The 72,089-nt window shown below is 40.7% G+C and overlaps 1 long non-coding RNA gene and 1 other non-coding gene across 32 annotated transcripts; both read right to left on the reverse strand.

Annotated features, from left to right (window-relative positions):
• Positions 1-20,138: 20,138 nt before the first annotated feature.
• On the reverse strand, positions 20,139-42,931 carry Gm6145. 31 transcript variants are annotated; one of them, XR_004691299.1, is made up of 12 exons: positions 42,872-42,931; positions 42,515-42,731; positions 40,880-41,005; positions 35,141-35,237; positions 34,098-35,044; positions 29,800-29,941; positions 27,641-27,708; positions 26,505-26,620; positions 25,434-25,678; positions 23,563-23,848; positions 22,823-22,894; positions 20,139-22,451 (listed from the first exon to the last, which is right to left on the reverse strand). It is a non-coding gene; the product is annotated as a predicted gene 6145 (long non-coding RNA). The 31 variants fall into 31 exon arrangements; XR_004691293.1 differs by lacking the exon at positions 42,872-42,931 and having other exon boundaries at positions 34,098-34,185; positions 34,769-35,044; positions 42,515-42,850; XR_004691298.1 differs by lacking the exon at positions 42,872-42,931 and adding an exon at positions 42,810-42,849.
• On the reverse strand, positions 22,769-22,897 carry Mir6390 (microRNA 6390). The gene has a single exon (NR_105814.1). It is a non-coding gene; the product is annotated as a microRNA 6390 (primary transcript).
• Positions 42,932-72,089: the final 29,158 nt, after the last annotated feature.

A 72,089-nucleotide genomic window follows, 5' to 3' on the forward strand; every position in this document is an offset into this window, starting at 1 on the left:
TGTGCTATACATTTTGTTTTTGCCCACGTGGTGGTAATGTATTTCCACAGCACAGATAAAGACAACCCCAATCTAGGTACTTTCTTCTCCAAGCACTAAGCAGCCACTTTATGTCTTGGTAATTTTTTTTCTGGATTTATATTTGAATAGAACTATATAATATGTGGTGCTTTTTAATTGCCTTTAAAAATGTGTGTGTGTGTGTGTGTGTGTGTGTGTGTGACCTGTGTGCAGTGCCCACAGAGGCCAGAAGAGGGTATTGAGTGCTTTGGAAGTAGAGTTATAGGCTTTAGTGAATCAGCCCATGTGAGCACTGCGTATCCAACTTGGGGCCTCTGAAAGAGTAACATATGCTCTTAACTACTGAGGCATTGCTCCAGACTACAAAATAATTTCCTCTTGTTCAGCATAATGTTTTCAAGATTCAGTCACATTGGACCACGTATTAGTACTTTATGGCCAAATGCCATTCTATTGTGTGGTGATTGCACATTTAATCTGTTTGTCAGTTGACTGAAATTTGTTTCTGCATGGTGAGGAGTAAGAATATTGCAGTCATAATAATTAATGCAGCTTTTAGGGTGTGGGTATAAAGATGGATATTTCCATTTCCTTCGAGTAAATTGTTAGGTAACTCTGTGTTTAATGATTTCAGGACCTTTGTAGCATTTAGTTAAAACAATATATATTTACCTATACCTACATTTAATTGGGGGAAAAAAAAGGTTTGTTTCCTAATCCTTTCTAATTTATAAATTTTTATAAAACCAAATGATAAGCAGTTATTAATAATATTTCTAAGATATATATGTATATGTATGCTCTCTCTCTCTCTCTCTCTTACACACACACACACACTGATTTGCAAAAGAACAGTACAAACCTTAAAGTTCTCTTACAAATTTGGCCGTGCACGCCAGTAGCTCTGCTGCTTCAGTTCCTGTGAGGCCATTGTTCATCCCCAATCATAAGCAAGCAATGACAGCCATAAGCCTTGAGGTGTCCACTCTGAGTCATTATTTCTTTCTTTGCTTTCCTCAGATTAGCTCTCCTGTATCTCAGGCTGGCACTGAACTCTGCTCTGTAACGGAGATGGATCTTAACCTCCCTTTCCCTCTGCCTCCACCTCCATAGCACCGGGATTACAGCTTCGTAGCCCCACACCCCGTTCCTGTGAGCGATGAATGAAACCCCACGTTCCATGCATGCTAGTCAAGTACTTCACCAACAAGTTTACAGTTCCAACCCCCTGATCACTGCACAGTGTGTAAATATCTGGACTTACTGTCTACATTATTCTAGAACTTTTGTACAAATGAAGCTGTAAGTCCATCTTAATGCTTTTTTCTGATTTTATATTTTATTTGTGTTTCAGAAAAATGGGGATCTCTTAGCAAGAACTCTAAACCCCCAAGACAGGACTGGGTACGCCTAGACCCTCTCAGTCTCTCAGCTCCTCCTTTCAAACTAATACAGTTTTCATAAGTAGAGATTATACATACATAGCAGGGGATTTATTTGCTGGTCTTCTGAAACATATATAAATTTCTTTTAGGCATATAGTGAAGACCAACTGGAATATTAATTTTAATGTCAAAGACTTAAACAGCTAAAATGTCACCAATGGGAATTTACATGGAAATTATAATTCAGCTGACAATGTATTAATATATGAACCATCTAACAATGCAAAACTCTATACTTAGGGTATGAAAGGTCTCTAAACCTTTAGAAGACAAAGTATAGAATACTGTATATATCATGCCACATTGTAGGGAAATACATGCATGAGAACCCACTAAAGTTAATGGAAAGTAATGTATCTATGGAACAGAGCAATGTCTAGGTCCCAAGAGAAAGGGATATTTGTCATTGTGTACCAAATAGTGTCTCTCCATCTACTTCATTTAGTCTTTCTGCTTACATTAATCTTACTTAACAGTGCACCACACACTTGGTTTGTTGTATGCCATTTCCCATGTAACACAACTTCTTGACATTATTGCTTCTAAAATTTAGATAATCATTATTAATGCCTTAAGTTTAATCTTGATTATCAACTTCCCTGAATTTAGAGTTATACTCAGGAGATACACTTTGGGGTGTGTGTGTGTTTCAGAGAGGCGTAAATGAGATGGGGACACCCACCTCAGATGTGGGTAGCTCTCTTCCGTGGTTAGGGTTCCATACTGAGAAGGGCACCATACTGGAGCTGGCAGTGCAGCCGCACTGGTCTCTTTCTGTTTCCTGATTGAAGGATGTGGTATACTCGCTGCTGCACCTTCCTGTCTCCATGCCTCCCAGCCACTACCCACGGGCCCCTCAAACTGAGCCAAGACAAACCTGTCTTCTTGAAGCTGCTTCTGTCTCACATTTTGTCAGTGATGTGACTAATGCACCTTCTTAGCACGATGCATTTACTCAGTTTCAGAAACTCAGTGGAGGCAGCCAGCTTCACACTTGAGCTTACTGCACAGAGCACGCCTCTCTTGGAGAGGAACCTGCAGCAAGAGCTTAAACAAATCCACTTCCACTCAAGGTACTTGCTATTTCTCTGGTTATTTAAGGAGTTGAACGAGGAAGCCTGAATTAACTTGCACCATATTTCTGATTTATTCCAGGCGGATTTATTTATTGACCTTTTAGTCTGGAGCCCTGGGAACCTGCCTCCTCCAGCACCTTCTTAATCCTACTGTGGTTTCACACCAATGTAAGAGTTTTGCTAATGTTATATTCCTTCAAACTAAGTGGAAAACAACATAGGAGAAGGCTCAAAACTTTGTTTCCATTTCAAACCAGACAAATACTTGTATATTTGAGATTGCTTAATGAAGGCACCAGCTGTCTAAATCCAACCTAAAATGTGACCATTTAAAATATTTTTTAAAGATGACATTTGAATTAGAAAAGATTAAAGAACATGTAAGAAAAAAGTCGATATTTAAAACCCACAAATGTATAACTGCCACGTCTAAAGCTAACATGAAAGTAAGTTGTAATGATATGCATAATTTTCAGTAACTAAAACTAAAAACACCTCTACGCTTTCCCTTTGTGAGTTCTCACAAAGTACTTTGTGCTCCCAATGTTTACAAAATGGGACATGTGTTAGAGAAATAGGTCAGTTGGTAAAGTGCTTGCCCTGCAGGTATGAAGAGTTTGAGTCCCTGAGCTCATAAAGAAGCAGGGCATAGTGGCTTATAAGCCCAGTCCTAGGAAGGCAGAGGCCAGTGGATTCCTGGAGCTCACTAGCTGGCCAGTCTGCCCTGCCTGCAGAGTTCTAGGCCACTGAGAGTCTCAGCAAACAAAGGTAGAGTGTGCCCAAGGAACAAAACCCATGGTGTCCTCTGGCTTCCAGAAGGCTCACATACCTGTTCATGAGCACACGCATGAAAATGCACACACATATATATACACAAGATAAAAATGTAAAGAATTGACCAACCACAGGTATGACAACATCTGTCTGACAATTAAACACTCCATACAGCCCAATTGTGCTCTCAGATGTAAATGCATGGTGGTTGTAACTGTCATCCGGTATAGCAGAAGAGTGCAGCCATATAAGGTGGTCTTGAAAGCTACGTTGAAATGTCTAGCATTATCTTCTTATAGAGTTACTTTGAATAATCATGATTATTTTTTTCATCCCTAATTCTTTTACACATGACATTTAGGCATTAAGAACAAAAAAATTCAGGAAATTCAAACATTCCCCTGGAGTCCTGAGGAGTCCTGACTGCGTCTTCCTCCTGATGGGAATGATCGCAGAGAGTACAAGGTCCTGCTCTAAAGGCATAGTCTTCCATTACGGTGACTCATGCTAAATGATAGCCAATTTAGGATACCCTATTATTTCCCCACTAACAGATAACTCCAACTTCTATAAGATAATAAATTAATCTCACTTCTTTAAAAAAAAAACGAAACGATTTCTTCACTGCAGTTGATAACTTACAAAAAATACATAAAATTATAAACACAGGGAGAATGGAGGAAACAGTTTGGAACTTTCCTAACAGATAGTTAACTGTTAACTGAAATATTAGGTTAATAAAACACAAATTACAGAGCTGGCAAGATAGCTCAGTACACAATGGAGCTAGCTGCCAAGCTTGGCTGCCTAGCCGAGTTCTACCCTGGTACTCACATGGTGGAAGATGAGAATTGAATTCTATAAATTGTCTTCTAAACTCCATATTCTGTGGCATGCATGTGTGAACACAGGTGCGAACACACATAAATAAATGGATAAATGGAATCGAAAAATGTAAAGACAAGCTATGAATCAAAAGCTGATAAGTAGTGTAGCACATAGGAAGCCGTCTTGTTCATCCAAACCCTGAACTCTCTCTCCTTTGCATGCCAATCAGGATTATCAGCAGTACTGGGAGGGTCAGCGAGATAACATTGTCCCTCAAGTCACTTATTCTGAGAAGGTGTGACCCACACTGAGCCCACTGTAGCCTATGGCAATGGTGATGTCAACTCTCAGAGTTGGGCTAAGCTGCATTTCCTTTGTAAAGAGAAGCTATTTTTGAGTTGTTCCTAACTACAAGTAGGAATTAAACTCTCAGCTCTGACGAAGGATGGCTTTTCAGGTGAGATACTCACATGAACAATGATTCTAAGGAGGAAATGTTGCTTTTGTCTCTTGCTCTTTTTCTTCTCCTTTTGGTATGTCCACTGTGATGGAGTTCTTGGATACTGAGAGATTTCCCTAGTATAATTTAACCTTATTTTCTCTTTTTGTTTTAGACATTCCTATCAACAAATCATCACACTCTCGTATTCTTTCCTCACCTCTATCAGATCAACTACCAGCCCACCTGAAACATTCTTTCTTTTGCACTGCAGATTTTTTTATAGTTATTATTAATATATTCTTTTAAAAATCTTTTTATTTATTTATTTTTAATTAGGTATTTTCTTCATTTACATTTCAAATGCTACCCCAAAAGTCCCCCAGGCCCTCCCCCCAATTCCCCTATCCACCCACTCCCACTTCTTGGCTCTGGCGTTCACCCGTACTGAGGCATATAAAGTTTGTAAGACCAAAGGGCCTCTCTTCCCAATGATGGCCGACTAGGCCATCTTCTGATACATATGCAGCTAGAGACACAAGCTCCAGGGGGTACTGGTTAGTTCATATGGTTGTTCCACTTATGGGGTTGCAGACCCCTTTAGCTCCTTGGGTACTTTCTATAGCTCCTCCACTGGGGGCCCTGTGCTCCATGCAATAGCTAACTGTGAGTATCCACTTCTGTGTTTGCCAGCCCCCAGCATAGCCTCACAAGACACAGGAGATTTTGATTTCTCTTTCCATCTATGTTTACCTGTTCTTAAGTGTTCAGCACCACTCCCACTTCTGTATTAATAGGCTTCAGAGTCACAGTGCTAGGGTGCTTAGGGGGTTATGGTCTGGTCCTGTGATTTGTCATAGAATTAATCTGCTCCTACTTGCTGACAGCTGAACCTGGGCATATCTACCTACCTAACCCTGAGATGAGACAGAGTGCTGGATGGGCCAGAGCTGGGTATTTCCTCCATTTCACACAGAAGGCACTAGTCTGGAGCTGTGCAATTCCCTTCTCCCAAGTTTGTCGGTTGGAAAGCCCCAACAAATTAGCCTGTGGAAAGACAGTCTCTCTTGAGGCCAGTAGGAGAAACAAATTCTAGAGGGCTTCAAAATGGTCACGTTCCCTTTTTTTGATGGGAAGACAAAAAGATCTTCTCTGATATTCACTGTGAGGAGCTGACATCTGGGGAGAGGGCATCCGGGGATATGGTGCTCAAAGCTGTGAATGTCTCCACAGCAAGGCTCCTGGGTGTGTTCTCTCTCAGCCTTGTCTCCATGCAGCTCTAACATGTCGCTATTTTCTCTCCAACTTCTGGGAGGGTGAGGGGTAGCAGTGTGCCTGTGGTCTCACTCCTCTGAATCTAAGAACAACTGCAGATTTTCAGGGGGTGGAGAGCAGTTTGGGTATTTTTGTTCTCAACAGAATGGCCATTTTCAGCTTCTTGAGCACACACTGGACAGACAACTAGATATTGGTTTGCTCCCATAAAATAAGCACATTGCCCATAAAAATCTGTGAAATCTTATCAGAATTTGCTTGCATTGTTTGGATTTTCTCAAAATCTATATCCTGAATCATTTAGAGACATTTTTTGTTCCTATTATCTGATATATCTATTTGTCACTTTATTCTGAAAACCGGAAGTATCAAATCCTGATTCTTTTTCCCCCCGTGAGACAGGCGAGGTGCCACAGAGCATGACTCTGCCTTGACTGTCCCTTCCAATAAACAATTGCTCACTGTGGGCCTAGAGTCTCCACCCAAGGTCAGTGACTAATTTGCAACTTTGAAAATAGACTAAGCAAGCACAGAATGTGTGTGCAGTGAGATAGAACAATAAGTTGCACTTTTAAGCAAGTTGTGTCTTCTTTAGTTACAATGGCATACAGTGGAACTTAATAAAGAGAATAAAACAACATTGCTCCATGCAATTGTAGGTCCTACCCCATGGTGAACTTTGGCACTTGCCCCTGGTTTTACTTTCTTTGCTGTAGCTTGCCCCTGTGCTGAATTACCTGTGGATTCATGGATTCATCCACTATCCACTGCAGTGCTTCAAGTGGCTTCCTCATGAACTATGGAAGCTATGCGTGCCACTGGTTTCATTGGATTTCTGTGTTCACCACTGAATTGCTGGGTAATACACGACTGAGTTTCACCCTACTTCAAAAATAGGCAACTACTTGTTGGTCAGCCTTTACCAAATATTGACCATTTGGTACTCCGTTGCTTCGCAGTGGCAGAGAGCAGATGAGAATGGCTGAGAAGGTAACTCTGGGAATGGCTTGTGCTTAGTGGGCCAGTTCCTCCCCTTCTACCAATCCCCCTTAGCAAACTCTGCAGTGCCTTCTAAATCTGCTCTGTGTCACCATCTCTAGGAGTTTAATCTAACTTTTCCTGTGACTATAACTCCTCTATGGCCCAGAAGTCTCTGCAAATGTCACAGCAGAGTTTGTCTGGGCAAATGCTGCACCCACCATCCATATGACCAGGACCATATAGGAATGAGAGCTGTATTTATCACCCAACAGCAGCTGACTCCTGTTGTTGAATTAGGGAAGGACTGAAAGAAGCTGAGAAGAAGGGCCATCCTGTAGGAGGACCAGCAGTCTCAATTAATCTGGACTCCCAAGATCTCTCAAACACTGGAACAGCAAACAGGCAGCATACACCACCTGATGTGAGGCCCCTAACACACATACAGTAGATGACTGCTGGGTCTGTGTTCATTCAGAGAAGATGCACCTAACCCTCAAGAGACTGGAGGCCCCAGGGAGTTTAGAGGTCAGGTGGGGTGGGGGTGGTGGGGTATCCACATGGAGACGGGGTGGGGTGGGGAGGAGGTGTGGGATGTGGAACAGTCAGGGGGTGGGTGGGGGGCAGGGAATGAAATGTCGAGTGTAAAAAATAAATTAAAAATAAAATTAAATTAAAAAAAGAGAGAGAACCATCTACTACGCCAAGGACTTTCACACTTAAGCGGATACTGGTTTATTAATGTGTCACATGTATTACATGTGTTCCAAATGATACTGTAAATATCTTCACAATACCACGTGTGGGCCTTTTTTAGGCTTTTCTCTAGCTAAAGCATTGTGGGTGATCTGTAAGGAGTTATTCAACTTTCTGGGATTGGAAGAAAACAAATGCCAGTTCTTTGATAGGCTATTTATCACCACCTAAAAGCACTACTAATTCAGTTGTACTTTGTTCCTATCGGATAGAAGTTTAAACTAAATGGCTCAATCTACGATATGACTTCAAACAGTAGCACGCACACAATGGTTAGCACCTGGAGAGCAAGGAAGGCACAAGTTTATCTTGCATTACAGACTACATTAAATAATATGGGTGCGATAGTTGTTTCTAAAAGCATTCTTTTATGACAGGGCCCAATCATGGGGTGGTGGGGCCAGTGTGAGCAAGTAGTGTCTCTGTAACTCAGAGGGCAAAATGCAGCGTTGGGCAGGCAGCCTTTTGGTATCACTGAATAGTCTCCAACCCACGCTCTTTTCTTTCCTTCCCTTTCTTTGTGGTTGGGCCAATCCAGCAAAGTGAAAGTTGGTGGCACTCTCTGGTATACTTACCTTGGCAGTAGATCCAGTGTCAACCTATCCACTGGTCTGAAGACCAGAGAGAGGTCGCCTGCAAGTTATTAACTATTTAGACAGGAAAAAGTGAGCTGTAAATTTCCAAATAAGCACACTGAGGTGGATTCAGGAAAAGCCCCCCTTTCCTGGACAGCCATTTGAAGGATGTTTAATTGACTCCTTCTGCCAATTGCCTATACATATTTTGCCTTTGTAGACAGGTTGGACAAATTCGCTCTGTGTGTATCTTTTTATGACAGGGTCAGTAAACCTCTTAGAGGTCTTTGACACCTGGCTTATAGTCTTGTGTATCTATTAAATATTGTATATGCTATTCTTTAAATAGGAATTCTAGCTATTACAGCAATGTATGACAATTGTTAAAAATATATTTGAAATAATCATAATTTTGAAATTTCTGAGTATAGTTGGAAATACTTATTTATAACCCCTGAATCTCAAAGAGTAACATATCAAGAATTTGAAAACACTGAGAAATGTGTACTTTTTTGCTGTATTATAATTCTAAAATGTACTACCATTACTAAATAAATTGTTCTTTGTTTTTAAAATTCATGAGCTATATAAAGAGTAGAAAATGTAACCAGTGGAGTCTTTTAAATGGTATGTAGGATTTCCTCTAATTAGGAGCAGTGAGAAGACGGTACAATAACAGGTTTCTGATGACATCCTACAGGAATATTCAATGAAAAACATGATATACAGTTGAGATCTGGAGGCTGGAGATATTATATTACTCAGTGATTAAGACCAATTACTATTCTTGTAGAAGACTCAGGATCTGTTTCCAGCACCCATGCAATGGCTTACAACCATCTCTAACTTCAGCTCCAGGAGATCCAATACCATCTTCTGGCCTCTGTGGACACTGTACACACATGGTATACTTGAATGCAGGCAAAACAGTCTAAACATAAAAGAATAGATAACTAAATAACTAACTAAATAAAATAATTTACCTCTCCCAATTGGACAACAGCTCCTTCTGGAATTAGATGTGGAAACTGACCACTTAAGGACAAGAAAGTGTGTTATAACTAGAGAGAACATTAAATGACTCACATGAAGTATACGCTATATGTGAATGCAGTATTCTGCATTTATTTTTTACTGTCCTTTCTTGTTCTCCTTTTTAATTGTTATACTATAACTACATGTGCATTCATCTACATGTGTGTATGTATTCATTATAGACTAGGATCCACGTGTGAGGGAGAACATACAGTTCTTCCTTTCTGAGATTGGGTAACCTCACCTAAAGCTCATGGATATTCCAAGAGAAAAATAATACTATGGCCAGGATTGATCCACCAAGTGGTTTTGTTTCTAATCTTGGCAGCCGCTAATCATTTCTGAACAGCTTGCTCTGTGTAATACATACCTCTGCAAAATCCACCAAGCCCATGTCTCCTGGTCTCTTCTCTGACAGTCCCTCATCTAGTCTTCGGTTTCATGCAGAAAACAAGCAAGCAATAACAAACACCCTCAATGTGCTCTCATACAGATCTACCATTTTCTTCCTTTCTCTGAAACAGATAACAGACGACAAGAAAGGTCATGAGGAAATGTGAAGGTAGAAGCAGGGTTGGTAGTAATCCCTCCAAGATGAGAAGGACAGAGTAGCCAGAAGAGCTCTGTCCCTCAGACGCAGAGAGTGGAGCTTCACGGAGACCGTGACGCTGACTGTATTCAGTCCTGTGGTCTTTAGAACTATAAAATAGCACAGTACATTTTGGCCATGTCAAATAGCACATTGGCAAGCTTTAAACTGCTGTCTGTGGCATATCTTGAGTGTCTCCTGACTCGCCCTCAACTCCCCTCACACCACACAACACTGGTATCATCACCTGTCCTTCTCTGTTCCTCTCAGTTTCCTGGCTGTCTTGATGATGTTTCTTGACTTTCGTTCAGCCTATTCCTCTTGCACGACCTCTTTCTCCTCTTGCCTCAACTTGTCTTCCAATGCTTGACCCAAATGCCTTTTCTTATGGGAAACTTGCCCCATCATCCACACGAACATGGGGCTCACAATGTAGGTGTTTTGTATAATTATTTGTCTTCCCTGAGATCCTGTGAGTTCTGTGACAGCAATTAAAAAGTCGGTCTTATTTTTGTGCTTAAGTGATAGGGCCTGACACATTGTGTTGCTGAGTAAATGCTTGTTGGAAAACAAATATTTGTTGAAAGGTTCTCCCTTCTGTTTATTCAAAGCTTGTGGAGCTAAGTAAAAGCCAAGTCACGGATACTCTCGTCCTTGATGTCAATTTCCCATTTTTATCTCTGATTTCTAAACTGACTAAAATCAGTGTTGATACCAACAATATCTGCTGTTGTGCCATGGTCCTCAATCACAAGGAAGCAATGACGAGGTTTCTGAGTAACTCGTCTGCAGCACTTTCAAAACCACTACTCGATATAGGTAAAAAAAAAAAAAAAAAAAGTGAATATACATTTATAGGCATGCTGTCCCAATTCAGTCATTGTGCCTGCCGTAACAAAAGAAAAACATGGAGACTGGATATATTGCAAAAGAATGGAAATTTATACCTCAAGACCACATACATTTCTAGCACATTCTTTGTCTCGTGATGGCTGCAATCTTCTTCCAAGATAGGCATATCTTGCTGTGTCCTCACCTGATGGAGGGTAAATATCTTGTCTTCATACGGAAGGCATACGAATACAGAAGAGATACAGCCTTTATAGGGACACCAATCCCTTTAATGAGGGGGAAAATTGCACTTTAAAATCCTTCTTAAATATTATCACATTCAAGTACATCATCTACACAATTTTTATTACTTTATTCTTCTCTCCTACGTTGCATCCCTTACCACAGTTTCCTTTCCTGACTCCCCCCAGTACCCGTCCTCCACCCAATCCTTCTCATTTCCTTTCTGAAAAGGGCAGCATGCCCCCCACCCCAGATATCAACCAAACATGGGATATCAAGTTGCAGTAAGACTAGGCACCTCCCCTTGAATTAAGGCTGGATAAAGCAACTCAGTAGGAAGAAATTGGTTCCAAAAGGAGTCGAAAGACTCAGACAGTCCTCATTCCCACTGTTAATTTCCCCAAGAAGACCAAGCTACACAATACATACAATAAGCAGGGACCTAGGTTAGACCCTTGGAGGCTCCCTAATTGCCTGTTTAGTCTCTGAAGTCCCTATGAGTCCAGGTTAGTTGATTTGGGGGGGGGGGGCTTTCTTGTGGTGTCCTTGACCCCTAGGACTCCTTCTTCCCCCTCTTCTTCAGGATTCCTCAAGCTCTGCCTAATGTTTGGCTGTGGATCTCTGCATCTGTTTCCATCCGTGGCTGGATGAAGCCTCTCTGATGTCGATTATCTACATAATTTTTTTAAAAAGACATCTATATTTAAACTATAGTACTCTACATTATATATAATTTTATTTTAACCCACGATCGTGTATTTATAGTAACGGGGAAAAATATATAAATCTTATGATTGTCAAAATACTAGCTAAACTGAAATATTTTAAAGAGAAAAGAACACTAATCTAGAACCCATAAAAAGATATGGTTCAGCTCCCTAAAATCATAAAAAATTCTTATTTTTGAAATCATAATGGACAGTATGCTTCCCGCTCCTCTAACTAGAAGAAAGGCCGTGCTTAATTATGAGGAATAAAGCCTATTTTATCTAACTTCACGCTTGTGTTGTGGCTCACAAAATTATACCCAGAGTGGTGGCACTTTGAAGTACTCTGAATTAAAGGGGACCAGAATGCCTCAGAGCTAAGTTCTCCTCTGACCTTCTCTACCCACTACCTTCCTCCTTACCTCCCTGAAGCAGATCATAGAATCCAGAAATACCCTACATTACCTCATAGAAATGAAATCCCTCTTCCCCAACGCAAGCCACAAAACCCAGAAATACTATTTTAAGCTTCCCCCCACCACTCTGGTAGAAGGTGGTTGGAAAGAAACCATCTGACCTGATAGTAAGTCATGAGCCCTGTTCCACGCAAAGTCTGCCCTGCACCTAGAAGGAAGGGATGCTTGTGGCTGGAATGGAAAAGTGTCCTCCATCCTCTCTTATGTTTGCATGTTTGTCCCCAGCTGACGGTGCCCTTTGGGAAGGTTGTAGAATTTTTAGGAGGTGAAGCGTTAATGGAGGAAGTGGGCCACTGGGGACGAACACTTGAGTGGTCTCCACTTGCTGCTTGCTTTCCTCTTTCTGAGTGAGGATGGGAAGTGACCAGTGAGCTTCCTGCCCCTTTCACTATGCCTTCTTCACTAGGACACACTGTTTCCTAATGGGACTGCAAATCCAGAGAAGCCCCTTCTCCAGTGAGTTGCCTTTGTCACAGTCTTTGATCACAGCATGACAAAGTAACCACAAAGTGCCACACTGAAGGCAGGCCTCAGTGATTGTCCTTCTGCAAGCTATTACTCTCACATGGTGCATTTTGTCTCGAATTGTCACATTTCTGCCTGACTTTTCATGCTTCATCAAGCCTAAGCAACAGAACGGTTTTCCAAAGGTCTTTGAACTTTCATTTCTGGAAATCCTCATAATATGCAAAAATTTGACCAAATAAATCTGTTATACTTTCCTCTTGTGAACCTGTCTCTGACAATGAGTTGGGGTTTTGTTGTTGTTGTTTTGTTTTTGTATTTTTTTCTTTTTAAAATCTGTTCTAATTGAAATAGCACACCACACTAATTAGTTCATGTGTAATTTAATTGTCAAATAAAATAAAGTTCAACCCTCTTTGCAAGAAGATAATAAACTGAAACATTCAATAGTATCCTAGGCAGGCCTAGAAGTAGGAACGTACAATGGATAACTAAACATTTAGAAAGCAGAAATGAAGGGGTTAGACAGTGCTGAGACATCTGTAGCAAGCACAGTACATAAGTTCCATTAATTACAGGAAAACACACACTCTTTGTAGACAGAGGAGGTCTTTATATTTATAAGGACTCAAACAGAACTTACAGAGGTGAGATGTGAAGTCTGTTAATGAATTCTGCTCAACGGGATCACAGAAAGTTAGATACTGCAGAAGAAAAGATCAATGAACAAAATATTTAAAGAAAGAAAGCCCTAGAATTAGACACCTCTGCCTCTGCCACCCCGGTGCTGAGCTTAAAGGCATGTGCCACAACTGTCTGCCTGGATTTTTCAATTTTTTTTTTTGGTAGAACAAGATTTTACTATTTTCAACTGTTAATATTCAACAAACAGAATAATTATTTTAAGATATATTACATTGTTATGTCTCCCTTTTCATTTCTGATTTTGTTCACTTGGACACTGTCTCTGTGCCCTCTGGTTAGTCTGGCTAAGGGTTCATCTATCTTGTTGATTTTCCAAAAGAACCAGCACCTGGTTTGGTTGATTCTTTGTACAGTTCTTTTGTTTCTATTCTGTTGATTTCAGCCCCGAGTTTGATTATTTCCTGCTGTCTACTCCTCTTGGGTGAATTTGCTTCTTTTTGTTCTAGAGCTTTCAGGTGTGCTGTCAAGCTGCTAGTGTAAGCTCTCTCCAGTTTCTTTTTGGAGACACTTAGAGCTATGAGTTTTTCTCTTACCACTGCTTTCATTGTGTCCCGAAAATGAGTTTTTGTGACTGAAAATGATTTTATCTTTATGCTGACAAACATTTGCTTTAAAGATAATTTAGTTACAGAAATTATTTGCAGAATGTCTAATAAATAACTTGTTATATATTTAAAATTCTAAGTTGCACTAATACCAGACAAGACTTCAATTACAATAGGATCTAAAAGTGAAGAATTATTATTCCCAAGAAAGTTGTAATAAATTCCTCTGCCCTCTAGCTCTGTAAATGTTCATAAGAAGGTCTTTTAAAACAGTACAATCTTCACTCTTCTACTCAGAAATTTCAAGCCGTTCTGTAAGGGATAGATCTATGTAATATTTAAATGCTCTGATTTGCATTTAAGTATTGCTGATTCTTAAAATTTGTTATGCTGCGCCAATGGAGAGTTTAATACATGTTAGATAATAATACTAAGGATATTTATACACATGGTCTTCAAGGAAAAATTTAGAAATTTAAAATTTTAGTTAGGAAGTATTTTTTTTTTCTGATGGACCAAGCTTATTGTTCCATCAAGCCAATTGCTCCTCCAAGTAATTTGCTAAGTAGTTTGATGTTGTTTATTGTAGCGCTCACACAATTTTCTTTCAATTTGGAGCTGCAAATTATTTGTTTCCTTAATATATTGTTTTAGTACTTTGAGACTTGTTAAAAGGACTTCAGAAAAAGATCAACTTAAGAAGAGGGACAAAAAAATCAAAAAGAGAAAAGTAGTTCTTAGGAAATAAGGAGAAAGGATGGGAAAACATCAAAAGAATCAAAAGGAGAGACAGAGTTGTCCACACGGTCAGGGAAGGAAACGGTTGCCTAGATCTGCTTTGGAGGGTTCTCCATGGCAGTAGCCCTGAAGCCCACAGGCCTTAGTTCTATGGTACCAAAGACAGCATTGAAAGATTCATGACCCTGCCCTGACTCACCAGCACTCCTGGCGTGAGCATTTTCCCTATTGTAGGTTTTATCTAATAGTGACTCTTGGCTGAGCTCCTTGTCTCGTTGATAAGAACATGCATGAGACCTCAGCATATTTAAACTTTAAGTGAGAAATGACTCTGGAAGGTACAATGAAATGTTCAATTGTTCAGTTGATGATTTTTTTTTTTAATTTACTACATGTCAGGAAAATTCTACATTTCTGAAAGTCAGTTAAAAAGTGTCTACAGCATGCATAGTATTCACTTCTGCCCGACATTCCACTGTGTACTGTCAATCAGCTTTTCCTGGGGAGATGTGAGGGAAGTGTTTGCTAACCACAATGCACCAATAAACCAGTGAGTCCACCCAAGTCCAGCGTGGGAAGCAGTGAGTTTATTGGGGGAAAGGTTACTTAGTAAATATGACTCAAAAGCAGCTGCATCACCAAGTTCCCACCCCATGGAGGAGATGACTCATGACAGTTACATCACCAGAGACCCACCCTCTGCCATCCTTTAACCTTTGCAAACTCTAAGACTTCCAAAGAGCAAGTGTAGCTGAGAGACAGGAGGCAGCCACAAAGGAATCTCAGATCGGGGAATGCTTACCTTCCTCCATGCCTTCTATAAAGGAAGATGAAAAACTTCACTATTACCATAGATATAGCTCTCATTGTAATTTTTATATTATTATTGTTTTTATTTGTTCCTTCATTATCATAACTGTATAGCCAAGGAGTTCTGTGGGTTACCTCAGCAATCTTTGCTCCATGATAGGGGTCACCATGCTAAGCCAGGGAAATATAAACAAGTGCCTGTGTCATTATATCCATATTACAAATGTTGTGAACACTCCACAAGCCTGACTCTTTTCACTTTATTTTTTTTCTTGTGGGAAGTGCATGTGTGAATTTATGTGGCTGTATGAACAAGTATGTTCAGGCTAGAAGTTGACAATGGATGTTCTAAGTTGAACCATGGAATGATTCCATGACTTTCCCAGGGTCACACAATTAGCTAAATGGTAGATCCATTAACAAGTTCGACCAGGAGGGAAAATACATTACACAATAGCTGAGGTATGATGAGGGACATAGTGGTGACATATGTAGATATTAACAGAGAGAAGTACCCATCACAGGGAATGAAGTACCATAGACAAGATCTTGGGAGAACAGAGAGAAATATTAGACAAGATGTTTTCTAGGCAGGGAAGAAAACGTAAGGCAAATCCCAGAAGACACAGATGAGGGGCTCAGGAAATGGCCCCATTGGGAAAGTGCCTGCTGTACAAGACTGAGGACTTGAGTTTAGATCCCCAGAACCCGCTAAGAACCTCTGTGACCTCTACTTCTGGTTCAGTGGTTGGTGGAGGGGACACAAGTTGAGCTCATTGGCCATTCAGCCTGCTCAGATCAGGGAATGGTATGTTCAGTTAGAGATCCTGTCTCAAGAAAATGACAATGATTGTCAACCTCTGGCCTGCACACACCTGTTCACATATCCACATGGATGCACACATGCTCTTCCCACATGTGCAAGAGAAAGAATAAAGAAGAAGGAGGCAGGCTCATGGAAAGGATAAAAATGTGTGTAGTGGGAAGTGTCTACGGAGTTGAGACCTGGAGGTGAGTGCCGTTCATGTACACCACCTAAGGGATGGTCGTTCATTAGAGAAACACTTACCTTCTTTTTAGTACAAGAATAAGTATGTTGCTTATTTTAAGCAGTTGGTTTTAAAGTTGAGTGAGACCCTGGATTTGAATCTTTGTCTCATCTAATATTCAGCAGTAGACAAATCACCCTGGTGAATTGCAATGCCTTGTCTGCTAAACAGGTTGGGAAATCCAATTCTCAATAGGATGCTAGGACAAGATGGGGTTAGAAGGTGTGCTTAAAAGAATGGGGATGCCCATAATATGCAGGGGGAATTAGAGAGAAGGGGAAGAAAATAGTGTGTGTTGAGGTTTATTTCAGTAATTCAGTAGTGACATGGTGATGGTCTGAAGCAGAGGTTCTCATGGGACAGAGAGAAGCCAATTTTCATTCTTGCCAGGGACAGTGGGCAGTTTTTGGGGGACTCTTTGGTCCCAATTGGGAACAGGTGATAGCGGTATTGCACAGGATCCAGAAATGCTGTAAAACTCTATAATATATAGAACATCTTCACAAGAATTATCCAGTCCAGTCTAGTATCAGTGTCACTGCTGACAAACATGGTCTAAGCATAGTGTCACTGATACTAGACTGGACTGGATAATTCTTGTGAAGATGTTCTATATATTATATAGAAGGGATAAAGATAACAGACTAAAGCAATGGTAACAAAGATGATGCAAAAGATCTGGGTAACCAACTTTCTGGAGAAGGTACTGTAGCTAAGAAATGTGGTCAAAGTCATTTCCTCTTGCATGTGTGGAAGAACTCAGGAGTGAATTACTTATGGAGTGGATGAGTATGGAAATAAATAAATGAGTGCTTATCAGATGCATACTCAAACTTGCCTAACATTCTGTACATTTAATATAACTCATTTGATCTTCACTATATAGGGAAACAATTATTGTCTCGTGTCATGTAACAAAATAAAACACAGGATAATTCCATGACTTGTCCAAAGTCATACAACTATTTATGGATGTAGAGCCCAGGACTAAGAAGGAAACCCCTTAAAAGTCATAAGGTAAGAATTGAGAGTGGCCTCAGAAGCAGCCTAGTCTTGTTGGGAGGTTGGCAGTCTCAGTCACAGACCTGAGATGTTTGAGGCAATTATTTAATAATTGATATGATAATTATGTATCCTATAGGTCAAAGATTCGATGGTCAGATTCCTCAATTGTTGAACCTGCCAAATGAATTTAAAAAATAAAACAAAATAAAACGGAAGCCTTCGTTGAAAATAGTCCTTGAAAACAGCACTGGGTTTTTATAAAAATACAACCGAGAATTAGTGCAAGTCGTTATTATAGCTGGGGAAAGCTGCACTTTTGTGTTTATTAAATTTTCTGGGGAGACCACATTTTAAAACTTTCAATTATGTGGTCTTAGGGTGCTAAATATTTCCTCTCATCATTCTTTCTTGCCTAACCTCACTGTGTTGGCTCTGAAGTGAAATACAGAAACCGAGTCATGCCGTGGAAGCCCCTGAGCGCTTCCGCTCACCACTGATGTGGTTCTGTGTCTGCTCTTCATGCAAAACCTTCTCCAAAGCCGCTCTGTCTCCGAGGGCCCATTTGACGCTGACCTATTTTTTTTTCCTTTTCTTTTTTTTTTTAAAATTAGCTCCTGCTAATTGTATAAAATAGTGGATTCCATTCTATTTCATACTTGCATATAATGTACTTGGAATTATACCCACTCCCACATTACTGTCTTGTCTCCTCCCTTCTGATGACCCTTAGAACTAGAGTAGAGACTTTGTCTATCCTCAAGGGTCCTCTTCAACAGCCTTGTTGTAGATGCCATTGTCGCTGCTTGGCTTGTTGCAATACCCTGCATACATGATGTCATTATAAAGTGAACATAGCTTTATGTAAGTCTTTTGTTGCCCCCACTACCCCCACCACCCAAATCATCCATTTATTTCAAATTGCAATTTGTTACCTAAACCTTTTAGGGTAAATTAAGCAGAGCTTGTATCAGTATACTTACATGCTATCCCATCATACTGAGGGTTGAACCCATGGATCTTCTTATCTCCGAGTGTGTGCTTTTGGTGAAGTACCAGCCACTGAACAAACCTTACCTCTCCTTTCTGCTCAGTACTGGTAATAATATCAGTGGTCTTCATGTTCTTAGGTACCTCAATGATCATAGTTCCATGAATTCTCTTTATCATGCTTTCTAGAAAGTCTTAGAGTCCTTTTCCCCCCTTGAGAAATAGCCCATACAGTTAGTGTCTAATGATTAAACCTTTGCCACATAAACATTTCCCAGAACAAACAGATCGCTAAATCTAGACAAACTCTCTCGGCCTCCAGCTGCTGAGCAAATTGCCTGCCCAGGATTTGAGAGAACAGGAAATAGGTACTATGGGAGCTGGAGGGTCTGCCGGGCAGGAAGTAGGTACTGTGGGAGCTGGAGGGTCTGCCAGGCAGGAAGTAGGTACTGTGGGAGCTGGAGCATCTGCCGGGCAGGAAGTAGGTACTGTGGGAGTTGGAGGGTCTGCCGGGCAGGAAGTAGGTACTGTGGGAGCTGGAGGGTCTGCCCGGCAGGAATTTGGATACCCTCCAAAACAGGGACCTCCACCACCTCGGTCTAAGCTGCATGATCACCGTTGGGCCTTCAAGGAAATTCATCCATGGACTGATATTTGGAGTCGCAAGGCAAACGGAACATTTAATACCTCAATCTCTTCAAAGGTGGTACCCAGAATATGCCCATGATGCCATTTAATGTGTGTGTGTGTGTGTGTGTGTGTGTGTGTGTGTGTGTTGTGTATGACTGTTCATATATGTATGAGTGCACATGTGTGTACAGGTGCACATGTGTATTTATGAATATAGAGGAATTAGACTAAGATGCTAAAATTCTTCCTGATCCCTCTCCACCCTAGATATCTCAATATAGCCCGAGCTTGCCGTTTTAGCTACCTGGCTAGTCAGCTTGCTCTAGGGATACCCTCTCTGCTTCTTCTAGACTGGGATGCTGAAAGACTTCCAGGCCAACCCAGCTTCTGTTTGGGTTTGGAGGAACTAAAGTCTGGTCCTTCTAACACTTGAGCTGTAAGTGTCCTACACACTAAGCTGTAGCCCCTAGATAATTTCAGTCATATTTAATTTTCATATTGGTACATTCTGAAGTTTTATTCTTGTACCTTTTGGGGCTACTGACTCTTAAATTCCACAAAAGAAGCTGTACAAAACACAGCCATAAGAACACTGTGCATTGTGTTCTCCATTGGTCCGGTAACTGTCCTTCAGGATAGTAAGTGTTAACTTAGAGTTAAAATTGCAGTAAACATGTTCCAAGGGCTTGTTATTGGAGCAAAATATCACTAGCTAAAATTGGTTTTGCTCAGACTTTTAAAACCTAAATTCATGCCAAAATATCAAATGACAACCTTTAGAGGTGTATCATTTACATAGTTCTTGTGTCAGTTAAAAAATAAATAAATTAAGGCCTGAGACTGGAAGATGGCTCAGAGGGGAATAGCATGTGCTATGCAGGCGTGTGGACTTAAGTTTGAATCACCAGCAACCACATAAAATGCCAGGGATTGCCCCCTGGCCCTGTGGCTCCAGTGCTGTGGAGTATGGATAAGGTCAGATCTCAGGGGCTCCCTGGCCTATCAAACTCTTCTTTCAGTAAAAGACCCTTTCCCAAACTAATGTGTTTGAATGTGGCCGAGAAAGACATTGAAAATCTTTCGAGCTTTGGCTTACATGCCCATGGGAACATGCACCTGCACGTTCATGTGCATTCAAATCACACACACACACACATTATTTAATTGGTTGTTTAATGCACTGATCAAATACAATCTCAAACTATTCCAGATAGCAAAAGGAAAACAATAAAAAAGAATCCCCAGTACACCTTGTGATTCAGGCTGGCCTTGAACCCACAGAGATCCCCTTGCCTCTGCCTTCCGAGTGCTGGGAAGGAAGGCATGCACACTATGCCTTGGCTCATCTTGTGATCTCTTGTGCTCAGGCATTTTGACAGTTTTGCTCGCCAAAATCATGGAACCATTAGGTTTGTGGCTGTGAAACAAATGCAGATGCCAGCACCTTTGTTGGTAAGCACTCCTCGCTGCAGTCCTGGGACACATGCCAATGCCAGGAGGAGGGAGGAGAAGATTAAGGGAGCTGTAGAGACAACCGGTTGGAGCTGAATTTCCCGTAGATAGTGCATACATGCACACAGAGAAGGATGTCAGCCGATGGTTTCAGACAGCCTTCAAAACCCAGCAGAGGAATGTCTTACCCACTCACCAGGCCTGGGAGTTGAGCCTCCTCATTTACATGAGCTTTCTTGTTCATTTGCAAGTGACTGAAATGATGTCTGAGCACATGTTGGATCAGAATTCCTGTTCTGAAGGAAGTTTTCATGTCAAAACGAGTGTCCCCAGGGTTATGAAGCCATCCTGTAAGCTATGAAACTGTTCCAAAGGACTGCAAGTTAGTTGGTTTTATTTTTTTTTCCCATTGGATGATTTTCTGCTTATTGGAAGAAGAATTTATCATTGTGTTGAGAAAGAAAATGGAATCCTAGCATGATGCTTGTGAAGTCTATGCTCAGTGTGACCACATGATTTTCGTCTTTCATGGACTCATCCCTCTGGGAAACTTGAGGGGCTTCAGCACTGTGCCTCACCCCACCCTGTCTGTAGCATTCTTAAGAGAGACAAAACTGTTAGAAGATCAGTTCTTGAATGAAATCTCTCATGGGATGAGAAAAATCTCTGGTTACCAGGTAACCATGTTGCTAAGAAGTGTGCCTTGGCCTGGTTAATTCAGAAAATGACATTATCAGCTTTGCTATGTGTGGTGGCTTGAATAAGAATGGCTCCCATAAGCTCATACACTTGAATGCTTGGTCATCAGGAAGTGACACTCCTTGAGAAGCCTTAGAAGGTATGGCCTTGTCCCAGTCTCTTCCTGCTGCCTGCAGATCTATATGTAGCTATATGTATCTATATTCTGTATCTATATGTATCTATATTTTGTATCTATATGTTGCTGTATATTCTCCGCTACTTCTCCAGCACCATGTCTGTTTGCGTGCCCCCATGTTCTCTGCCATGTTGACAATTATGTAAAACTGTGAAACCATAAGGAAGTCCCGATTAAATGCTTCCTTTTTTCTAAGAGGTGCTGTGGTCAAAGTTTCTCTTCATAACAATAAAACAGTGACTAAGATACTATGAGGATCTGGCAAAGGAACTGATTACTAATAGGGAATATTCCGTTCTATACTACGAATAAAGTTATTATTACATGATTTAAGATCACTCAGAACATCAGTATCCTTTTGCTCAGCCTTACTGATAGTACTATATGTATTAATCAGGTGCCTTTGAGAAGGAAGAGATTCTCTTAAGAGTAATGGGATTTCTCATTTTGTGCCATATTCTTATCACTAAAAATTCTCTTGATATCTCTAGGGAAAGTGATGCAAGTCCCTGCAGGGACTGCCATGGTACTACTTTTGTACTGGACTTTGATGGAAAGGAATTTGTCCAGATTCTGAATCCCCAAATTCAGGAAGAGAAACCTCCATTGGATCCCTCTGTGGTCTATGTAGAAGGATCATTTCTGTCAAAGACATGGTTGGTTGGCAAAGGAAATTAGAAGTTGTTGACCCAGCCTGGAGCACATGTGAACCTTAAGATTTCTATGCAGCGTTTCTTTTTCTCTCTACCTAACATTGGTGCTGATCTAAGCAGCTTGTTTTAGCTCTTTTTCCTGAGTAACAGGTCTTAGCTAAGGCTTAACTTGTATCCTTGGTTCATTATCTTCTCCCTACAGATATGTGAAGTGTTTCTCTTGAACTAGGACACAGTTGGAGGTGAATAAGCTATGACCGTTAAACTCTAAGCCTCTAAAGTTTTGCTGTAGGCAGGAACCTCTGAAACTAAGGGAGATGACTACACACAGAGTCCATGCTGATGAGTACTGGGGCTCGCTTTTGTTGTTCTAGGAGGAGGGCGATGAATGAATGGACTCTGGATTTCCCAAGCCTTCTCTTCTCTCCATTGGACACTTTAACTCTGCTGGCATCCATTGGAGCCGCCTCGGAGAAGTCCTCTAATCCTGTAAGCCACAAGAGCAATAGTGCCAAAAATGAATCTAGAGGTCATCCAAGTGACATAGCAGAGGGGGGAAAGGTTACAATCATGACAATCTAGGCTATTACAATGTTATGGAGGGTGGGGGGACAAGCCAGGAAGATCAGCCCTTGGGGAGAAAGCTGGTTAAAACAAAACAAAACAAAACACAAAACAAAACAAAACAAAACAAAACAGTCATATGAAAGTGACTCTCAGAATGAGTTGGAAGATGACTATGTTCAGAGAAAATTTAGTTTCTGAGCTTCTAAGATGGCACAGAGAAGATGTAAGAAAAGCACAGAGGCAGCCACTAAGGCAAATATCAAAGATGGAAAAGATTTCGAAGCATCAAACCTCTCAACTTTGAATGGTTACATCCTGATCAATTCATCTGTGTTCGTCATCCTTGTTGCTGTAGCCAACTACCTGGTGGGAGTGACACAACATGGGGAGGTTCACATTGGCTCACAGTTTAGGTGACATGGTCCATATGGTGACAGGGGCAGCTCCAATCCTGGCAGTGGGAGCTTGAAGACAATAGCCTTGTGAGGCCAGACAAGCACCAGACAAAGAACTGGCTGTATCCTTTAAAAGCCCACACCAGGGATTCACTAGCTAGACTTCCCAAAACAGTTTCACTAGTAAGGGCACACGTATTCAGACACATGAGTCCATGGGAACTACAGTATGATCCCGACTTGAAATATCCTTAAGGGGAAATTACTGAATATCAGTACACCTAATGACTGAACACGGCTCTTAACACACAACACACTGTGGATTCTCATTTCCAACCCTGGAAGATACAGCTCAGTGTTGCTTTTCGTTATTGCAACAAAGTATAGCCTCACACACTATTCACCCAGTAGAAGCTCAAAATGCAAAACCCAGTCTGGTTTCTATTGAGTGTAGATTGCTTTTGCATCATTGGGAAGGTCCCAACATTTTAAATAGAGGTCAATAGGGTAAAATGTGATACTAAGATGTCCAGGCAAAGTATAAAGACGCTGCTGTTACCTCTTCCTCTTCACTCTCTCCCTGCAACATTAGCTAGGTCGGCTACTAATTCTACCATATATAGCCCCTGCCCTTACCCTGCACACATTTGGACAAAGTCCCTCCTGCAATATCCTGTCACGAAATTATTCACGAGGTTGCTCCTCTTCCCGTCTGCAGCAGTTGATCCTTCTGAGTGGTTTCTACCATCTGAGATGGTGGTTCCCTGGCACGGAAAAGCAAGGGATGGTTAGCAGCCATCCTCCAACCTCATTATTATTTCACAGGATGGACTGCCAAAGAGAGAGTATAAAAATCCCTTCGTAGAGTTCATTACCAGCCACATTTTCTCAGATCCAATCTCATTCTTCTCTTCCAAGAAACCTAAATAAGAGTAGATATTGCTTTTGTGAAATATGTTCCTCGAATAGTAAGAAATAGCAGAGTGTACTCTGAAATGTAATGTTTAAGTCTACATTTTGTTTCATTCAGATAAAACAAAAATATATGCTTTGTCAGTGTTAAGGGTACCTAACAGAGGAACATTCTGTATTTAGCAGTGGGAAAAAGAAAAACTTTTACCACTTTTTTTTTTCTGTGCTTGGAGTGATTATAATATCTAGAGTTCTGCCTTTGCAAATCTTTTTTATAGGTCTGAAATATTGAGGAGGAAAAATTCACCAGAAATTTTGATACACAACCTGACAGGACACGGGCTTCAACCCACAAAGATTCTGATGGAAAGATTTGTCTCCTGGAAAGGCTCCAGGAAGATAAAGTGCAAAACAAGACAGGGCGGAGCGGGCGGCGGAGCTGAAAACACTGCTGACATTCTTCAGGCGGTGCCACTCTTTTGTTCTTTGTATTAAATATTCTGAATAGTTTGGCTCTCTTTATTAACTGATAAAATTAAGGTAGGCTAGGTGTGTGTGTGTGTGTGTGTGTGTGTGTGTGTGTGTGTGTGTACGCGCATAAATTCATTATTTCTGACCAGCTAAGTTTGAAAGCTCACTGAAGCATAATAAAAAGAAAAAAAAGAATCATCACATCCACAACTTTTTTTTTTTTTTTGGACAACCTAGGGAATACAAGGCTGGCAACAGAAATGGGAATATATTCAGGAAATCACAGCCTTGCATCAGCAGGCTATCATTTTGAGAAGCAAAGGCACAGTTAAGATTCGGTATATAGATGCTCTCTCCTGGTTAGTCTCCTATGGGAAGCTTATCACACTCCAGAGACCTCACGTAGTCCTTCCTGTGCTCACAGGGAGTGTGGAGGACGATGTGATTTTTGTTGTCAGCAAGTGTGAAGGCAGAGTCTCTCTCTCTCTCTCCCTCTCTCTCTCTCTCTCTCTCTCTCTCTCTCTCTCTCTGTGTGTGTGTGTGTGTGTGTGTGTGTGTGATAACTAGAAGCCCTTCATCGTGGTTTGATACTCTGCTCTCTCTAGCCGCTAAAATTCAAAATCACTTTGAGAAAGGCACCTTGCATTTTCATTTTCCGCAAACTGAGGCCTATGCTGCCTGCTCAACCCAATCACATCGGAGTCTAGGCCTTGACCTAGTAATGGCGGCCCTTTGCTAGTAATGGCAGGACCCTCCTGGGCCCATCTTCAGCGTTTGTTGTTTGTTTGTTTGTTTGAATAGCAGTCTCATGTTGGACTTAGACTTGTTTTACTTATAAAACTGAAAATCTCAGGATGGTTGGGATATTTTTATGCTTCTCTTCGTTGATTGACTTGAGACAAGTTTTCAGCCTATGGCTCAGATTAGTCTGACACTAACTGTATAAATCAGGTGGAATGTTAACACATTGTTATCCTGCCTCAGCCTCCCTGGTGCCGGAATGACAGACCCGCACTACCATGTCTACCTGTTCATTCCATTTACATAAGTGAAATTAAGACACACACAATTCAACTAATGTTGTTAACTGTAGGCAATACCATGAGACTGAGTTCTAGTCTCACCTCTGCCAGGAATTTGAGGCTACAGTTCTCTGAGTGAGAGAAGCTGTCCACTCCAGACGCTGCTGTTTTGCTTTTTAGTCTTCGTTCACACGCTGGATTCCTCTTGTAGGCGGTGTCTCATTGGGTTTAGTTCTATCAGAGCTGTGCTTCAGAAAGCCTCGCTGGAGAGACTGAAGCCAGAGCTTCACAGACATTTTGATTAACTTTTCCCTCTTTTAAGCCACTTTTTGGATCTCAGACTGTTTCTGTGGAGCACACAAAATCCTTTGAGCCCTGATTCATCAAAACTGGATTGCGTGTCTGTGGAGGGATTCCATCATGCTCAAAGGTTAATATTTTTAAATGCTTAGGTCATAACTTTTCTGATAATTAGCTGTGATTGTTTTACCTATATATTGATTTTGAAAATTGAAGTAGCTATTATGCTGTGTTTGCACATGTCTCTCTGTGTGTGCGTGACTGCACTCAAGGCCCTATGCATATGGACAAGTGTTCTACCACTGAGCCACACCCAGGTCCCCGTGCAACTTCATTTATAAAGTTCAATATCCTACACAAAACCTTCAAAACCTTCACTTCTAACTTCTAATCAACTTTAAATGCAGTCGTGAGGGGTGATTCAATGTTTGTTTATTATTGTTATTTTTACAAACAGCTCATATAGACTCACAGGGACTCACAGAAAATACTATTTCTACTCTCAGTGATGACATCTTTATTACAACTGTCTTACATATGTGAATGTTTCTGGAACATTATATTCAATTAATTTAGTGGTTTTTTTTTTCTGAGTCTCTCTTATCTCAATAACCTCTAGTTCATTTATTTCCTGAAAATGACACAATCCTTTCTTTATATATCTGCAAAAAGCTCCACTGGGTATTTATACTAAGGTTTTTTTTTTTAAGGAATTCATGTGTTGACAGACATCTGGGCTAATTCTTTATTTTGACTACTGTGAACACTACAGTAATACTTAGGAATATTTGTGCTTTGCTATCATATAAAGCCACACTTTTAAACCTGTTCTTACCTGTTACACAGCAAACCTTCTCTTGATGTTGAACATACCTTGACTACTATGGATGGGCCAGCGTATCATTTCCTCCTAGGTGGATAATCCTCAAGAAATTGCAGTGCTTCGGTATTAATCTGGGGAGCAGGTCAATACAGATGATGCAGACATCCTGCCAAAATCAATGAGTTACATGTGGTCGCTTGGGGGGGGGGTGGTCTGTTTATAACTATTCCTTTGCCACCAACCCTAATAGGCTGAGTTCAATTCTCCAGACACAAGGAATAAGAACATCGACTCCTACAAGTTTCCCTCTGACCTCTGATACACACATATAACAGGATTAATAAATAATGCATTTAGCTCATTAAGTAGAAGATAATGCCTCTGCTGCAGATGTTTTATGTATTACTTCTACGAAGTAATGTGCTCATATTTTTTCTTTCTGTTTTTGCTGTTGTGACCTTGGTCTATGGTTCTTTCTTCATTAGGTTTCACGGCCTATTTCCTCTCTAGGAGGCTGTAAGTGTGTTTTCCAAATCCACCCTTCCTTCCTTCCTCCCTCCCTCCCTCCCTTCCTTCTTTCCTCCCTTTCTCCCTCCCTCCTCTCTCCCTCCCCCTCTTTTTCTCTTTCTTTCTTTCTTTTCTTTCTTTCTAAGGTGAGTCTCATTTGTACTGAGCACCAGTGACTGTGGTGAAAGAGAAAGCCATGAAGTCATCTTGCTGTCTGTAGAGGCAAGAGAAGCAAGATGTCCTAGTACTTTGCTTGGAACAGGGAAAGGATTTATTTTCTGGCTATGTAAGCTGAAACTCAAGAGAGATGGGACTTGTTTAACAGGTCCCTCAGGAAAATCATATGCTCCTAGCCACACCAAACAGCTTTAGGTCCTTCATCAGGAACTAAGATGAGAGTTACTGTCTCATTAACTCTAGAAGTTTTGCTCTGTGTCCCAGCTAGTTCCTTCCTGTCATCTTCCATCCATTTGGAGCTGACACGGGAGTGGAGAGGGGATCAGGGTGCACTCAGGGCTTATTGGATTTGGTTATCTGGAAAATGCATGTAAACTAGGGACAAGCATGACATAGACAGCAGCCTTCACGGTTTTCGATCACAGTATCTTTGTTCTCTAAAATGATGACAATTGCTCTAGCATCTAATTGAAACAGAGCCCACAGAGGGTACCTTATTTACCTCAAAGCCCTTGAGATCCTGCCCCGAGCTTAGCGCATCACCAGACTCGTGGCAGTGATTGAGAGCAACTGAGACACGTGGATTTCCAGGATGAAGAGAGGAGAGAAAACATTATTAGAAAAACATAGGTCAGCTATAAATTGCCTTGTTGGAGTGTTTTTGGAAGGGCAACAGTGCTTTAGGAAAGCCATCATCAGTGAGGACAGTGTGAAGAATAAGTCAGGGGAGCCAGGGAATAATGGCACCTGACCAGGATGTGGTTAGAGCAAGAACAGCTGGGAGGGGCTGACTGCTGCCTCTCATTAGGTCCCTACCCTTTCCAGCATCTGCATGTGAAGTGAAACAGGAAGAGGGTGGATTTAACCAGGAGACTCTCAGCATGCATTTAGTCAGTGCGCTGTGCCTCTTGCACAGATGGTGTTCCTTAAGAGTCTATGTCTATAATCCCCTAAAACAAGATACCCAGGAAGGATTCTAGCTCCGTATTCTTTCTTCTGCCCACATGAATAATGGCACGTTTCTCCATTTGTGAAATAAGTAATTAAGTTGGGATAGCCTCCAAGGACCCAACAACTTTGACAGCTTGTAGTTCTGCTTTTGAGAAACCAGAGTTTTTGTGATTTCTCATCCAGTTTAAATATTAAGTGACAGCTGTACAGTGCTCAGTGATGTAGGTAATTTCGGAACCCCCATGTATCCTTCATATGCTGGAAACTCCCAGATGCTTAACATCAAACTCTGTTGTGCAAGTGGCTTGCCAACCCCTTGACGCCTTTCAGTTGGTTATGTGGTGCTTGGCATCACTTTAATGGCAGCCAAGTCAAGAGCAAGATGCTCCTTGTGATTCATCACCTTAGGCCACTTCAGCAGCAGGCTTTCCTGGGTTAAAGTGATGCTGACTAATGGTCAGCTCACACAGCATGGTGCCACTTGCTTCTTTAGAGCAGATCACTAACCTTGCTCCTCTCATTCTAACAATCATTGGTGCTAATTGCTTCGAAGGTTCTCAATCTATCCATAGGCCAAAGCAACAAACTTCAGAGTAGAATTACTACACAATACGAGTCTCATTAACACGTGTGCTCAGAGTACATGTGTGGCTTGGGACAGTGAAGAGGAGCTTGTACTGGACAGTAAGGACTGTGTTCTTGGGATGCTGTCAGTTATTTTCTGGGCACCTTGAGGAAGTCAGTAACCTCTTTTATCTAATCCTCATGCTATTTATGAGCATTTGTCATATGATAGATCTCGTTTTAAAGGTTTCTGGATCACTTTAAAATTTTTATGTTTGTCGCTCATCAAATCCCTAGAACAGGATCATTATCAAAAATTTTTTGGAAACTCAAAACTCTGTACTGCAATCCCCAGTCTCCGTCTTCCCCGTGTTATTAGCATTAAGTATGGTCTTCCTCCTCTCAGAAGGCTCCCTCAAAGCCCCTTGCTCCTTCCCTGTGAGAGGGAGGAAAGCAAAACATTATGGTATTGCTTGTTTCATATCTATCACAACTTGGGAATAGATAATGACCATTCAGTCTTTTGGGCAAGTATTGATAGTGACAATTCTCTACTCGAACACTCCGCTCATTTCTATTGAAAGAAAAATTGGTTCTTATTTGTGAGGTCTGAAATTTATGTTGCTGGCATTTTCTCACAACTAAGCAGAAAAAAAATTGTTTTTCTCCAAAAGTTATCTTCTAGCTGAAATATAGGCGAATTATATCTAATATATATATGTATGTATGTATGTGTATCTATATATATCATCTAATTCTTGTAACTTGATCAGGTGAAAAAAAAATAAAAAGAGAAGCAAGAAATTCCCAACTAGAAAAGGGATTCAGGTCAAGAATGGGAACTAGAGGTTTTGTAGCACAAGCACATATATGGTTTAGTCAGAGCAGATATCCAAAGCAAACTCCTCTTGGCGCTCTATTTACCGGAAAGTCCTTTCAGCAGTTTCTGTAAGTCCCTTACCTTGTTGCCAACCACTGATTTGAGGTTCAGAAGCAAGTAGAGAATGGAGCTATTATTTCTGTGACTTTTCATTAATTCTGGGTCTATGGTGACTGAGCATCTTTCTTTCCAGAAGCTCGGAGGCATTGTTGACTGAGCTGCTATGCTAATTTGTACTTTGGAGTAAGGCTTGAGCTAGGACTTACTGCAGAGATGGTGCAAATGGATGGTGCAAAAGCTATGGCACCCGGAGGCTGCAGTTGGAGCTTTAGTGACGATTCCTATCTGTTTACATTTCATTGCTCCGCATTCTGATGATAATATATTCACCACATGTGACTTCTTCACCTACAAGTCCAAAAGATACATCAAATTCAACAGGTCACATATGAATTCATTAGCAAACCCCCCCCCCCATTTGACTTTTTTTTGTATTTTATACCTTGATCTATTAAAATAATAATTCTCTTACTCTTTGAAAGTTATACACATTTAAACAAATGTATATTGATCACGTCCATCTACAACTACCTCCCTCTTAAGTCCCCATTATGCCCGCCCGCCACATCTTCATTAATTATTCACTATCCATATAGAAATCCAAGCTGGAAACCACAGCGCTCCTTGGTTCTTCCTTTCCTTCAGCATTTACACTGAATGAGCGTCTCCCGACCATCCGTTCCACCTCTAAAATGTCTTTGAATCTGCTCATTCCTCCAACCACTATCCTCATTTTCTCTCTCCTGGATCTTTGTCAGAGCTTCCTAATGGGTCTGCCTGTCTCCAGGGCAACCACTTTCTATTCCACCCACCGATCTGTGCCAGGGTGTGCTTTCTGAATAGCAAATCTGATCTTGTCAACTTACACAATTAAAATCCTCCAGTGGATCCCAGCCACTTACAGCATGGAAATTCAGGCTCCTGAGCTCAGCCTGAAAAGACTGTTTTTAATTTGGCTTCTGCACCTTCCACCTGCAACTCAAGGCTGTTAATTTCTGAGGTTGGCATCATAGAATGTGCTATTGAGCTCCCATGGCTTTCTGTGTGGAGCGTCAGTGCCTTGAACAGCTTTCTGTCTTCCTCCCCTAAACACCTACTTATTCCTTCTGTAAGGGCTTCTGGTGACACCTGTCCTAAGCAGCTTAGGTTCCCAGTCCCCTTTGTGTATAGTCTCAATTAACAATGTCACATGCAACCTTGTATCATTTTTTTAGCTTCATTATATTTGAATCATGTTTTTGGATGTATTTCCCCCAGCTTTCTGTGAATTCATTTGAGCATTGTCTTTGTATTTTCAGCCTCGGGCCAAGCGCCTGGCAGAGGAGAGGAACCCACTACATGTTTGCTGAATATGAATGAATACCGAGGCAGCTGGTTTCAGTAACAGCAGAGCCACCCTGGGCATGCAACTTAAAGTCCTTTGAGACTTTGTCCTCATTTGCAAGATCAGGAACAAAACGAGCACTATCTTCCTGTGTATGATAAGAATTAAAGAAGATTCTGGCATGCTCTGTAAACTGGTGTACTAGTGTAAGAAAGTGTAATTATCGTGACTCATTGCATGACAAATAAAGATTTATTTTTAGAAGGTGTGTGTGTGTGTGTGTGTGTGTGTGTGTGTGTGTGTGCGCGCGCGCGCATGCACACACGTGCATGCACATGAGCATTTATATAGGTATCTGCCTATAAATGCAAGTGTTTCCAGAGGCTGGAAGAGATCCTCAGATGCCCTGAAGTTGTAGTTACAGGTGGTTGTGGGCAGCCAAACATGAGTGCTAGGAACCAAACAAGAGTTCACTGGGAGAGCAGCAAGGGCCCTTAACTACTGAGTCATCTCTCCAGCAGCCCCTCCCACAATGGACTTTAAACTTTATTTATAGATATATGTAACCAACTTTGTACTTTACAAAATCGCCATGTAATCTATCTTCCCTCTCTTGGTCTCTGGTAAATCTATCAGGCAAAGTCCGGCCCAGGATCCTTCCAAGCAGTCTCCTCCCTGGACCAGGCAGAGCATAGCAGGCCCACGCCTGGCTCCACATACACTCTGAAGTGCCCGTTTCTCTTACAGATTGTACTGTTCCATTTCACACATTTATCTTTCCTACATTTTCTTGTGATGTTCTTGAGGTTTGTTCTCTTTGCCATCCTACACACTGAGTCAAATCCCAAGAGCAAATTTAGGACAATGTAGACAGAACATTCAAAGACTGATAGTTCTCCAGCTTATCCTGCTTCTGGTTAAGGAGTGGTCCATGAGGTGCACCCCTGACCAGGGCTCTTGAATCCTTTTGTGAGTTCCCTTGACGGCCACTTGATAACAGCCCAAGGTTCCAGAGTGTCCTGGAGACTCCCCAGGCCACTGCCATCCCTGACATTCAGAGTTCTTAGTGGACACAGCATCCTTGGTTTCTCAGCATCAAGTCTCTGAGATCTGTCATGGTCATTCCTGCTATTCAAGAGCATATCATCTAAGCAAAAACCAATGTCTTCCCTGGACCGTCCTCCCCTCCTCTTTCCTGAGCTGCTGGCTACCTTCCTTTTCTCACTGAAAGTCCTTTACTAGATGTGTTTTTAAAGGATGTTTAACTGTTCCTGGTGGTTTCCTCAGTGTCAGGTTCCATGCTTTGTACAGCACTTGTGGTAAAACACATTTCCTTACGTGAAACCTGCAAAGAGTTACTATCGGTGCCCCCTCTTTGAAGGGCAAAAGACACTGAGGCTCAGAGTGAATACATGACTTGGGAGATGTATCAAAAAAGCTTGAGTCTACTCATGTCCAAGGTGAGAGTCTGCCCCTGAAACATCAAGATGCTATCTCTCTTCCTTTCAATTGCACCCTTGCCTTCCTCTGAGGCCTTTACCCTCCCTCCAGTAGCATATAGTTGTATCTATCATTTGACTCATGATTATTCTGTTCTCCCACACTCCTTGGAAATCACAATTACATCCACTGTACAACCCTCAGCTGTCCCCATCCTTATATTTCTTATAGTATCACATCAGGTTTCCTTCAGTCTTTGAAATACTTTGAAATATTCAATAATATATATTATGTATACATATATGCCTTATTATATAGATATATAGAGATTCCATTCTGTTTGAGTCAGTCTCTTGTCTAGCATCAAACTTGCTATATATCTGAGGCTAGTCTTAACCCTCTGATGCTAATACTCTTGCTTCCTCCTCCTGAACTGTAAAACTATCATACCTATTTTATGTGGTGTTGAGGATTGAACCAAGGGCTTTGTGCATGTTTGGTAAGCATTCTACTGAATAAGTTGTATCTGTAGCCTAGCACCCCCCACACACCCACCCCCTACCACTTTCTGCATGGTTTTAGGAGTTGAAGCCAGGTCCTCACACATGCTAGGCAAAACACTCAACCACTGAGCTACCTACCCAGTCTAAAATTCTGAAGACTATAAATTATAAACTGTCATTCATTTCAGACAGGAATTTTAGTATGTTAATTTGTGATCTATTCAATTAAATTTATCAAAGACAACTACAAGATCATCATGTTGTTTTTGACTGAACTAAGGCAATATATTTATTCATGAATGAAGAAAGCTAATTTCTTAAGGTTGAAAAAGAACTCAATACCTAACATCCAGCAGGATAAATGATGGGACTGGAGAAGGTCATATTGAGGAAGGAAATCCAGACCCAGAAAGCCAAACATCATATGTCCTCTCTCATCTGAGTTTCCTAGTTCCAATCTTCAACATATGTGTACTCCTCAAAGCAAGCTCCTCTTTGCAATGGGCAGGGACCATCAGAAATTCACAGCCAATCAATCTGCTGATTTTTGGAGACCAGTCCCAGTAGACACATCTACGACTAAACTCCCGCACCTAAGACTCAGGAATCATTTCAGAAGATGGGTAGAAAGACTCAGCGGATCAAAGAGATTGCTATAAGATTGTGTCTCCTAGAACTGTCAGGCGTGATACCTGTGAAGTGTCAGATGCATGGCCACCTGAACATGAGCTGATTAAGGATAACAACAATAGACATGCTAATGTGGATGAGGGGAAGCTCACAAAAACTCAATGCCACCAAAGACCTACTGGCAACTAAAGAATGTTAAAAGCAAGAGAAGTACTTTTTCCCAGGAAGACCATACCACTTGGCTATCCAAAACCAAATGGCCAAGTGGTTAGCCCTGAAAAAATATTCATACAAGTAACATTATGCAGAATTAGCAGGCTGTGTTTATGTATTTAGGATTTCTCTCTCTCTTTCTTTCTTCCTTTGTCCCTCCCCTCTCTCTCCCACTTCCCTTCCTACCTTACCATGACCACCATCACCACCAACAACTAATAACAAAAGGCCAAGGGCCATGAGTTTGAAAGAGAGCAAGGTAGGTTCATGGAGGATTGGGAGGGGAGCAAAAAGAAGGAGAGATGATAATTATATTATAATTTCAACAGATAAAAAATAATTTTCAAAAAGGTAGAAAAACAACTTTAGCCCTCATAACAACATTTCATTTTACCTTCTTCTCAGTTAATTAACTCCAAAGTTTTATTAGCGCTGGGAACAATCTTATCGCTTACAGTTGCTCTTCACCACATTCCTGGGAACTAGGAAAGAACAGGCAGTGTACACTGCTGTTTAGAATAAAGTGGACTTGGATCCAGATCTCATACTGAGCGTCCCATTCATGGCTTCCCATCCTATCACATCTCCTCGTGGATCCACTTGAGAAAATCAAAACCAGGCAGATGAGGGAGCAAAGCTAATTTGAAATCAGACATTTAACTTGCATGTTCTTGAACTGAATATATTTTATGTTTGTAAAGTAACTTAAAACAGTAATTTTATTCCTTAATTTCAGCAACATGGCTCAGACAGACAATAAATAAATATTCTGTATGAGTTTTAAAAAGATATTATTATATAAACACCTTCTAGACCATGAATCGAATCCTATACCTTTCTGTCTGTAGATGTTATTGTGGGTATTTTACTAATCCATAAATAGTACCTCAGAACAAGTGAAAATTTATTGATCTGATAGGAGAATAATGGAACTCTGTTTAGCAATCCAGCTCACTCCTACTCTAAGGACCCTTCCAGTTCACCCGGACAAAGATTACCAGTGAGGAGATGCAAGATTATTTCCATATATTATGTTCCTGGGAGTGCACGTATTTGAAAACTCACCAGCTTGTGGCACTGTTGTATGAGGCTGTGAACTAGGAATATGTGGCCTTGCAAACAGAAGCAGCTTCCCATACATACCGCTGGATCCAGTCTAGCTCCCTGTTTTCTCCTCATGAAGTGACCATCTGCTTGGTACTCACATCAACACAGACTAAGAACTTAACTCAGCCACTTCTACCACAATATCTGCCTCACCATCGTAGTTGGGATCCTTTGACATGAGCCAAAATAGACCCTTTTCTCTTAAGTTGTTTCTCCCAGGCATTTTGTCAGAGCCTCAAAAATGCAAATAAAAAAAAACAAAATAAATTAATATACAAGAACAAGGGCTGAATAATAAGGACAAGATAATACAGATGTGGTCGCACACACCTGTAATCCCAGCACACGGAGAGTTAACTCAGGAGGATTGCTAGGAGTTCAAAGCCAATTTGGATTACATAGCAAGTATCAGGCCAGCTAAGGCTACCTAGAAAGACAGAAAAACAAACAGAAAACAAACACACCCATAGACAGAATAAATAAAACAAAAGCAGCAACAACAACTTATAAGGAGAACTGGCACAGCAATAAATGTAGTAGACCTTCCAGTCTCCATAGTACAGTGAATTGCACATTTCTGTTATCTACCCAAAAAGGGGGTAGGGATGGGGGTGGATAAATTCTACCTAGATCTGTTATAATTCATCAATTTATCATTTCATGTTTAATTCAAAGATCTTTCTTGAGAAACGACTTCAAGATTTAACATTACACTCTGACCAGGGAACTAAGCGGGCTAATTGGTTTTTACATGTCCCTCCATTCTCCAAGTGCAATTCCCCAGCTTCATACCCAGCTCTGAAACAGAACCCCCAGTGTGCCCTCCCCTTCTGCTCACACTCCAGTGGCTCACACAGACCTCTCCCAACAACCTTCTGCCTCCCTGCCCACCCAGTCCTCAGCGCCAGCAGGCGTTCTCTGGGAACTCTACAGCCCAGCCTGGTAGCAACCCAGGCAGTCCAGCTTCAGCTTCTCTCTCCTTCTCTCCATATCCAATCCCTTAGTCTCTTTCCCTATTGTGACCTCTCCTCACTCCAAGAATCTGAGTAGATCCATACTTATCATCCTGCATAAAACCCAAATCCAATTGGATCAAAGGTCTCAACATCAAAGCAGACACACTGAGCCTCACAGAAGAGGAAACAGGGAATAGCCACTCATGGCTATAAAAATCTAATTTTATTTATGCATTATATATATGCCTGCAGTTCCTTTCAGAATATATCATGGTTTCCAGTTCAGTGTCTTTATGGGATTCTTGATTGTGTGAATAATCAGGAGGCCTCTGATTCTTGTGCCTTTTCTCGAGCATTTTTCCTTCTGTTTGTTGGTTTTATCCTTTTCTACTGTGTTATTCGTTTTGGTTCATTATATTTTATTTTATTAATATCCCCTAGAAGTCTGTTTGTTTTCTAATGATAAAAAGAGGGTGTATCAGGATGGTAGAGCACATGAGAACTAACTGGGAGGAAAAAGGGGGGACTGTAATCAAGTTATATTATGTGAAAAAATATCTACTTTCAGTAAAAGAAAACAGTGATTTAATATTAGAAATCATCTATACTATGATAATACTATATCTCATTTCATTTACAGTACACATTGGCATTGACTATATATTTATATTAGTTGCATAATCTTTCAGTGTGTATTATAACTGATCTTATTCAACTGAATTGTATCGACCAAGAAGCTAAATTCAAAGACTGATTCAAAAAATAATCCCCATCCTCATGTCAATTTGTAATTGTGAATTCATTTGAAACCTGATTATTTAAGTAAGTTTTTAGTGATTTATTTCATTTTTAATAATGTATGTCTGTCTGTGCCCATGTGGGGGATCTGCACACGAGTGTAAATGCCCAGAGAAGTCAGAAGAGGGTGTGGATCCCTAAAGCTGGATTGGCAGGTATTTGTGAGTGTCCAGTGCAGATGGCAGAGCCACACTGAAAAAGTAATGCATTCTCTTAACTATCCCTCCAGCCCTAAAATGACTTCTGATGGTGTCAGTGACTCAAGGAACATTAATTTAAGCAAGTGGAATAAAATCACTATCTCTTTTAGAAATACAATTTTGAAAACATTGTCTTAAAACCATCTGTCCATCCTACCAAAGGCACATTATTCTTCCGTTTGTTAGTTTAAAAAGTAACTCCTAACAGCTACTTTACACCGTGATTTTAAATCCCAGAGATATTAAGTGAAGAGTAGCAACCATGACTTATCAGCCAATGAGGAGAGAGAATGTGGAGAGCTCTATATTTAAAAACACAAAGCCCACTGAAAGTCCTTTCTAGAGTTTATGTTCTTGATAAGAAGCCACTTATATAAGTCTGCTCATTGCTTCGTCACCCTTATTTTTTGACGTCACCCTTATTTTTTGACTTAGGTGTTCTTTCTGCCCACTTACAACTCATGGTCCCCTGAGGTTTCTGCACTCACACCACAGGTATCCCAATCCAGTCACACTGCATTCAATGCTACTGATGCTCCTGGTTTGGGGTGAACACACTTTACGATGCTCAGTCATCTGTATAAAGTAAAATAATGTTTGTCCTCCAAAAATACTCATGATCCAATCTCCAGCCTGTGACTGTTGCACAATAAGGGGAAATTTTAAGTTTTGGGTCATACTCAAGTTGCTAATCTCCTGATCTTAAAACAGAGAGAATATTCTGGGATATCCTGAAAGGCCAAATGTATTAAAGGGTCAATAAATGGAAAATAAAATAAATAAGTCAAAGTAATACAATGGAAGGACTTGACCCACCACTCACTATTGACTTAAAAAGGGCTCCAGTCCAAGGTAAATGGCTGACCTCCAGAAAAGACCAAGCTACACCAGAGCCTCCAAGAGAAAAACCCCACCAGCATTCTGGGTTTAGCCCCAAAAGATAAGACTTTTGATCTATGGGGAAAATAAAAGAAGAGACATATGCTTCTTATAGCCGTCAGCCTTGGCACATCCTCTAAATCTACTTTGGTGTCCCTGTGATGGCAATGTTCAGTCTCCCCTACTCTCCTAGAGAACTCAGGTATTTGACTTTAAGTTTTAGTGATTACCTTTTCCTAGGTAAGAGGTCATGCCTATGTTTCTACTATCATTGCCTTTTCAAAGGATTAGCTATAATCCCATGGTGAAATATTTAGCCTATGAAGACACACCAATTTTACTTTTCCATCTTGAACACAGATTTTCCAGGCCACTATGAAGTGTGCTGAGAACAGAAGTCTTTATCTACCTGGTTTCACAACCTGAAATTACTACTGGTTTTTGTTTTGTTTTGTTTTGTTTTGTTTTGTTTTGAACAGTCTGTCCTAGCCAGTCAAGCATGATGCTTCCATGTTATGTCTTTCAAATGTCTCTTGCCATTTGGTTCCTGGTATCTGTCTAGAAAGTTGTCCATTTCATCCAGATTTTCCAGTTTTGTTGAGTATAGGCTTTTGTAGTAGGATCTGATGGTTTTTGTTTTTTTATTTTTTTATTTTCTCAGTTACTGTTGTTATGTCTCTCTTTTCATTTCTGATTTTGTTAATTAAGATACTGTCTCTGTGCCCTCTGGTTAGTCTGGCGAGATGCTGAGCACTACCCCATGGGCTGTCCTAACTCAGATCCAGCATAGTCAGTATGTACAGCAACAGGAGAATACAGATCAGATGGCCCCTGAAGTCCTCGGGTACAGGTTGCTTAGGTACCTATCTCAGAGGGGCACCAACATGATGATCATCTCAGCAGGAAGTAGTCTCCATACTAACTTTTTTGTTTGTTTTTGATTTGGTCCTACCTCCTGCCACCTTTGGCTTCTCAGTCTCAAACATAAAAGAACAGTGAAATTGGGTCATCTGCAGGGTGGAAGTGGAACCTGGTAAGAGAGAAGAGGCAGAGAGCCTTGGAAGTTAATGAGAACTGTACCACACAGTGGAAACAGAACTCCAGAGTGTGGACAAGTTTCAAGTCGTCATTGGCTGTGTGTAGAGAGTATGAAGTTATCCAAGTGGCTAGGATTCTAAGGAAGACCTTGTCACTAAAGCAATTATATCACATAATTTAGGAAATGATGGTCAGCATGACCCTCTGTCATGAAAAGAAATGAGTGACAACATTCACTCATTTGTAATCCTGGAGGTTGCTCTGCGTGGTTGGAGGGGTATGCTGAAATAGTATCTCAGAAGCCTGGCACTGAAAAAAAAAAGTGAAAATTTAAAATATAGCCTCCCAAATGACTTACAACCTAACTGACTGGTAAAATGGCTCTTTGGTTTTCATTTTGCTTGTTTAAGCTCTGTGTTATCTGCTTGGTGATCGTTTCTTGCTTGTGTGGTTTCTAGTGTTAGAAGTGCTTCCTAAATATTCAGCAGCAGCGGAATACCAAACAACTTCTTCGGAGCCTGCCTCGCTCATGTGCAAGTTCTTATCTCATGTCTGAAACAAGGTACAATATGATCTTGACCATTACTGTATTTCTCTAAGTTTCTATGTCATTTGTATGTGTTAATAAAACGTCATCTGTTATCCACCTTACAGAATTACTGAGGATTAAAACGTCAACTTGCCATAGAACACAGAACACACTAAGGTCTCCCTCAACCTTCTCCTACTTTTCATTTAAAAAAAAAATGGGCCAAGAAGTTACTGCAGAGAAAAGCAGAGAGCACGATCCTTCCTATTCAAAGATAAGTGCTGTTAACATCCCATAGAATATTTTCAATATCCTTTTAAATTATTAAAAGTATGTAATCATGTGTAATACTGTGAATGTATTACATTCACATAGTATTGATTTTTTTCTTTCATAAAATGAGGTCATGTCTTGTATAACTTCCTATAATTAATTTAAACAGCCATTTGGTGGACATTTATTTTCCTCCAAGTGCTGCCCAGTGGTGAGTGCTGCGGCTGGCTCTCAAGCGCACTGGATCCAGTGAGGAGAGGGGCCAGCTATGCGTTGCTCTATCCATGTCCCTGGTGACTGCCCACATTCTCTAGTGTTAATATGAGCACGGTCATCGACACTGACCCCTGCTGCTGCTATAGTCACTGACCGACCATGGCCCTCAGTGGCAGCTTGGGCTTGAACTTCACCGTGGCCTGAGGTGGCAGGGCTGCCCACTCAAGATAGGCTTCTCCTCTCCATCCTTGAGTCTCCAGTTCCACCACTCTTCATGATGCGCAAGCCGTTCCGCCTTTCTTTCTCTGCCATCTGACCACCACTGCGATGACTCCTGCTGCAGGCTGAGCATGTAGCTGGCAGACCCTGGGCGACATTTTCCATCCTGTGTGCTGCATGTTGTGTGGTGTGGCAGCAGGTGGGTATCTATGGCCTGCTTGTGCAGTGAGCTGGGTGGCAGGTGTGTGGATGGCACTACAGTGTGCCTGTCTCTGACTTCCTCCCGCTCTGTGCTGCCTGGGTTTCATTTTACTTGATCTTCTTGAGTCCTTGGGCTACGACAGGCATCAAGGTAGGACGAACAAAGGACTGCGGTCCGCTCTGCACCTGACTGATAAAAGAACACCACCAACAACAAGGTGTGCTTCTTTGCCCGCTGCTGGAGAGTCCACAGTTAATCTTTAATCCAAGACTTGTTTTCAGGGTATTCTTCACCACTGGCAACGCACCTTGCGGAGGCGGCACAGTGGAGCTAGTCCTTGTGGTGGGCGCATGGGTTAGCCGGCCTCAAGGGCGTGAGTATGGGAGACCTAATCACACCACTAGTCTGCCATAGGGTATAGTATGGATGAAGAGGTGACTACCCCCACACTTACACAAACACCATCACCTCTGGTCTGGATCTCAGGAGAACCAGCTTCACCAGCAGTGCTGGCCCTGTTCAAGGGGAAGCAGGTGAGCTAGCTGTGATGGCAGCACAAGAGAGCTAGCTAGTCCTGCTGTGCCCAACTCACCCGCCATGAGGAGGCCATGGCTGTGGAGGTGATGCCCTCCCCTTCTCCCCGCTCATCACCTGCAGTGGCCGGGAGAGCTGGACCTGGGGTCCTAAGAGTGGATGAGCAGCCCCCCCCCCCGCTTCTCACCCACTGTGACACTCAGAAGTGTAGGCCCTGCACCTCACCTGGCCAGCAACACAGTGGAGCTAGCTGGTCATGATGGCCAAGGCATGAGAGCAGAAGAATTGACCTTGTCTGCTGCAGATGGTGGCTTTGGGTGGCCTAGCCAAAGCACTGCTGAAGAGCTCAGCCTGATGGTATAGATAAGGGAGAGTCAGCACTGACCAGTTCGGCTCCCATCTGGGCTCCACAGATCCACGTTTCTGTGTTGGCCCACCTCAAAATCCATATCATCTATAAACAGTTGGGATGCATGTAGGAGCCAGTCCTGCTGATCCAGGGTTGCAGCATCTGCATGACACAGGGCAACAACAGGACTACAGGGAGGAGTCCCACTGAGGCTATAATGTTGATGATGTCACAGAAACCAGTGATCTAGGGCCTGACTGCTAACTCATTGCAATGAACACTTGCAAATGAAGATGTGTAGACAGAGGGACATACTATGGGACACACTGACCCACTACAGTTTCCATAATGGGATGTTTTTTATGTTTTTTTTGTTGGTGTGTGTGTGTGTGTGTGTGTGTGTGTGTGTGTGTGTGTGTGTATTTGGGGAAGGAGATTGCAAGGGTAAAGGGCAGATATGAGGGTTCAGACAGATGATCGGGCTGGGTTATATGATGTCAAACTCACAAGGAACCAATTAAAGGTTTTGTTTTGTTTTGTTTTAAAGTAACCGTGGTTTTAAATATGGATAAAAATACTAAAAACTAGTTGTCTTTGGGTTTTACTGCTGTGAACAGACACTATGACCAAGGCAACTCTTATAAGGACAATATTTAATTGAGGCTGGCTTACAGGTTCAGAGATTCAGTCCATTATCATCAAGGTTGGAGCATGGCAGCATCCAGGCAGGCATGGGGCTGGAGGAGTTGAGAGTTATATATAATCTCTTGTTCCAAAGGCAGCTAGAAGATTGGCTTCCAGGAAGCTAGGATGAGGGTCTTAAAGCCCACAATGACACACTTCCTTCAATAAGGCCACACCTACACCAACAAGGCCACACTTCCTAAAGGCCACACCTCCTAATAGTGCCACTCTCTGGGCCAAGCATATTCAAACCATTACACTAGTATAGAGTATCAACTGCAGAATTGATGAACCCTCAGCAAGCCTATGACCCACACCCTCACTACTGAAGCCACCTTCTCCAAGGGCATGATGTCTCTTGCTTAGAATTATTTTGGAATTACTTTATTGAACGCAAATGTTTCTGGCCCGGTCATATGCTGCTAGGGAGCATGAGAAAGCTCAGTGAAAGGAAAAGGAGGCAGTGTGAAGGAAGGCTGTGCCTACAACACTAAAGAGCTGAAGGTTTTGAGACTGAAAAGGCTTAGAGCAGAGGCAGAAAAGGATTAGAGACATCCTGGTGTAGTGAAATCACCACAAGATAAAGGAAGACCTGTGGGTTAGAGAAGAAGTGCCACCAACTCAGATAGAATCAATCCTTCCCGGACATGGGTAAGCCCAAATATGTAGAGACAGAAATAATGAGTAGTCCTATAAAAAGAACAGAGTGCTCTCTGACCTATATTATATTATATATTATATTCAGGAGCTCCAAATACATGCTGCCCACACTAATATACTGAAAATATAGGGGGTGGGGGGGATACGTGAGCTGCCGCTGTACTTACGAACTTGGCTAACTGGGAAAGGTTCTTGGCCAGCTCCTCAGCTACAGCGAGGCTCTTTATCACAGATGACAGATCTGGGAGGCATTAACCAGCGGAGCTGCCTTGTTGGGCTTGGGTTGGTCTTGATTCCACTTCTACTGAGTCCCCAAGGGACTATGTAGAATGTCTGTCTGCAGACTTCCTGCATGCTCATGCAAAATTAGCTTTCTTTTTATTCCTGTAAAGAAATACATTTGAGAAAAGTCTAGTATTTTTCAAAAACTTACCTCTCAGAAGACATGTCTGGTTGACTGACATTTGGGCCACCGTGGCACAAGAGAACTGCCAGCCATTGGTGCAATGAATACACCCGCCTACCTGATTCATCCACTGGGCTCAGCTTGGTACCAGTGCTTTTGTTTTCTGTTCATTAAAATTCCTATCAGGGCACAAAATGCTGAACATCACCCAAAACAAAACAAACAAAAGCAACCACCCTCCCCAAAAAGTCCCAAAAAGCTTGGGTGCAAAGACAGCAAAGCCATTTATATATTGCTTTTCATCCTTCTTAAACACTTCATGGAATTTTAAATTTGAAATTTTGTGACATTTGTAAAACCCTGAGCACTGAGGATTTGTTTCTTCAACTTTAAAAAAGAAAATCTGAAAAGAAAATAAAATGAATCACAGATATTCAGTCTTTTATGCATTTTCCACGTGTTCAAAAGTAATAGAAAAGATTGGTATTGTTTCAAATTAAGTGCTTTACTTTTTAAAGAGTCGCTTTTCTGTATGCGAGGTGGAGAAGCATGGAAGGGTTAAAATAGATATCTCTATGAATGCAAGGAGTCTGCATCAACCACATGTTACACAAATATGCAAATATTTTGGTCTTTATTTTAAAAAAACTGCACATGCAAATTGATTCCAATTTTAGGAAATGCAATTATATCTTAAGGAAAACCCGTGAACTCTGCTGAGACAGAGCTGTCATTTGATATACACGATTGGGTTTTATTTTATTCTTTATTGAATGCACATGGCCTCACTGGTTTTACTTTTTCTTGCGGTAGGGAAAGAGGTAGAGATTGAATAGGTTACATACACTGCATTATTTTTAACAGACATTGTGTTACATTAGAGAAAGAATCATTTTCAGTGGCTGTAGTAGAGGCTTCTGGTTGTCTCCACAGGGCTTGTTCTCATTTTCTTCTATGATAACAGAGAGTTTGACTTGGTGTTTGGCACAGTGCCACTGGCTCAAGACCACATTTCCCAAACTCCCTTGCAAGGTGTGGCCTTGTAACAAGTTCTACACATGTGTGCTCAGCTCCCAGCACACACGCTCTTTTCCCTCCCTCCATTCTGCAGCTTGGAGTTAAGCATGGTGGCTACCTAGCATCCTGAACAGCATGGGTGTGACACCATCCTGCTGAAGATGGCACAGGCATGCAGAGGCAATTTGTGTCCCAGATTGACCAGTACGCCATTCCACAACTACCTTAGTTCAGACTTTCATGCAAAAAGAAATGAGAACTCATCATTTCTATGCTTTAGTCTTGAGAAGACAAGTCAAAGATACCCAAAGAATTTGTTGCCTAGAATTGGGGCTTTGACTGTAACAAACCATAGAACATGGGTCCTGTTGACTTAGGCAATAAAGTGCCCAGATGTAAAATTTCTCCGTATGTATGGCTATACTATTGCATCAGGGCTGAGTACAGACTCTGACTACTGATTAAGACATTTCAGGAATGAGGCAATATATTGTCTTATGTTGGCTAATTGATATTTTAGATGAATCTACAAAAGGAACAAATTCAAGAAACCAGGTTGGTACCTGAGTGTGCTTGCAGAAAAAATTGGCAAGAATCTAAGCAATCTTAGAGCAGTGAGTTGCATACTACCAATCTCTACCTTTCGGGTACACATAATATACCATGTGTCATTTTAGCATTTTGTCCATTTTCAAAAACTCAATTCTCAAACAAATCAATGAAGTAAACACTATTTTAATTCACTTTACATGTGGAGCCAAAAAACCAAGGAAGTTGTCAGTTGCACAGCTAATACATGGTATGTCTGGTGTGAGCTAGACAATCTGGTTCTAGAGTATTTCTAGAATGTTCCTACATATTCTAGAAAACAGTGGGTAATTTGGATCTTATGTAAGTATGTCGCAGAGTGAAGCAACTCGCAGTAAGAGTTGCAAAGGGCCAGAATTCCTGGAAAAAAAGCACCTTTCCCAAGTACAGTCTTTGTGTTGTCGGCTACAACTCATAAGCCAGCTATGGTGAAGATGACACATCCCCATGCCAGGTTGCATCAAATGGCTTTGAGAAGATTGATCTAAGTGGGAGAGAAGGGAGAGATACAGTCCAGAGGCAAAACTGAAAACCCCAGCTTTAAATGATATAGCTCTATAAAACTTTAATCTATGGTCACAGGCATATAGGATTGCCTAGAAACAAATAAAGTAAAAGCCTACCAGGTCCTCAAAGAAACCGTTTCTACAAAACTAAATCTTATTGAATCTACAGTCATCTTGATGACTTCAAGTCATTGCTGGCCAAAGAATAGCTTTTTGGATTAGGCGGGTCCCACAAGTATATGGCCTTAAATGCTTCCGAGGCTCTGTGAAGGAAGGATCTTTGGAAGCACTCCACGGTAGGATAAGCTAAACATTCCCTATCTGCTCACAATAAGGGAGACATCATTACTCCCATCCAACAAGATGCAGCTTAGAGAGAGACCCATTGCCCACTCCATTTTCACCAAATGGGAAGCCATGTTCAGGTTACCTTCTTAGGCATTTGGGGGACAGATAACTGAACACAAAGAGTCATACTTGTACTAATTAGAGATGATAGCCCAACAATTAAAAGATCTAAAACTTCAATTTTAGATATCTTGCTCTTGAGGCAGAGAGAGTAGCAGAGGCATATGAAGAAATGTGCATATAGATATTCAGCTTGCCAAAGAACAGAAGGTGAACAGATATTACTAGTGGCCCTAAAATGCCTTCTCTTCCCTTGCCTCTAAGCAAAACTGAGAGTAAAAATAAATAAAAGCAAAAGACTTCAGTTCCCAGCATAAATCACAGCTAAATATGGCCATGTAACTGACCTCTAACCAACGGAAGATAAATAAGGGTTTATACAGAATAAAGGATCCATTGCAATAAGCTGAAACAGAAAGCCCTTCCAAATCCTTCCTTCCCCAGTGTTCATGTGCTAGTCTTGGAACCTGTTAGCATCACTTCATATGAAACACAGGGACTTTGCAGCTGGCAATTTAAGACGAATTGCACTATTCACAAGGTCCATCCTTGCCTATTTTCTACTACTATAATAAAATGCCACAAGTAGGTAAATTACAACAATAGAAGCTCGTGTGGGTTGTTCCTAAGATTGGGAATTCCAAGAAGGTGACACTGGCTGAGTCTTTCATGAGAAATCATCCTGTGCTGGAAGACGAAGAGGCAAGTGAGCATCCGAAGCAGATGCCTACTCACATATAACTCACCCTCTTCTAAGATAATGAGTGGGAATCCATTTATCAGGGTGGTTCCTCTCTAACTGGACCATTTCTTAAATCATTCCCTGGTCTTCATGTTTCTAATCAACATTTAAATTTACCCTGAGTTTGGAGAGGACATTCAAACCATAGAAGACCCTAAATATAACCACAAGTGTTCTTCCAATAGGGAACCTTGCCACAGATAGAAGAATTCGAAGCAGCCATAGAGAATGTGTCTGTACAATAATGATGGTTCGTACCATCCCAGCTACTAGGGTTATGAAGCCACTTCTCCCAGAAGCTCTGTGGGGGAGATAGTGTTCTTACCTGAGGTCCAGTGAAACAGAAGGCAGAATTCTAATATGGAAGTATGAAAAAAGAATTACTGTTATTTCAACCCAGCACATTTGTGGCATTTGTCACAGCAGCTCTACAAAACAGCATCATGGGAAAGGTAGGGGGTGGGCACCTTGGCTGAGCTGCCAGATGACTGTGAAGGCTCCTTCACAGCCTTGAACTTTCTTTATCAAGCTTCTCGGCAGGAGAAAGCGATAAGCCTCTGGCTCCCCTCAGCCACAATGATTTGCAGTTTCTGTTATAAGTAGCCAAATGGAAGAACAACCAGAAATTAGGTCTCCTCCGTCTCCAAGCCAAAATATAACTAAATCATACAGAACAAATAGATGTCTACCCTAGTAATAAAATTTAGTATCACTCTTTCCATACCGTCATAGGAAGTAAGTTGGTACGGAAAGATTTTCATGGCAGCTTGGCGCCACTCTCTTGTTTCCATGATTAGACTCCAGATACATGGAAATAATATTCTTACTGAAAAGGCTTTATAAAGTCATGGAAGTGTTTTCCGTGGTGTGAAAATAAGCGTGATATTATTCATGGTATGTTTTAGAGGAAACAGAAATTTGGAGAGTTCTTGAAAGGTAACTGAAAATCATCTAATCTTTGATCGATACTTTTTTCCTAATGATTAGTATTTCATGGTCAGTTGTCCACTCTGCTTATGTGCATGGGATTTGCTTTTATTAAAGACCTAAGGTTTACTATCTGGGGCATCTTATGTAATCTCCTTAGGTTTCTGTCTCTTTGTCTGTAAAACAAGGCTTCTTCTGAGCCACCCTAACCTGTGTGACAAGGTCATCATAGCATGTCTGCCATAGGTTAAGGGTTTAATCACTCGAAACTAATATTGGCGATGGATCCATCATTAGCAGATGACAGTTTAAAAAGTTGGGTTAAAGTTTTACAGTCATCTATACCTAGCGAAAGCCAGTAGGCCTTTAATGTATTTGTTATATGTTATATTTATATAACATATCTGTTTTTATAATGATATTTTCATTGTAAGTTTTCAGTCAACAGGGAAGTTTATTTCTGTAAGATTTAAAGCATCACACATTCATTTAGGAGGTAATTAATTAAATGAGTAATTGGAAGCTGAAGACAGACAGGACATTAGCATGGAAGGTGAGCTACCAATGAAAGGGTTTTAGAAATGAAGCTTTGAGCAAGATGGAGAAGCAACTGCTTGCCCAAGAGGAAAACAGACGCATGTAAAAGGGAATGAGTGAACAGAGCAAAGTGGTTTGTGGGATGGCATTACTACCCAGCACCAGCTATGTAGCCCTTATCCTGGGCTTAGGTTTAGAGAGTCCTGTTCACACAGCGGCAGAATTCCAAAAGTGTCTTTCCCATCTCCAACAGGGATATTTTGCAGGCTTGGGGCTGTTATCAGGTTCAGGTCGATGCCAACATCTGAACTGATGAGATTTTATTGAGATTTTACTGCTTGCTAGCTATACATTTGCATTTACAGCTTGTCTCATTTAAGGTACACAAAACTGTACCCATTGGTATTATAAGAGGAATATGGAATAAATGTCTTTCCCAATATCAAATCATTGTTATTTACATATTAAGTATTTTAACTAATGTGTATGCTCTGCTAAGTTCTGTATGCCTTTCATTATATCATGCCAACAATAAACTCTTTCAGGCACCATTCTTCCTTCCTGAAGTATTCATCTTTTTTTTTCTCCTGTTATTATCTTTGTAAGAAAAGGATGATAACTGTATCCTGTTTGATAAGTTTTCAGAAATGTGACAACTGCTCTAAAGCAGTTCAATGGTGTCAGACCGTCTATGCTATAATATTCCCCTGGGTGTCTGTGTAAGATATCTGTAGGCTGGCTAGATGGCTCAGAACATATAGGTGCTGGTCATGCAAGTCTGTCAGCGAACCTTAGAAGGTTTGATCCCTGGAACCTATGTGAAGCTGGAAAGAGAGAACCAGTTCCACAAAACTGCCTTCTTAACTCAATGGGTGAGTTGTATACACAATGAAGAAAGAATTAAAAAACATCTTTACAGATTTCTCTTCTCTATGAGTGACAGACAAGGACGTTAACATGCAAGGTGAGCAATGAGTGGGCTTTAGAAATGGAGCTTTGAACAAGATGGAAAAGCAACTGCTTAGCAAGGCGAAAAACAGATGCATGCAAAAGAGAATGAGCAGTAGCATTTTTGTAGAGTAATGGGGATTGCCAAGTAGTCAGCAAATTACAGTAAGGGTAAAGGTCACTAGATAAGCCCTATGAAGATTAGAGACCACGAGACCATGCCTTCAACTAGCCAAAGATGAAGATTCCAGAATAACCAGAAAATGTCTACACAGTGCAGGAGAAGAAAAAGACATGGTGTGTCATTTCCAGTCATTCCAGACTGGGTAAGAAGAAAATATACTCACTGGAGACACAATTGACTTAGAAAGGTTATTTAGTTTTGAGCTCTGGTTAACTTGCTTGTGGACTCTGAGAAATGTCTCTATATCCAATATATCTTATTTATTTAAGTGTACAGTGTTCCCTAGCGCTGAAAGACAAAAGTGGGGTGTTAAAGATGTAAATAGGAATCAGTGACGCATTGCCAATGGAGACTGCGGTGGTTTGAATGACAGCAGTCTCCACGGGCTCATATGCTTAAATGCTTGGTTCCAAGCTGGAACAATTTTGGAAGGATTAGAAGGTGTGGCCATGTTGCAGGACTTATCACTGGAAATGGGCTTCCAAAAACCCATGCCATGCCCTGTCTGTCATTCTCTGCTTGCTGTCAGTGGTTAAGAATGTAGAGATCTCAGCTATTGCTCCAGCACTGTGCCTGCCTTTGTGTTCAGTGATTGTGAACTAACCCTCTGAAACTGTAAGCAAGGCCCCAGTTAAATGCTTTCTTTTGTGAAAGTTGCTTTGGTCATGGTGTCTTTTCACAGCCATAGAACAGTGACTAAGACACATACCCAGTTGTTGGTAGGAAATGACAGTTGGTTATCCCCCAAGTCCACAGCTTTACAGCAGATCAATGAAGTAACAAGGACAGTCTAATAAAGAGTTGGGCTTATTAGGGAAGGAGCCACCTCAGTTAAGGGTATTTCTTGGTAACATGTGGTCTCCAGTGAGATAATTAGTTTGTCTCACTGGAGACTTCACATGGTTTGAAGAAGGTAAACAAATAGACTGTTATTGTAAAGAAGGGTGACCCACTCTCAATCCAGGGAGCAACATGTACCCATAGCACACTATGTAGTAGATGTCCCATGGGAACTACTTCTCTGCCTCATCATGGGGACACAAACATTGTATTGTTGCTGGCTGGTGGCAGGTGGTGGTGTGTCCTCTGCCAACACGTGTCTTTTTACTTTGATAATAGTGTTCAGAATTCTTAATGAATAGTTGGATAAATGTCCTGGTTTTCCGGGTGCAGACACAAATCAATAGTCCTGTGATACCCTTGAATAATCATACTGCCTTTAGTTAACATAGACATATGAAAGATGGTATGTTATCTCAGACTTCATAAAATTTTTTTTGGATCAATCTAAACAAAATACATTAGAGCTATATTGCTATACTAGTTAATGAGCTTTAAGGTCTACTTAACACAATTTAATATTTATAGTGATCTTAGCCAGATAATTTATACTTAATTATCCTTGGTTAACTTTCTCTGCATTGTTTTACATGGTGCAATCAGACTTTTTATCCAGACTAAAATTATAATATGCTTTTTAAGTTATGGAAATACAAAATCAAATATAGTATCTGTGAAAATGTAATAATTCACGATATGATATGACAACTCAATTTGATAAAATGAGAAAGAGACATGCTTTTGATGGATTATTTGAAATACATTTATATATTCAACAAAATTGCTTTTGTCTTTAATATATGGTAACGTTATATGTAAACCAAAAATTGTTTTAAAATAATTTTTTATGAGTTATGTTTAATTAATGTATGTGTTTAAGTGCATCTATCTATCTATCTATCTATCTATCTATCTATCTATCATCTATCTATCATCTATCTATCAGGAATGTATAAAAATTAACAAGGAGAAAGAGTTGTGAGTGGAAGAAACAGGAACCCTGGTCTAGCCTATGGCAAGGCAGTGATGATTAGTCTTGTCATGGAAGGTGCTGGTGATTAGTCATCTGATTCGAGTCCACGTTGCTTTGCAGAGTCTTTGTTACACAGGGCTAAGTAGAACTCTTTTGGCCTAGATATTTGCAATGGGCTGTCCTGTGCTCTGCAGGGTATATCTCTGGCCTCTACCTTGATAATATTCACTTCCAGTTGTGACCACAGAAAACTGATCTCAGAGCTTATCAAATACCCTAAAAGAACTTGCTTTTCAAAAAGGACCTTTGCTTTTAAAGGCATAAGCTTTGGAGAGCAGAGATTTATGAACAGATGACTTGAACAAAGACCTTGCCAAAAGAAACTTGGGCCAGTTCACTCACAGAAAAAATGTGTTTAGTGTTATGCTACCCTCACTTAAACACTCCAGTGTTGAATGTGGCTTAGTGTTAATAGACACATGCATGTGAGTGTGTGTTTAAATGAAATAATTGCTTTCTCTTTGAAGGCATAGCTCTTACATTTCTAAGCAAAACTGCATTGCTGATGCAAATTAATAGGTAGAAAGTCATGAAAATCTAATAGGTTTCAGAAAAATGGGTACTAAAGTTTTAGATAATTAGTTGTTTTAAATTCCATTTTTCTAAAACATCTGATCTTCCCGGTGTATGTTAATCAGAGAATGCCATGTAGAATGTCATGTAGAAAATAACATGATATTTTACTGAGCATATATACAAACACCAAATACAAATGTGTGTGTGTAGAATCAACTCAAAATTGATTCTTGAAGAACAGAAAAAGCAGGAAATTGCAAATAATTCCATTTCTGAGACGTCTTGGGTCTCTGAGCTTCAGGGAAAGGGAGGCACTTGTCTTGTATTTTTCCATGACTGATCTATAATCAGTCAAATAGAAATGTCAGAGGCTGTTGACAGAACAAGAATAATGGGCATACATTTACGGTCTTTGTCAATAGCCCAGGAGATCAATTGCCCTCTTGACCAAGACCAAGTATTTCCTTCAATGAGTGAACTCTGAGAGAGGAGGTTTCCAAGCACAATTTATATCCAGGTGTTGTGCTGGTCTTTTTGACACTTTCTTAATTGCCTTTCTCCAGGCAAAGGAAATCTGAAAGTCTACAAAGATCACTAAATGAGCTTTCTTCCTGTTAATGTTTACTAAGCAATGAACTGGCAGATGTGGTCACTCTAGTGGCCAGTAAACAGTGGGGAAATGATGGACTAGGTAGTTAGGATGTTGGTCGGTCAACACTTAACTGCTCCGTGTGTAGATTAGTCACTTAAGAAGGAGCTTTAAACCACTGGATGTTGAACATACATATGATAGTTAACTGTCATATCTCTAATCTTGTATAATGCTTAGTTTGGACAATATTATTTTTTCAGACACACTTCTATTGATGTCAGTGTCTCAAAGGTAGCTGTTTGAACCAGTGAGTTATTGTGTATTTAGCACTTGGTTCTCTTATGCCAATTACAATGTTTTATGTGTTCAGAATTTGTTCTATTTCACTTAACTATCAAAAATTCATCATCATGTTTTCATAAATGAATGTACATGTATGAATTGAAAAACAAAATTTAATTTTTTTAGGACATAGATATTTAAGAAAATATTTCAATTACAAATGATAAAATATTTCCCAATAGTATATTGCTAGATACAAATTAGAACAAAACAGGTTATAAATTTTCAATTATCAAATTGACAGAGATAAATATATTAAGAAACAGGATACTGGAGATACTGGAGTGTATTATTTCCAGGAAAAATTGTTATGGATTCTTTGGGAAATAATCTGACAATATGAAGAAAGGGTCTTTCAGTTCTCCAAGACTGAAACAGATAATTCTAAGTCTGGGAATTTATCCAAAGCAAATCATCTTACATACAGAAAGATTTTATGTACAAAGGTGTTCACTGTTTTATTATATAGAATAAAAGAGAAAGGAGTCAATGGTATTGATCAGCAAAAATAAAATTAAATAACTTGCAGTCCATTCACTCCAGGAATGTACATGCTAAGTATTAGGACAATAAATATCTCCTCATGTTATAATATTTAGTAAGAGAAGTACCATACACATTTTATAAATTATGCATCCAAATAATATAAAAATCATGCTTAGAAAAAAGGCTAAACTATGAGACTGTAGTGTTTACTATCTATCTATAGTAAGAAGATGAATATTTTCAAGTCAAATTTCTAAAAATTCTACATTTGCCTTTAATCTTCTATACCGTAAATAAGTTTCATTTCCAAACACATGAACACACTTAAAAATGGTTAGTCTGTAGCACTTCTTCATGTATCTAGCTCTTAGGCTAGTAATATTTTTCTTTCAAATGTGAAGCTTCATAATGCCTACAAATGACTATAGCCACAGATATAGATAGATAGATAGATAGATAGATAGATAGATAGATAGATAGATGATAGATAGATAGATAGATTATATATATATATTTAGTTAGGTATTTTCTTCATTTACATTTCAAATGCTATCCCAAAGGCCCCCATACCCTCCGCCCCCTACTCCCCTACCCACCCACTCCCACTTCTTGGCCCTGGCATTCTCCTGTACTGGGGCATATAAAGTTTGCAATACTAAGGGGCCTCTCTTTCCACTGATGGCCGACTAGGCCATCTTCTGATACATATGCAGCTAGAGACACGAGCTTTCAGGGGGTACTGGTTAGTTCATAATGTTGCTCCACCTATAGGGTTGCAGACCTCTTTAGCTCCTTGGGTACTTTCTCTAGCTCCTCCATTGGGGGCCCTGTGTTCCATCCAATAGCTGACTGTGAGCATCCATTTCTGTGTTTGCTAGGCATTGCCTCACAAGAGACAGCTATATCAGGTCCTTTCAGCAAAATCTTGCTGGCATGTGCGATGGTGTCTGCATTTGGAGACTGATTATGGGATGGATCCCTGGGTGCCAGCCACAGATCTTAAGCACACCACTTTCCCAGCTAATTTAACATCACTTGTCTTTGATAAAAGAAATCATTTGAACTATGATAAGTTTTCCTTGTTGCTCATCCTGATTCTTACATGGCATTGATCAATTTAATTTCCCATATGGTTTAATACTCAATTTTATCTGTTAGAATCTCAGCCTCCAAAATAATCAAGTTGCTTCTCACTGCTAGTTTTGGCTTCTTTCATTGTGTGCTCCCTAGCGTTCCCACCTCTTAGCTAGAATTTCAGGAAGCTTTTATTACTCAATTTGGTAAACAAAAAAGGAACCCTATACCTATGGCCCTTCCTTCTCTACATTTTTGATGGGATATTAGTGTTGGGTGGTCATTATGAGAAGTGCCAGAAGTATTGTCACCCTAGTTGCCACCAGTCTCCAACAATCACAAAGTCACTGGACTATGTATGGACTTATGTGTGTGCAGAGGTAGGGAGTGGGAGGTATGTTAAATATCAGCAAAAATTGAAGATGGGAAAAATATGAAGATGCCAAGTGTAGGCTTATATTTTTCAATACCTACTTTAATAAGGGTACTTTCCTTCTAGCCTACCACCCACCAGAGTTAAGGAAAAAGAAAAGTTAATAGGGAAAGGAGGATGTGGGGCTGTTTAAAAATAGTTCTTTGGGGTGAATCCAATCTGTGTTGTCAGATATCAGCAGTTCTGTTCACGTGAATCAGCAGTGGTAGCTTGAACCACTGGCAAACACCATTCAAGAATCAGCAACAGCACTGTCATCCAGAAGAAACTGTGAGGCTCTGCCAAACAGCCGATGCCTGCAGGAGTGGCAAGAAGCCACCAGAACACCACCAGAAGTTCTTTGGTGTGTTTTCCTCTCTACAAAGTCATGACCAATGAAGATCAGCAAAGAGTGGCAAAGCAAACCAATGCCACACACCATTACCCATCATATTTATACCCTTTTCAAACAGCATGTGTTCTCTCAAGCATCCACTCTAGCAAAATATCACATTTCCCTTTTTCAGGCAGCTTCCAGAATAAAACAATGTGTTTGTTCTCAGCAAAACATCCTCCTATGCGTCTGTTTCATTAAAACCATTCTTTTATAAGACAGTTTCCAGAAAAACATCACATGACACAAATGAGTCTTCAAAGAAACCAGAAATATCTAGTATACACCAGATAGGAAGGATTTGCATCCAGATTATCTTAAGAACTTCAAAATGTCAACTCTAAAAATTCACTGAATCAATAAACATTTTAATGAAAATCAGTAATCAGATTAATGAACAGAATAGACAGTTCTCAAAAGAAATACAATTGGCAGCTGGGCGTGGTGGCGCATGCCTTTAATCCCAGCACTCGGGAGGCAGAGGCAGGAAGATTTCTGAGTTCGAGGCCAGCCTGGTCTACAAAGTGAGCTCCAGGACAGCCAGGGCTAAACAGAGAAACCCTGTCTCAAAAAAAACAAAAAACAAAACAAAACAAAACAAAACAACAACAAAAAAAAAGAAATACAATTGGCCAATAACTGTTTGAAAAAAATGTTTACCATCCTTAGCCATCCGAAAAATGTTAACTGAAACTGTTTTAAGATTCAATCTCATCCCAGTCAGAAGGGCTATCATCAAACAACCAAATGACAAATGCTGACAAGGATATAGAAAAACAGGATTCCTTATACGTTGCAGGTGAGAATATCAACAGCTATGGTCCCTGTCATATGGGGGTACAAAAACTAGGTAATAGGACTACTATATGACCCAACAACAACTCCCCTTGGAATAAATTCAAAGGACTCTAAGTCAAGGTGCCAAAATGAAACTTTTTATACCCATGTCTTTTTGCTGCATTCTTCACAATAACTAGGATATGGAGTCAGCATAGATGTCCAACAATAGATGAATGGATAAAAAAAATGTAATGCGTATACACAAAAATAACTTCTAGTCATAAAGAAAAATGAAATCATGAAATTTTCAGGAAAATGGATAGAACAGTATGCTAAGAGAAGTAAGCCAGACACAGAAAGACAAATAAGACTTGTTTTCTTCTCACATATAAAATCTAGACTTAAAAGTGTATGTATGTCAGGGAAGGAGGAAGTGGGCATGTACAGAAAGGAAACCGTGAAAGGGAGAGAAAAAGACTTAACAGATTTGGCAAGTGGGTAAAGGAAGAGTAATGGCATACACATGACATGAAAATGGGGAGGAGGTGGTGGGAGGGGTGGTGTTTGAAGGGAAATAGAGTCAGCAAGAAAAGGGTAGAAGGAATTACAGAGGACAATGAAGGGGATGGCTTAATAAAAATAAGTCATAATGTTACAGTGTATTAAAATGCGAAAACAAAACTTTTTACGTTAACACAAAATTAATTATAAACATACAAAAATACATATTAAATGTTTTTAAATTTATAAGTCTTATTATTAAATAAACCACACACACATAAAACTGACCAGACCCAAAGTTTCTACATCTCACTGAACATCTAGACAGTTACAATTGCCATTCTGTATCTGCAGAGCTTTAAAATAGACTTTGCCGTTTTATTTTTATGTTGATTTTACATAGTATTTAACTTCAGAAAATACCAATTCTAAAGACATAACGTCTGTGTTTCCCTTGTTAAATACACTAACTTCTAACCTGTTGAGTATACTAACATGAGACATGCTGAGTAAGAAAAAGAAGGAAAAGAGGGAGATTGTAGAGGGTGGTTCTGATGCTAAGATCCTGTTCCCCAGTTGGTTCTTGATCTATCAATAAAGATGCCAATTCAGGACCAATTGTTGGGTGGAAGAAAAGAGATGGGACTTCTAGGTCCATGGAAGTAGGCTGGGAGATGCAGGAGAGGAAGAGGAGTTTTCACCATGCACTGGAGGGAGAAAAGGGCACTAGCCATGTGAGATTTAGGGTGGAGTGGCCTTCAGCCATTTCCCTGACTAGGCCAGGGGTAGCAACTAAAGCTGAGGGCATATTTAGGGTGTTGAGCTGGGACCAAATATAACTGAGCAACTAAAATTGAGGGCAGATAGGTTAGGGTGCTGAGCTAACAATATTGGGAAAGGCTCACCAGCTACAGACGATTAGAAACATCCAGCAATTGAGCCAATAAGGCAGGTTGGAAATAAACTACTGTGTGTGTGTGTGTGTGTGTGTGTGTGTGTGTGTGTGTGTGTGTGTGTCTTTCATCCAAGGATCCAAGGGAACCTGGGCAGGACTGGTAGCATGGTTCACCCAAGGGCAGGAAAAACTACACACTACAGAAGATAAGGAGTCAAGGGCAACTTCAAAGTCATTGCCCGTTAATTGTGCATCATATATTTCAAACAGTTGAAGGTATCCAGGTGCTTTTAGATTTAGGAATATTTATTCTAGTCTAACTATTTGAATGCAAACTTGTTCTATATTTTTTCTCAGAAGTATTAGCTCCTTTGTCTTAAACCCCATTAAAAATCTTGAGTTTTCTTCCTGTAGAAGAGCATTAATCCAGCAACATGGCTGCTTCGTCAAGGGATCACATCGAAAGCTATGATCTGGCTGGAATACAGACACAACCTTAGTACACACCTTTGATCCCAATCAATGACATCTAATTGAGGGACAGACAAAGTGATGAATCAGAGACAGAATAAGTCAGAGAGGAAATTCCCAACTTTCCAAAAGAACAGACAGGAAAGAGAAGCTACTTAAGTGCAGTGAGGGAGAGAGAAAAGAAACAAATTAGTTAAGTTTGGAGTAATTCCATTCCATTCAGTTCTGTTCCGTTCCATTCCATTCAGTTGAGCAGTTCAATTCCTAGAGTTCAGAGGGAGTTCTTACAAGCAGAGTGATTCATTCAGAAGCCAAGAGAAGCCAATGTGAACCAGTCAGCTTGGAGAGGATTTGGAGCCAGAACAGATGATTTGAACCAGCCAGCCTGGCTCTCCTTTAAAAAGAGCTAGAAAGAGTGAGTTTATTCAGCAGTACATCTTGGAGGCTGAAACATTCTAGGCCTAGGGTAGCAAACAGAGGCTGGAAGCTGAAGCCTTCCTGCTCTGGGCTTGCAGAAGATTAGATTGTACAAAGGCTAGAAGCTTCCAGGCCTAGGCCTAGGGATAGTTAGATAGAAACGCTCTGGGCTCATCCCAAGCCATGTGCTCACAAAACTTGGGTGTGGCTCTCATCCCTTCATCTGAGGAAAGAAAAGTGACACTTACATTTACACCTTCCTCCTCTTTTCTAAAGCAGTCCTTGCTTGGCTGCTTTCATGCACCATGAGCTGGATGCCGAGGCAACAGATGTCCCTACACCTCCTTCTCTTCATGACTCCCATAGGACTGTCTTTGTAGACAGGGCTCTTCTATTCCATATACAGGTCTTCTTTAAGACACTGTAGCTTACACCTAGCCAGATTCATGTGTTCCTGTTATAAATGTTTCACCTTTCTCACATGTGTATCCATCACACACACACACACACACACACACACACACACACACACACACACACACGATACAAGCAAACTTTTATCTTTCACCCAACAATTCAAATTCACAAACACGTTCCTCAGTTATAAATCTCCACATGGATTTACTTGCTGGCAGTGTGCAGCTGTATCAAATTCTTTGATCAGCATTCTGAGAATGTCCAGAGAAAGAACCTGTCATTGTCATCCTGGATTTGTGAAAGAGCATGCCTGCCAACCCATCCATGTATTTCATTTCCATATTTATGTTCCGGAATTCACTATCTATTTTTCCAAATTTGATACTTACTCTTTCATGCCTGGGCAATGTTCCCGGTAAATTATTTATTATGTTGCCCTTCGTAGAGTGTTTGCAAAGTATTTTCTTATCTTTACCCTATCTGTCTTTTATTTGTGACTGGGGTGAATTTTACTGGTAGATCAGAAAATCAATGTGATTCCAAGTATAGTAGTTGCTTCCTTGCAAAACATCTCCACTACGAGCATAATATTAAGTTTGTGTTTTAATTTGTCTGTCAAATTCCTGACCTCTGGTCTATTTCTTCAACACTTGACCTAAGTTTTCAGCTTCTTACAAATAGTTGGCTTGTTAGTTGGTGTGCTCCTCACAAGGTTTTGGTTAGTTGGTCGGTGTGCATTTTACTCCATATTAGTGCATCTTAAATGGCATCAGCAGCACCTGTTCACCTTGTTACATCAAGGATTTCTGGGTCATCCCAGTTGTCCTAATTCAATATATCTTGAATAGAGTGAGTGCGCTGACATTCCATCAAGATCACAGGCTATTCCAAGCTCCAGATCTTATGGTAAGATTCAGCACCATTCACCATCTGTCAGTTATTTTTCTATTGCTGAGGCAAAACCCTAAGACCAAGGAAATTTATCAAAGAAAATGTTTAATGTACTTACAATTTCAAACCATGATGTTGGAGAAAAGACCTGGAAGCAGGAACAGATGAGGGTTCACAAACAGAAAGCAGAGAACACACTGGGAAGGGATCAAATCTTTGAAATATCAAAGTCCATGCCTAGAGACATACCTCCTGCAACCATCTTCTCCCTCAGAAACATTTCCACCAACTGGGGACCAAGTATTCATACACATGTGCCTGTGGAAGCAATTCTCATTCAAATCACCACATTTTACTCTGTCTCTCATAGGCTTGTGGCCATATCACAGTGAAGATGCAGTTTATTTCACAGTCTCAACACTGTTTTAAAACTGTGTACAAAAATGTGTGTCTCTGCATCTACCGTCTATTTGTGTTTCTTGTTCCTTGGCTTATCCTCCTCCTTTCTTCATCCTATTCTGGTTTATATGGCTTTAGTGTATTATATTATATTATGATTATGATTGTTCTAAGTGCATGTTTGTATTTCAAGAGGGAGAAAAAGAAAAAGTGTGTATTTAGATGGATAGAGAAATGAGGGTGGTCTGGGAAGAGTTGGGAGAGGAGAACTGATTTCATACAATTTGAATGTACTGTATGAAAAAAAAACTATTTTCAATTAAAAAGGGAGTAGAAGTTCAAAGTTTAAACTGTTTTCTGAATTCATCATAATCTCTTAATTGTTATCCCCTATAAAAATTGAAATCAAATTACATACTTCCAACATAAAACAGTACAGAATATACATTATCATTTCAAAAGTGAGGGGGATTGGAACATAGTAAGGGAAACAAAATTAAAACTGGGCAGAGAAACTGTAAATCTTGAAGCTCCATGTCTGATGTTTCCTAGTTGGTGGAACTACTTGGAAAGGACTACGAAATGTGGGCTTCTGGGAGGAGGTATGTCGCTGGAGGTGGGTTTCAAGGTTTCAAAAGAATCATGCCATTTCCAATGTGCTTTCTCTGCTTCCCATTTGTGGATCAAAATGTGAGCTGTCAGATGTTTCTGTCACCATGCCTTTGCTCCAGCATCATGGACTCTGAAACCGAAAGCCAAACTCAACACTTTCTTTTGTAAATTTCCTTGGTCATGGTACTGAGAATGGAACTGCTGCTCCTTCGAACCTGACTGCAATGCCTTTTGGAGTAATATGGAAGACTTGGCCATGGGAAAGCACTTGAACACCGTGAGCCAGGTTTCATGAGTATTCCTAATAGAAGCATGGAAGACCATCATGCTGAGTGGAGACTGTGGAGGGGCAGCTCAAGAGGTTTTGGAGGGGAGCAATATTAGCATCTGGGCTAGAGAATCATTTTTGTGATATCTTAGCAAAGAACATGGATAAGTTCTGCCCTTGTCCTAAGAATCTGCGTAAGGCTAAATCAAAATGTAATGGACTAACTTCCCTTATGGAGGAGATTTCAAGAGAAAGTAATATTGACTCTGTTATGTGGCTATTACTAATCCCCTCTTATGCAGCTCTACGATGTCAAGGAGTAAACAAGCTAGGGGGAGGGGAATACAGAATGTCTAGTTTGATGTAAAAAGGATCGCCAGGAAATGGTATCTCATACATAGTCCAGATGCTGGAGTTGTCAAAGTTGTGAAATATCTGCCAAGAAGAGCTGGGGAGTGGGACCAGATCAAGAAAGAGAAGTGTGTTGCAGGAAGCAAAGCTGGGAGAACAGAGACATCTTAGCCTTTTGACATCAGACATGAAGCTATGGGATTTGGAATTTACCCTGCAGGGTATATATATGTGTGTGTGTGTGTGTGTGTGTGTGTGTGTGTGTGTGTGTGTGTATTCTATGCCATTATATGTTGGAATTATATAACTTGGTTAATTTTTTTATTTTTACCAGCAGTTATAAGTAAAAGATTGCCTTGAGTCTCAGAAGAGACATTGGACTTTTAAAACAGTTTTGAGACTGTGAGAGACTCTGGGGACTTTTGCACTATTATGTAGCCATAAGCCCGTGAAGAGCAGGGAGTGAATGCCCTCCATAGCCTCATAAGTGTGAATACTTGGTCCCCAGTTGGTGGAACTGTTTGTGAGGGGTTGGGAGGTATGGCCTTGTTGGGGACAGTGTTGGGGACGGTGTGTCACTGGAGGTGCACTTTGAAGTTTCTAAGACTTGAGTCATTTCCAGTGTTCTCTCTCTCTCCCTCTCTCTCCCCCCCTCTCTCTCTGTGTCTTTCATGATCTCACCTTTGTCTGTCTTCATGTCTCTCTGTGTGTTTCTGCCTGCTATTTACACAGCAAGATGTGAGCTCTCAGCTGTGCCTTTGCTCTGTCATTATAGAGTCTAGCCCTCTGAAACTGTAATACCGAATTGAAGATTTTTGAAAAATAAACTACCTTGGTCAAGTTGTCTTACCGTAGGAACTGGAAAGTAATAAAAACAGAGGCAGAATATCAGCCCTGGGCTCCTACTGCCCAGAAGGAAGTGATGGTGACCCTCTGTTACAGAGTGTCCTTCCCAGTTCCCCTGTTATAGTCTGTTCCTTAGCAATTTATTCTTTCCTTCCACTGGTCAATATGGTGTTTCATTTCCTGATCAGCCATGGACACTGAAAGCATGTCGTTTTTTTTTTTCTTAAGATAAATACGTGGAATCCCTAACATAGGCCTCGTGGGCCTGCAGGAGATGATTTGCATCTGTTTCTCATTCCAGTGAGGTTCCTCCGCCTTATTCTTTGTGCTCCGGACCCAAAAGGCTACTTTACATTCTATGCTTCTGTCACAGGGCCCATGCCTTGCATACTTTTATGTGCAATCTTTCCATTTTTCCCAATGTAGTGTTCTTCACATCTGTGTATCTTTTATCCTTCTTTGGGTTCAACTTACATACCATTTCCACACAGAACCCTCTTAGATACTAGAATAAATCTGTGCTTGTACACATCGCTTTCTTTCTTGTTCCTTATCATACTCTGAATTGTATAATTATGTATGCGATTCGTTACTTTGTGTCTGTCTCCTAAGACTTCGTGTGAGTCCCTAAGAGTAAGATGGCCTCTGCTCGCTGCCACACATTCATCCCTAGACACCAAGCACTGGTTGAAACAGGCTGCACTGCCTCCCAGCATATCGTGTAATGACTACAACACTGTCACCCCACCCTCACTCATCAACCGTCCAATAAACAGCAGTCAACTTGCTTCTGAGCATGACTTTTCCATGCTTATTGTTGAGTGGTAAGAATTAGGCATCCACGCACCTCCTCATTGATGAAAAACAGATTTAGAAGAGTCCATTTACCTGCCCCTGTTTGTTCCATCGTTTTGACATTTAAAGTCACAGTGCCAGACTCCTACTCCCTGGCCCCTGCTTGGACTCGTCACCTACAGTAGTACATCATTAGTCAGCCTGTTGCAAATGTACACAGTCACGCTTAAGCAAACCACAAGCTTCTCCCATGCAGGCTTGGAATTCTATGCAGATGAGCCTTGATTGAGTCATGCTTGGAAAGCATCAGAGAAGAAAGTACGTGAAATACATCAACCCAACGAAGAACCTTCTTTTGCTCCAGATGCAAATGGTCAGTGGTGTGTTCTAGGGATATTTATCTGTAGAAGAGAAGCAGGAATTTGTGACGGGGAAAATGGCTGACTCGGTAGTGTGCTTGCTGAGGAAACATGAGGACCCGAGTTCAATCCTCAACAGCCATGTATAAAAAATAGCCAAAAATATTGGGCATATGACATGTGCTTTCAATTCCAGGAATGGGGAGGTGGAGACAGGTAGGTCTCTGAAATTTGTTGGCCAGACAGCTTAGTTTGCTTGGCAAATGTGGTCGTTTAGATGAGCAATGTCCCTCAGAGTTTCATGTGTTTGAACACTTAGTTCCTGGTTAGTGTTGCTTTTGGGGGAGTTGTAGGGGGTGTGGCCTTATGGGGGGAGGAGGAATGCCATTTCAGGAGGGCTTTGAGAATTCCACCCCCCCAACCTCCCCCCCCCCCCCCCCCCCCCGTTTGCTTCCTGCTTGTTGTTAAAGTTCTGAGCTCTCAGCTTACTGTTCCAGCTGCCTGCCTGCCTGCTGTGGGTAGCAGTGCCTCCCTCTGAAACTCCTCCTTCTAAGTTTACAGCCACAGAAAAGTAAATGCTACAGCAAGTTTTCAGGCCACGGAGAGCCTGTCTCAACAAACAAGGTGGAATGTTACCCAAAGTGCACTTCTGGCCTCCACAAAACTGTATCCTATCTCAAAAATACACACGCGCACACACACACACACACACACACACACACACACACACACACGCACGCACGCACGCACGCACGCACGCACGCACGCACACACACACAGAGCAAGAATTTGAGGTGTGCTGTTCTACAATAACTACCCCACGACTTGCAAGAAACAGGAGCAATTAATCAATTTTTAAACATCATGTTTATTCCCAAAATAAACATGTGCAGAAAAATATATGACCTAAACAATGTTAATTCAAGTATAAAAGGAATATTTTATTGCCGAAATTTATTTTGCAATCTGAAAAAAAAATATTTTCTAGAACGTATAGGGTAATGAAGTTTCTGAAACTAGTAACTATTTCAATAAGGAAATTAAATAGTAATAAAATCAACATTCTGGAATCTTTTTTCATGGGATCCTATCAACAATGTTAATAGAAACCCTGCCCTCCTTGGTTTGAAGACTCTGTCATTTAGTTTCACAGCATAAGGTTTTAGTTTATGTAGTGTATGCGTTCCTAGAAAGTTTCAAATTTAACATTTTAATGGTATCTTTTAAAATTATAAAAATGTATGAAAGATCTTGGAAGTAGAATTACCGACAAATTCCTTGTGACATGAACAAGTCTTGTCACATGCGTTAGAGTTGGCATTCCTTCAGTTTGACTTTTGTGGATTGGGATATCATGGTCACAGAACCGGACTGTTTTTATTTTTTCCTAATATTATAAACAAGGTTACAAGATGCTGTTCTCAAACAGCATGTGTCTTCTTTTCGATCGTTAGGAGTGATTTCTAAAGATGTAACACAGGAGCAGATGATGCTCACTGGCTGATTTCGGGGTAATTGGATTTTCTTTTCTCTTCATGAAAATTATGCATGCATGGGAAGAACAGTAAGAATGAACGACAGCCCGTGCCTACTAATCACCATCAGCTAGGGCCTGCTTTTGAAATCTGATTTAAGAAAAAAAATGAAATAAAACCACAGGCTTGGCTGATAGAAAACTGTATAATGTTTAAGCAATGGTGAGAGGAAGCCTGGGCTTAAAGCAGACTAGACTTTGGACCAAACCCAACCAATGTTTCTCATCCGTGTTTATTTTGTTACTTGACATGATTCAACTCATTAAGGATTTCAAAGGTCCAAGGGAAAGTACTTGCCCTTTGCCAAGGCATCCTTAGTTAGCGTTCCATTATCTCCCATGATCCGAGGCAGGGATTTCCTCCTACTCAGCTCTGAGTAATTATGTGCAAGCAAACCCTTGGTGTTCTCCTGGAGTGACTGTGTGGAGCCAATGGCTCGCCATGAATCACTCATGGGGTTGCATCTTCAGTGGGATGGGTTGGGTGATAGACGTTGATCTGCAGAGTTTAGGTGAAGAGTGGCTTTCCCATTCTCATTTGCTTCACCACACAGGATGCTCTTCCCTGTAAGCCACGCCCTCTCCTGAAATGATTACAAGAAAAGGAGAGCACACAGCATATTCAATTAAGTCTTCTTGCTCTTGCAAGTCTAATTTAAAACATGCCTTAGGCAACGCTGCTTACTCTTCACAAAAAGACTGGAAATGGCTGCTCTGGAGATGTGGCTCTCTTTCTGCTCTCCCTCTCCCCTCCCCTAACTCCCGTTGCCTTCCCAACTCTTCCCCATCTCTATCTCCCATTTCCTTCCAACTCTTTCCTCCCATCTCCTCTCTTTCCCTTTACCTCTCACCTATTTTTGAGCCCTAACCAAAGAGACGAAACAACTACAGAAAGAACAGTCAGTACCATTTCTTCCCACGCTCTACTTCAGCTTCTCTTTTTTGTGTTAAATGTTGGTCCCGAGGGGTAACTTCCATTACTCTCGCCTTGCTCTTCTCTGTCCTCACTGTTGGATCCTTCTACCTTCCAAGTATCTGGATCCCAGGAAGGATCTTTAGTGCACGTCTGATTTGTGCTGTTTTCATATCTGTCCTGATCATTGTGAGAAACGGTAAGCCAAAGCAGCACCTCCATCTCACCTCAAGCCAAAGCAAGTACAACAGGAAACATCAGAATGATTTTCTTTTCCTGTTGCAATTTCTTTTTCACATAGGCAAGTTATTTCTGGGCAGAAAGTTTGGTCTCTACTATGTCTTATTGCCCACACTAAAGGCCATACAACTACTACCCACTTACCATCACATCTCATGCATGCTGCTTTCAGAGCATGCTCTAGGCACATAGTCTCAAGTTTATCAGGCATTTTAGGGATATCTCCCTAGACACCTTGATCTTGAGTTGCTCAGTCTCAAGAAGTGTAATGAATTATTTCTATTGTTTAAGGCACCCAGACAAGTGTGTTGGTTACAGCAGTTAACCAAAATACTTTAACAGTTCTCACTGAGTCAAAGCCAACCATAGTCTAGGATATCCACGCTTGATAGCTCCCTGTCATTTGAGATCTCTACTGTCATCTACTATGCTGGAGATGTTTGTCATCTTTCTGTTCCTATATTTTCCACATTTTCTTCTCAAGAAGAACCTTGATGTTTGTGTTGCTTGGCATGAGCTACTATGAACCTGCTCAGAGTCAGACAGAGTTCTTTTTTTTTTTCCCAGTGTTAACTGAAGCTGTACCATCAGAGTCAGGGATGCCATCTGAGGCAAAGAAGATTCTAGCTATTTTCCACCCCATTAGTCAATGTTGTGTCGCTATCTGAACGTATTGTGTTTGGTTATTTGTTTTCCTCTTTTTGCCCATCGCTCTTTACCAGAGCTGTGGTTTCCTGAGGACACACGGATCTTTTCTTTGCACCACCCTTTTCTCCAGCACTTAGAATGGTAGTTGGCAAATAAATACATTTTGAATGAATGATGGAAAACACAGGTGAAACACTGTTAGAATTAAGTGAATGAAATGAGGAAACTGATTCCATATTTTTTCAAAAGAAATGAGGAAGGGGAGAAAAACAAGGAGGAAAGGCGCAATGGGAGAAGATGCTGTGATAGGTTTAGTAGGTTTGAGCGGTGTATTTTTCACAAATGCTATGTTATTCATTATGGAATTCATCATTGGGGTACTCTGAAGCTTCTCGAACAACCTCTCATCTTGGCTCATGAGTTCCAGTGCAGGTTTCTGGAGATTTATTGGTGACAGCTTTTTCTTCCAAGAGAGTATGTCTCACTTGGCTTCCATCCATCATACACACTTCTGACCATTCTTCCTTGCATCAAACTCTCTCTTGAGATGCACAGAAGCCAGAGAGTTCAGTTGGTGCTGTGTTAGCCTCAATAATTTTCTGATTATTTTAGCAGTGCTGGGGAAAAATATGAAGTAAAAGTTTGTCTTAAGAATCTACCCTTTTCTAAATTATAGGTGATGGGACACAATAATAAGTCAGTACTGGCAAGGGTAGATGAGGGGGACAAAAATTCTAAGCCAGTGTGACATTCACAATGAGACTTGTCTCAAAACCAAAACAAATAAAAAACAAATAAACAAACAACAACACAAACGTTTATACTTCCAGGGAACTACTTCAAATACACTCACATTTTTAGAGCTTAACTTAGTCACATTTAAAAGAACATTATTTACATTGTTCAAAATTCACAATTGCCTATAGTTTCCAGACAGAAATAAATTATTCTCAAACCCTGTGGATACAGGGGCTTTGAAATAGACCAATGTGCCATGGAAACATTTTCTGTTGCATTAGTCCACAGGATAAGGAAATGTTCTAGACCAGTCCCTCTTGTGCATATCAAATACACAGACTGTGGGACTCCTGGATGCCATCCAACCCAACCTGCCACATTGCCCTGAAATAGTGTCACACTTTTCAAATTCTCCTATGAAAAGTTTACCTTAGAAATATTTTGTCTGAGTTCACCCAAGGAATTGAGATCACAATGCCCTGAGAAACGTGCTGTGTACAAGGTCTGTGACCAATGCACCAAAAACTCTAATCACCGTCAAACAGAACCTTCTAAATCTGCAGAACTGTGGGATTCGGATGCCCACACACACACAGGAGGAGTAAAGAGATTTCTCTAGCCTTGCCTGTCATCAGTCTTCCTGTTTTAACTAAAGTTTTTGTATCAGACTCAGGGACATGTACAGGGACATGTGAGTTTAAACGGGGTTACATTGTGTCACTGAAGTATCTCTCTATTCCTACGTTTTTCTCCTCACATCCAGTGGCATAGATGATTTGATCTGGATTTGTTTTTCACTGGAGATAAAGAGTATCTTTCGGAAACGTCAAGACAGCTTGTACAGGTTTAATATCAGGGGATAGTAAGATTAATGACAATAAAGAAAATACCAGGAACTGATAACACAACAGACAGACCTGAGTTGGATCAGTGATGTGCAGATGGAGGAGCCAGTTGTGCGGGATGGAAGGACGGGGTGGGAAGGAACAGTGCAGGAGGCAAAGGTTCTCTACCTCTGCTTTTCCTGTGTTTGTGAGTGTGGGCTGCAGTGGGCAGCAGCACCAAGAAAAGGGACTCAGTGTAGAGAAAACTAGTTGTTAAATGACCCTTAGGATCCAGCCTGTTAGAATCATAAAGGCAGCCTCAGTCAGAAAGGTAGGCAAGCCTCCCTCCAGCTCCAGCGGAGGTGCGAAGGAGCATAGCTGTGGGTCCTGGAAACCCGTGTTTGCACCGGACATTATTAGTATTTGAATTGGATGGTGGAGGGACAAGTGCATCTGAACTTATTAAAACACCTTACAGATGTTACGTTTTGATCCCTCTACTTAAGGCCATTTTGTCTGTATTATAAGACAGATTTAAAAAAAAACAGATTAAAGTCATTTCCCATTAAGTTCCTTAACTATTCTGAGAATTCTATGAAGCTCCAGAAGAAGTCCTCCAATTAATCCCTTTGTACCATCAAAGACTTCTATCCGCTATATTCTACTTTAATTATTTGCAAAAAATAGTTTAGGTACAGATCTTACTAGGAAAGCACTCCTCACTACTCTTTCCTTGTGCATACAGAACCCTCTCTCATAAAAATTGTGTTTATTTATTTGGTTGGTTTTTCCCTTCAGAGTCAAGCAGGCTGAAGTGAACCCATCTCATTTACCAAATAGACTTCATTTCAGGGTTACCTTGGCCGGGGCACATTAATTCTGATTAGCTAGGATTTTTGAAAATGAGTCAGCTCAAGATAAATGAAGCCTCCTGCCTAAAACCAATCGAGCTTGGCTGGGCAGGGGCTTGCTTTTCTTGCCTCTCTCTCCCCTCTCTTCCTGCCAGATTGTCTGAGAGTGCGCTGCGCTCAGGGATGGCCACCAGGGATAGCTTCAGCTCATTAACTTGCAGGAAGCTCTTCATAGGCATCACGCTTCCCTCATCTCCCGCGGAGGGTGCACTCGAGGTTTGAGCCGAGGTTTGAGCGTGGGGTGGGAATGGAGGCGTTTCCGTGCTATTTTGGTTTCTTCTACTGACTGGCTGCTCAGCTGTTCATGAGTCACCCTAACCTCAAAATCTGTCATTAGAACAGAAATAATGGCACCTATTTTCTGTGCCTGCCTGAATTGCATGAAGACATTATTCATATTTCTGAAATCCATGTGAGAATTAGTCAAGGTTAGATGTAAGGAAAAATTTTAATGTCATTGCTATTAAGTTATGATTTGTGTTTGTCTTTCAGACTTTGAGAATTCTCTGTACTGAAAAGTTAAGAATGAAAAGAGGTCTTGGGGTAAAATTTGGTATATTTGACAAGATAGTTCAAGAATACATATTTTTTCAAGATCTCTATCTATTTATCCACCATTTACCTTTCTATATAATACATTAGAACTTTTAAACTGTTATATATATATAATGCTGGGTTTTTATTCTCATGACAAATCTGAAAGGATAGTAATTTTAACTGCTGTCATTTTCTCCTGTTCCCATCTTTGTCCTACTTCTGAGACATAACCATACAAATAGATCAACACAACCAGACCTGTCTTAGCTACCATGCCACCATGAAGTGAGAAGCTGACATTAAGGCTTTGGGATGTAAAAGTCGTGGGGGTCGGGGTGGGGCAGTGGTCAGTAAACCGATTTTACCTGGATTGGGCAAGATGGTAGAACATTCCAGACCTTTGCAGAGACTGGAAATACCTGACCTATTCTTATGCTTTTAGAAAAGGGTCTCACTATGTAATTCATGCTGACCTTGAATTCATGGCAATCCTCCTGCCTCAGCCTCAGAACTTATTTATTCAAATGTTTACTTAATGACACGTTCTTGAGTAGCCTGTGCTGAATTAGACACTAGGGATGCCACTTACAGAAGACACTTGCCATAGGAGACCACACTTTAGAAAGAAGATACTAATGGAATATGGAAACAGTGTAACTCCCATGATATTTAGGAGATTCTCACTCAAATGTTGCAGATAAATGGTTCCTAAGGCAACTATTTGGAACCTCGAAGGGAAGGAATTCAGCTAATAAGGAGAAGAAAGCTCATCTATATCTTAAATATATTTTTCCTACAGCTTGTCTTGCCTACTTTAGTTGGTCTTTTTAATTTGTGAGTTTAATTTATTGTTGTTTCTGTTCCTTTATACTTACAAAGAAAATCATTAGAGGACATGGTTTTGTTTCTTAAAACATTTTATCTATAGTTGATATATTTATGAATTGTAGCTCTTAGCATTATACAATGTATGCTGTGTAGCCTTTGGTAGGGGATCATACGCAAATGTCAAAATTATGACATCATTTCACTTTTTTCTTTCAATATCCAGCTAGCTTACATGGCAGGTTTGTGTGTACAGCATATATCTGGAGAGACTATATCCAGATATTCTTTATCATATTAAGCTTCTTACACAGATTGTTGTATACTCAACCATTTGTTAGGAGTGTTTTACAAAGGCTCTGCTTGCTTGCTCCTCCTGGTCCACCCTTTTAAGGTTCCTTTCACATTGAGCAGTCTGTATTACTGATTCTTACCAATCCACTTCTGCCAGTCAGAACGGTCTTTGTGAAAAGCCTCTACGAACAAACAAAAGGAATCAATCAGATACCTGCTTTTCACTCTTCCCATCTTCTTAGGGTTTCCATTGCTGTGAAGAGACAGCATGACCAAGGCAACTCTTTTAAAGGACAACATTTCATTGGAGTTGGCTTACAGGTTCAGAGGACCAGTCCATGAAAACCAAGGCAGCTTTTAGGCAGGCATGGTGCTGGAGGCGCCGAGGGTTCTGCATCTGCAGGTTATCAGAAGACTCTGAATCATAGTGACCAGACTTAAACATACATATGAGACCTCAAAGCCATGCCTCCACAGTGACAAACTTCCTCTAACAAGGCCACACCTCCTCCAATAAGGCCTCCTCATAGTGCACTTTCCGTGGGCCAAGCATATTCAAACCACCACACAGGGTCCTAAAGAGGATAGTCTCAAGAATTAGCATTCTTCTGCCTAGAAGGGGCTCAGGTATGCAGCACCTCCCATTCCTGCACAGAAAAGATGGAGCGTAGTGCTGAGCCTCTGAGCAGGACTTCCCAACTCTGTTGCTGGAGTCACCAACTCATAACCTTGGTTCCTGATTGGATCAAGTATCACAGGTCTTGCTCCTCCTAAGCAGGACTGCCTGGTTATTGGCCTCCATCACATGACCTACATGGAGCAAGGACCTTTTTATCTTGGTGCTGTACTTTCTCTTCTGAAGATGCATTCAGAGAAAAGTAGAATTCTGGTTACTATTATCACAAATGTTCTGCTCATTAAGGCAAAATAAAGAAAAATATATTTTTATTCTAACTAGATCATGGGGATCGATATGCAAAGTTACTTTTAGATTTACCTAATAGTGTCATCTATAAGGCACGTCATCTCAATTTCAAACATTAAGTAGAATGTTTTGCTGTCTTTAGAAACTAGTTCATGATGATAATTTATGCGAAATCCCATACACATTTTGATGCTTTATTTTCATTCCTCAAAATAAGATGATGATAAACAAGTCAGACACATGTATAGAAATTGATAGAAATCAGGTAGTTTTTAAAGTTCAGATAACTATCAACTCTATTTCTAATTCATGGGATTTTCATCCTCCTTTGAACATTTTTCTCCTCGTTACAGCATCTTTGTTCTCCTCAGATGTTTGTTTCTTGCTAAAATCATTAGCACCACTCCCCAACCGAACATTTTTCAACTCACCACTTAAATCTCATCAAGAGGTTAAACCAAATTACAGAAGAGGAAAACTATTCTTTTGTAATTAGAAGAAAATAAAGGAATACTATCTTAGCAGCTCAGATTAATCAGGATCAAATTAACCTTGCATAGTCTTGCTCTGACATAACATCGAGGCTTCTGACCTGTCCCCGTGACCAAGTGTCCAGCTTTATTGCCAGCAACTGAACACTGGACACAGTTAGCCATCCTTGGGTTTCCCCTGGATAAACTACTCACGCTTTTCATTCCTTCCTTTATCTCCAGATTCCGTTCTTATTCTCTTTAAGTACTGCTGTCCCAGTTACCAACTCTTCATTAGTCAATGCTTCTTTCCTTCCATCTAATCAGACATCCTGGTGCTACGTGATGTCTGTCTACATTTCTGCCTCTCACCCAATTTTATTTTTCCCATCATCGTGCTCTCTGACTCCTGAGCTACTTCCTCTGCACTCTGCCTTATCCATTCACAAGTTGACTAACAGGACTTTAGTTCACAGAACATTTATCAAATGTTTTTAGCACACTCCTAACATTTACACACGTCTTCTGAGAAATTACTCAAAGAGTACTCAAAAGTTTATCTGAAAACAAAAGGAAAGAGGAGGAAACAAAACCACACACACAAGTAGTCCAGATGAATGTTAGGTGTCTTGGATAGAAAAGTAACTTGAAAGAAATGAGTGCAGCAGTGGAATATTTAAAGACTCCTAAATCATACTGTAGACTTTAAAACAATCATTAAAATTATGTCTTTAAAAAGAATTATCTACTATCAGTGCAAACATCTCAACACTCTTAGAGGTAAAATTTTTTTAAAGTATTTGCTGCATAACATAGAACAGTAACCTTTATTTTGTTTATTGAGCTTAATTAAAGAAGCCAAGACTGAAAAGGAAAAGGAAGTAATTAGAATGTGAATGGGTGGTTGCCTGCTGGGAAGAGAGCTGAGG

This window comes from Mus musculus, chromosome 14 (genome assembly GCF_000001635.26).
Source record: "Mus musculus strain C57BL/6J chromosome 14, GRCm38.p6 C57BL/6J".
Classification (NCBI taxonomy): domain Eukaryota; kingdom Metazoa; phylum Chordata; class Mammalia; order Rodentia; family Muridae; genus Mus; species Mus musculus.